We start from the raw sequence: 71,854 nt of genomic DNA, 5'->3' as shown, positions 1-71,854 counted from the left end.
TTCTGCAACAATTCATGACAAGCACAGGTACACGATCCCAAACTCAATTCTACATAAAACTTCAACATCACTAAACAAAGACCCCCCAAATCAATTACCCTTTAAAAAAATCAGATGATGGGGCATAATAAAATCGGCAAAAGTTAGCAAATTTGGTGAAGCAGTGAGTGACAGATTAAGGAAGATCCCAACTTGGATATCAAGAAGATGAACAACATGACGACACCAAAGTCAGAAACACAGAGAAAGAGAGAAAGATACCAGAAAGCTGTGTAACCGTAGAAATCAACATCCAAACACATGAAGAGAAGGGAAGCTGTGGAAAACACTGTTTGACCCAATCGGAGAGCCAAACTGGCGCTGCTTCCAAACGCCCCTGGCAGCTCCTCCATTCTACCATGGTAATTCAACCCCAAACATGCCCGTAACATGAACCACCTTAAGATTTCAGAGCTGTAATAATAATAATAATAATAAGGTAGGAATAGGAGTGTTATATGTATAATTGGTGAGAATTAGTGTATGAAAGGCACAAAAATTATTAAATAATGTGGTTACTAATCTAAATTGGAGAGGGGAATGAGTTCTTGTGATAAATAAAGTAGGTGTGGGTGGTTCTTAACCTCTCCTTCTCTTTCTTCTTTCTTCTTTCTTCTTGTTTGGAATTAGGTTCAATGGTTTTGTCGGCGCGGTACCTGGCTGGATTCGCCTACGTGGCACTTAATCATTCTGTCTTAACTGTACTACAAATAATTGCCTAAAAAATAACACGCTAACAATGAAACCAAACAGGCTTCTAATTTCTAGACTTTCATCACCACACTATAGAACTTAGCTCAGTGCCGACTCATATATCTTCACACTTCAAACACTAATTATACCTGTTAAATAACTTAATAAATTAATATTTTAATTGTTTTTTTTTAAATACTAATATATTATTATAATAGATAGTCAAATAAATGTTTTTTACTCTTTCAGTGTCAAAGTATTTTTTTTTATTCAGTACCTCGTAAAAAGCAATCTGCCCAAGACTTGTACGATTAATATGATTGACAATTTTTTTAAAAAAAAAGTCTACTTCTACACGTACTCAGAAATCGTACCCTCCACTTAACAACTATTTTAATAATATAATAATATATTAGTATTTTAAATTAAAAATAAAATAAATGTAATTAAAATATTAATATTTTAAGTTGTATAGTAGATGTATTTTATTTTACAGTTACGTGTATTTTTAAAAAATTTAAGTAATTAATAAATATTAAAAACACTTAAAACTAAAATTAATGTAATATGCACTATACAGATGTATTAAACTATTTCTTCAACTTTTTATTTCCACATATATAATTATGCAAAAAAGTAATAGTACAAGAATACTATTATTTTATCTAAGCAATAGTAACTTGTTTTTATATAATAAAAATAAAATATTACTATCTATCATTTTACTAGGAGTTCATCATGATGGAGAAATAGTTATTTACAGGAGAAAATCGAAACACGTGAAGAGAAAAACAGGGTTATGTGAGGAAGGAAGAAGGTATTGAATAAAGAAACTAACATCTAATATCACGGGTTTAGAAGTGGTTTTTTTGGTTCAAGTGAAAGCTTGGTCTTGGATTACGTCCAAGTTTTTTTTATATTTGTTCTATTTTTTGAGTGGTGTCTCGAACCTTTGGTCTGTATGACGATGATTTTTTAAATTATTTTTTAGTTCAGATTTTTTGGGTTGAGTTAAGATTGTTTTGTAATTCTAGGTGTTTGGCGGTGTGAGTGTTGAAATGAAGTGTCTTAGATATTTTATGTTTGTATAAGGGTTGAACCATCCCTAGAGTAGTTCACATTTATTTATTTTTTATTGTTGAAAAAAAAATGAATTAGGGATAAAAAGGGAAAAGTGTTGAGAATTAGGTGGTGAAGGAAGAAATTTCAACTTATGTGTGAATATACATGAAACAAAATAGACAGAAGTTATTGAGCATAAACTTGGTCAGCACTTCGGGTTTTTGAAAAAGTAATGTTTTCCTTTTTGAATAGGCGCAATGGTATATGAAGCCAAGAGAAAATATGGCAGGAAGATTACTTTGTCGGTGGAGAAATGATGATTTTGACATGCAAAAATCATTGATGGGGTCAGGTTCCATGGTATAGAATTGGAAGGAAGGAAGGAAATAAGAGAGTTATCATAATAAATATTTATGTCTCGTAGTCTATAAACAAACAAACAAAAATACTTATTGGAGGAGTGAGGAATTTAAAGACCGAATTAAGAAAACAAAAGGTGGTGTGCCTTATGAGTGATTTTAATTGTATAAGATGAAAGAGTGAATGAGAGAAATCAATATGTAGAGAGATTTTAATGAGTTCATCAACAAAATGGAGAGTATATTCGTTTGGAAGATGAAGTTTACATGGTCCAAACTTAATAATAAGACTAGAAGTCACATTGATAAAAAATTGATGATAAAGGAATAGATGGATGGAAAGGAACTTTTTAACCATTGTTGATTGTTGTTGAGAGAAACAAAGGAAGATTGGGCAAAAAAAAAAAGAAAAACATTTGGAGTCATTATGGGATGAATGCCAAAGACTTAAAAAATTTGGTAAGGGGAGTGGTCAAAGGTTCGAGGCATATACTTTCAAAGAAAAATTGAAAGCACTTATTCTTTGTTTAGAATAAAAAATAATTTTTAATGTTCTAAAAGAAAAATTACAGTAAAGTTGTTTTGATTGCGGTATACCGAGTGAAAAATGTAAAAAATATTGTGAATGATGTGACTGAAATTCTATTTTTTTAATTCATAAAAATATAATTTTACAACTTTGATTTTGTATTTAAAAATTGTTCAAAAATTAATTAGATTTATTTATTTTGTATTATAATTGTTTTTAATTAAAACATTATTTATAGGAAATTTTAAATAAATACAAATATAAATTATTTAATGTTTTATTTAAAAAATGTCTTAAATAAATAAAATTTCTAAATTATTCAAAATCTTAAATAAATATAAATTTTAAATTACTTAATACCTTATTTGAATAAAAATTAGAAATGAATAAAATTCTCAAGTATTACAAATTTTGAACAAATACAAATTCAAATTTTTTCCATGAACTATTAAATGAAAATTATAAATAAATTAAAATTTTATATTATTCTAAATTTAAAATAAATATAAATCCTAAATTATTTAATGTCCTATTTAAATAAATATATGAAATATACAAAATTCCTAAAATATTCAAAATTCTAAATAAATATAAATTCTAAATTATTTAATATCCTATTTGAATTAAAATATAAAATAAATAAAATTCCTAAATTATTTAAAATCCTAAAGAAATTTCCTAAATTATATAATGTCCTATAAGATAAATAAAATTCCTAAACTATTCAAAATCTTAAATAAATATAAATCTAAATTATTTAATGTCCTATTTAAAAAAAATATAAAATATATAAAATTTCTAAATTATTCAAAATATAAAATAAATAAAAAATTTAAATTATTTAATGTCCTATTTAAATAAAAATATGAGGTAAATAAAATTTCTAAACTACTCAAATCATAAATAAACACAGATTAAAATTATTTAATTTCCTATTAAAAAAAATAAAATTGTTAAATTATTCAATTTTTTCTGAAAAAAAAAACAAATAATCAATTTTCTAGCACCACAACATTGATTATGTGAGTGAAAAAAAATAGCATTAATTATGGACACCATGATATCGATGTTCACTGAAAAAATATGAATAATTGATTATCTACCTCTACAATTACATCGCACCATTGATTATGTGACTGGAAAAAAATCAACATCGATTATGGAGAACACAACATCGATGTTCACTACTTAAAAAAAAAAAGACATAGATAATAAAAAAATATGAATAATCAATGGTGTGAGTATTTAAAGGCAATGAAACATCAATTATGAATTGAAAATACAAGGATAATCGGTTATCATAGATAAGATAATCAGTTTTGTTTCATTCAAATGCTTATGTTCAAAAAAAATCTCAATGGATCTCAAAATCTCAATAAACCAGTGAGTGACTTTTCCATGCTTTCTCTTCACTTGAAAGAAGAATTAAAAAAAAACACTAATTCATCATAAATCAGTGACATTTAGTGAAAATAAACACAAAACTCAATCACCTTTTCCATTTGCATGAAGAACGGAATCCAAACAAAGAGGAAATCGAGATATGAAATACAAAGTATTTTGGGAAATTTCACAAATTGTACATGAAAGTGGAACAATATTTGAAAGAGTTGGATAAAAAAAAGTGAAGAAAAGAACTTATTAAGGAATAAACATATATTTTGGATATACACTTATTTTTATTGTAAATTGAAAACACTTTTAATATGTTTTAGTTTCAGTTTTTAAATAATTTATTTTAATAATAATAAATTGGGTTCAACATACATAATTATTTTAATTTTATATTTTTAATTAATATAGTCAAAATAGTAAACAAACATCATATTAATTGGGTTCAACATTAGGGTGAAAAAAACGATTGACTATCAGTTTAGGGATCTACAAGAAAAAAAATTAAGTTAGTAAATGAATTCTAGGTTTTATTTTTTCAAAGGCATCACAAAAATAAGAACCAATATCTAAAACTATTAGGATATCTTTTAGTATATATTTGAATGAAATTTTGTATAAATATTTTGAAAAAAAATAGAGATTAATTTTTTCATAAGTTAAAACTAGTTTATTGATAAATTAATTTATAAAAAAATATTTTATTTTTTTTAAAAAAATCACTTTTAATTTATACATAAGTTAATTTTTGTTTATAATTTTTTTGTTTTAAAAGTGCTTATGAAGAAGTTGATACAAACAAGTCTTAAATAGTTAACTTCTTCCAGTAGATATTTTTTTCATAAATAAATGTGAAAACTGAACCTCTAACCACATGTTTATGAACCATCATACTATGATGGTTAGCCCAATGTTTGGTTAACTGAATTTTTGTATGAAGCTATAATCCAATAAAATAACTAGTTGAAAATATATTATGATGATCATAAAATGTTTGATAATTTGTCTGACAGAGAACTGAGAGTAATTACATCTGCAGACGTCAATTGCAATCCTCTTCAAATGCAGTGTTTCCCTGGTTACGAGCATATTATATGTAATGAAGCAAATAATGCGATGCAATTGTTGCAACTAGTAAGAACTTAATCTACAAAACTCACACACACCATCAATTTAAAGATTGAAATGTTAAGCAGTGTAATTGGAGGTCGATATAATATACAACCATGATAGTACTCTGAGTAGTGCTAGGAAAGTTGAGTCAATGGAACACCATGGAGTCACAACAAAATCTTAGCCAACAAAAAACACAAAACAAAGCATAAAAGAAAGACTCTATGACTCAAGCTGAGCGTACCAGACGCCCTGGATCTTGACATCCTTTGGGGCCTTTGCTCCCAAATCAGTGTCAGATGGCTGAACACTCTCGAACACACCAATAACCTCACCAGTCTCAGGCTTGGTCTTGGTGACACTCAAGGTGATTTTCCCCGTGGATGATGAGGCACTTTTGTTGTTTTCCTTGGCAAGTTCCTCTTCATCTCCTCTTCCACCAGCAGGCAAAGCAACAGCATTGTCATAACCTGTGGAAGCACCCCTTCCCTTGGGGTCCAAGAAAGAGCTTCCACGGTATGATGGCACCAGAAATGGCCCTCCGAAGCTCTCTGGCTTCCCTGAGGCCACCAACTGCTTGATGGTGAAGAGGAATGGCACACGTTCGCCACCCGGTAGCTGAACCGTCACGGCTGCGTAGTCAATGCCATCTTTCTCCTCAAACTTGACTGTGCCATCAGAAGACACCTCAAAGGGTCCCTCAATCTCATCAAGAGTGTAGGTCAAACGTGTCATGAGCTTTGTGTTTTGGAACTCAAGTGGGGCGTTCTTGGCCACACCTTCAGCCTTCACTGTGAATGAAGTTGGCTCAAGGCATAACTTCTTGGCATTGTATTTGCCTGGCTTGAAGGCAAATGAGTCCACTCCACCATCAATGGTTGGACACTGGTTTGCTGTACCTGTCCCCTTCACTTCCAAGTAGGTCTTGCTCTGGATTTCGTCGAAGGTTAGCCGCTTTGGAACACCCTCAGCACTTGCCCCCTGAAGCTCTTTAGTCAGTAATGCACAATATTGCCAATATAAATGAATAGTTGAGTCAAGTTAGTTCTTTAAACATACAACGTCACTCATGTTGAGAACACCTTTTCTAAAATACCCATGACCAACATTAGCTCACTCTATTTTTGCTTAAAATCTGTCAGAACTCACAAGGCCATGTGTTAGACTCTAAACAACATGATTTGTTGAGTTCTAATAAACTTCATCCTATAATAAAAAGTGTGCTAAAATTAGTGTATTGAAAAGTATAACATTTATATGTGCATTTAATCAGTAAATTAATCCTGAATGAGTGTATAAGGACTGTGAAACTAGTCTTCATGACATGTTACACGAGAACTGACTTGACCAAAGATGAATATTCAAGGGCTTCAAGTGTTATATATTTCCATCATTGAGGGTCTAATATGACTAAGATTATATCATTGAAGGACAAATGTGACTATTTAGTTCATTAATAAACTGAGCATCATTGGTAAGCACGTCTTATCAATTCTAGCAAATCAATTAGTATTCTAATTTGATATTTACAAAGGTTAAGTCCTATGCTTGACACTGGCAGTGGCTTGGCTTCATAAATCAGTACATATGTTATGCTGAATATATATATCACAAGACAAAATTAAATTACTGCAGACGATTACTATCATTGATGATTTCTATGCAACATTTGTCAATCACCTCCTTAATTAGATGGACTGTTACTACTTCCAAGCCAGAGATGTTCATCTAATGGATCTTACAAAAACGTAAAGAAGAAAAGCAAAAAGAATTCATCATTTGATAAGAAAGATGAACATGGGTGCTCTTAGGCCTAACCTTGAACTTTACTATCAAACTATAGGTTACTACCATGTGGGACTTCCCAACAAGCAACACCAACCATCCTTATAGTACATAAGTTTTTTCCTATGCAAAAATAGAAAATTGTGGGAAGTTCATCTAACAGTTAATAATAGATTTATGTTATGAAATTGGTAGAAAAGAAGAGTACATACAGAGACAACGAGAGCAGAGGTGGCGAGGGCGAATCCTGCAATTTTGGTTGCATCAACACACTTTTGAGCAAAGTCCTTAAGATCAGCATGAAGGGAGCATGAGATCTTAGCTCCAGCAGGTTCCAAACCAAAAGCCTTTGAAATGGACTGAGGGGACTTTAGCTGCAAAGTGTTGGTTCTGCCCAACTTGGTTGGTTGCATGAAAGTAGCTGCTGCTTGTAGTGAGGCTGCCATTGCCACCAATGTAGTGTTCCCTCCTCACACTTTGTCTCTGTGAGGTCTTGAAACAAGCAGTTTGTAAGTGTTTTCAGATAGTGGAGAGAGTACAATTATTTGGTGGCTATGGTGTGAGTAGGATAACGGATAGGATAAGGTGATCTCTTATTGGATGGTTCATGCTAATGACAATGATGCTGTTGCTTGCCACATTGCAAGCTTCTCAATTCGGATCAAGATACTATCTGTCAGCATTTTGGTGACTAGGATCACATGCACCACAAACCAAGACGTTTAAAAATAAAAGAGGAATATGGATCCAAAACACAAACCACGAATTTTTGTTTGAGGAGCAACATGGTCCAAAAAATAGGATATTATAATGGTTTATGTAAGTCTTTAACCCAAGGAAAATGTTACTTGGAACACAAAATAATCTTTAGCCATGAAACATATTTGAGAAAGTAAAAATAATACAAATTTGAGTGAGTAATAAAATATATCTTTTATACCATCATTCTCCTCAATATTTTTCTAATCAAAACAATGCAACAATAATAAAAAATTCAAGATAACAAACTTCATTTAAACTCCACATTTTTTTTAAATAGTTGTAGACTCAACTTTTTTTTATGTAGAATAAATGTTCATCATAAATGTTTTTTCACAATAATTTTTTCTACTATATATAGTTTCTAATGCACGCATGTTGTCTCACTATCTAATTCTCACTATACTTCATCCAAGATAGATTTTAAATATGTCTTAAATTTAAAGGATATATTTTACTTTTTTACATTAAGGTCTTTTATAAAAGAATAGGCTTTATGGCAACATTTAGGAATCAACTCTTAATCATTTGTTTAAAAGATAAAATGATTTATAGTCCATAATATGGTGAAGAACATTGTATTACAATGCAAAATCCTTATATATTATCTAATTTTTTATTAAAAAAATATACTAGAGTTCAAAAAATAATGTTTTTGTTTAACATTTTTGTCACGTTTGAGTTTTTTTATCTAAGTTAAAAAAAACAAAATTTTCAACAATAAAAACAATAATCCCAACAATATTTTAATTTACAATAATATATTAAAACCACAAGTATAAATATATATTCTTGTAGATTATTTGAAGTAATTGGTTTTAATAAATATAGCAAATAGCTTAGTACTTGAACTTAACTCCATTAACATTATGAAATAATGTAAATATGTTTATTCAGCATTTAGTAATATAAACTTAATTAGTCATTGATTAGAAAATATGTTTTTAATTTTAATTAATATTTCAGCCAAAATGTATATTAAAAAGATTAAGAAATTTCTTAATTAAAATTAGAATGAAAGTAAATATTATAAATATAAATACTAAGTTATATAGACAATTAAGGAATCCCTTTCAATGTTAATTATAGAAAATATTTTAGTTCTTTATTTTAATTCCTTTCCCCTTCTGGAAGAATGTAATATGTTTATTATGCAGCTCCACCAAGCCTTATTGAATATAATCATTCCAATTCAGTTCCACCAAACCCTAAAACCTTATTGAATATGATTATTCCAATTCAGTTCCACCATCAAGAATGAGGGTTCAACTATATATCATAAACTATAACAATTTTTACCCAAGATAATGTTAACCTTAATTTTTACTTACATTCATGTATTTTGTCTAGTGTTAGGATGAGAAGTGACAATTTTTTTGAAAACTTACTATTGTTTCGGTATCATTAATTTAATTCATGTTTAATTAAAATCCCATTATTGTTTTAGACAAGAATATACTTCTAACATGTCGCATTTTTTCAACACTGGAGTGCACAATCATCAATCATCAACGATGAATTTATTTATAATTTAATTAGAAGTTAAAATAAAATGTAATTTTGTATTTTGGGTCTTGTAATCATTATATTTTTAAACTTATTTGTAACGTGCTTTGATATGTTTTTATTTTTCCTAAAGCTTGGTTATAATTTAAGGCTTTGTTTGGATTATAGGGTGTGGGCGAGTGGAAAATTGAGAGAGGGGAGGTGTAAAGAAAGTTGAGGTTATTTGGATTGAGGTATGTATTTGAGGAAAGTTTATTGAAATAGGTTGTAAGAATATTTTAAATTCTGTAAATTGTAAGATTACAAATTTACCTGTACGTATATTAATGAATTTAATTAATTTTAATATTATTTATGATTCTTTAAATTATATATATTTACAAATTTACTTTTATCTTTAAAATATTTAAAATAAAATATGAAATATTTTACAAAATTTAATTTAATTAAATTTTTATACTACTTTTATAAATATATATAGGCATTTTTATTTTATTAGAAATATATTTAATATTTTTATTATAAATGATTAATTTTTTTGGGTGTATACAGTATATTTGAAATAAAATTAAAATAACTGAAATTATTTTAATTAATATTTATTATCATTATTTTAAAATTTTATTTTTAATATTATTGTTATTTTAATATTTATATAATTAATATAGTTAATTTTTTTATTAATATATAAACTTTTTTACAATTTTCGTTATTTTTTTTATGATTTATTATATGTGCATGATATAGTTAAAAAAATGGATATGGGGGCACATACTTAGGTGGCTTTCTCACTTATTTATCTACATATGTGAGAACAAGCTGGATCTTCCTTTCCTCATGGTATAAGATCAGAAGAGTATCTACCTCTTCTACATTTTTCTTTTCCAGTTTTGGATGAATTCAGAATTAAAAGTTCCATAAACAAAGAAGTGTTTCCATAATAAGAGTTTCATAAACAAAAAGTGTTTGAATAAGAGTTTCATAAACAAAAAAGTGTTTGAATAAGAGTTTCATAAACAAAAAAGTGTTTGAATAAGAGTTTCATAAACAAAAAAAGTGTTTCCAGAAATGATAAAGCAGTCTTTTTCAAAAATGATGAAGCACAGCGAATACACAGCCTAAGATTAGTTTTTCAATTAACCTAAGGAGAGGTCCATGACCATTTGTACTCCCCGTCTAAGGATGACATTGTAACTTACCGAAATTCCCGGCGAAAATTTTGAAATGAGCAAAAACTACAAAAACCCTGAAAAATGTTTCTATTACTGAACTATGAGGTAAATTTAAACTACAAAAATGAGGAAGAAAGAAGGAAAAAAGGGACGCCAACTTTAACAGGAGTTCATCTAGAAACACTGCTGAACCAGAACAAAAAATTTATCAATATAATGAAATGGTTAATTGTGTAATGAGAAATCTTTGCTTTTATCTGTGCAACCAGTAATCACGATACCAAAACACCATTAACGCTAAAAATACTAGATTTCAAGACCCAATTAACCCATTATATTTAAGAGGGCGTAAGTAAACACAATCCCCTTTCAAAAGCTTCATTATTTGACATTAAAATTTGATATAATCACATAATCAAAACCACTCTCAAAATTACCCGCAGATTCTTTTTGACAAACAAGAAATAAGAATCAATGCAGGTGGAAATTTTCTACAAAAAGGTCCGAGGAAACTGATGAAAGAAGGGGGAAAAAGAGACTCAAAAGAGCTTGGAACAAAATCATGGAAAACACACAATCTACATACTGTCGTAACATCAGCAGTACACAGTTAATAACTAATTACTTAACCTGCATTCAGAATGCGTAGGAGGATTGTTTTCATCATATAAATAATCATATGAAAGTATTTAAAATTATCATCATCATGCCAATCAATCACCACGAAAATTTAAACAATAAATTCTTGCAAAATAAATTAAATAGCATAATGAATGGAAAGAGTGGAATCCTCTCAGACAAATGCCTCGTTTTGTCGTCAGAATTGTAAGAATGGATTCGATCGGACTCGTCATCATTATTTGATCATCACCGAGAAAACCACATCTTCTCAAAAGTTCAATAAAAAAAATTCAAAAACAAGTATCAACCAAATCAAATAAATCGAATACAAAACCTACGAAACACGAAATAGATTTAAGATAACAAAAAAGAATTAAAAAATTGAAGCTGTAGTTCTTGTTGTGCAAGTTGAATGGAAACGAGAGGTCACAACTTTATAGCCCTTTAGATCTGCGAAGGAAGACTTAGGGTTTGCGCAGCCATAAGGGTTTAATGGGTCCAGTTACTGGGCCACAAGCTTAATGGGCCTGATTGATCTTTTTAAGACTAATCCTAGACAAATTCTCCCATTTTAACATACACCCAATCTGCTATTGAAATGGCAAAAATATCCTAAAAATGACGAAAATAACCTCGGATAGTAAGAGGGGTGTGAATAAATTCCAAAACTCTTATTCGAGAAATATTCTGAATTTAAATTTTCAGAATATATTTTTGAATTACATAAATTATTTTTCATAATGTATTTTTTTAATTTTGAATTATATTTATTATTTTAGATTTTTAAAAATTCAAAATAAGAATAATTTTAGAAATTTCAAAAAATAATATGGTGTAGGTTAGAAGTGATATAGTGTAGGAAGAAATTGCCCTAATCCTATTGGGATATTTTTTGCACCATTGTTGAATTCCCAATGTCCTTCTGGTTTATGAAAAAAAAAATTCATAAAACTTTTTTTACTTTCAGAATTGTGAAAATCTAAAAAATGACTTTGTGTGTAATTTAAAACTTTTTTTTATCTTTAAATTGTGTAATTTATAAGTTTTTTTACTTTCAATCATGTAATCCGAAAGTTCGTTTGACGTTTGAGTTGCACAATTTAAAAATCACATAAGTCATTTTTAAATGGTGTAATACATAAGTCTCATCCATACTACATAATTAAAATAATTTTTTTATAAAAAAAAATTAAATTACACATAAAGTATCTTTTGAATTACATAATTCAAAATATTTTTTTCCTTTAATTCATCTATGAAACAATACATATACATAAACATAAAGAAGGATGGCAACCACAATAAGAGATAACAAAATATGAGTAATTTAAGTTTTTAACCACACTCATATGTGTACACATGGAAACTATGAGAGTGCAGAAAGAAATAACCCTTATTCTATTTACATCTTGATTTTTCTTTCCACAATCCACGTGTTTTTAATACTTTCAAAATAGTCTTATTTTTTCCCACCGTCATATTCTCACCTTTTTTTTTTTACATTTTACGTTATTTTAAATAATATAATTTTTTTATAAAATAGAAACTAAATTTTGTAAAATCATTTTACTTCAAACTTTTGTAATTTAAAAATATATGCAGAGGATTTAAAGAGCAAAATGGAGAGTATAAACGGTATGGGCCATTTTTTATTTAGAACTCGTTCGGCCTAACAAACTTGGATGTCTTAGGTAAGTTAATTTATGCACCACAAGATTTCTTGTTGCTTTGAAATATCTAAAATGCATGTTGGATTGTGGAGTTCATAAAAATGTTCCAAATTACATAATTTTTAATTTTATTTTAATTTTTTTATTGTGTAATCTATGTAATCCAAAATACATTTTCAGATTTGTAGATTATGTGATATGCATTTACACAATTCAAAATATATTTATAGATGACAATTTTTTTTTACCTCCATAGTTTCTTATGGCATCCACATATTTTTCAAAAATATCAAAATTGCCTATTTTGAATTTTAAAATTCAAAATACAAAAATTTCATTCGGAATTATAAAATTCAAAATACAAAAGTTTGAATTTTACAATATGGATTACAAAAATACAAATTTTAATTCCAAATTCTACAATTTGAAATATAATTTTTAGTATGTATTATGAATTTTACAATCCCTAATATTGTATTTCAAATTCTATGGGATATAAAATTTGTATTTCGAATTCTAGAATCTTGAATACACTAAATACATTAATTTGTATTTCAGATTGTATAATCTAAATACAATTTTTTTTCTAATTAGACGATAAAGTTGAGAGGTTGCTACGACGGTGTTGCTGAACGTGGAAGGTGTCACGACGGTGGCGCTAGAGGTGGGGGCTAGTGTGGCAGTGGCGCTGAGGTAGGGAGCTATTGCAACAGTGAATTTTTGAAGTGGGGAGTTACTGCGACGGTAGAAATTGGAGTGGAGGTTGCTGCGACCAAAAAGGAGAAGAGGGGTATTCAATGGAGAAGATGAAGAAGAGGATAAAATTGTCATTTTGCTTATTGTATGAAAGTGCTATAAGAAAGCATGAAGGTCATTGTATAATTTAAAATACATTATGAATTGTGTAATCTAAACTATATTTTTAATTTGGAATACATTTTGGAGTTCTAAATTGGGAAAGTATATACAAAATAGATTTGATTACCTTATTCGTCCTTACATTTGGGGTCAATATTCAATTTAGTACCGTGGTTTTTAAAAAAATCAATTTGGTCCCTATGTTTTTAAAAACGTATCTAAATTAGTCATTTCCGTGAAGTCCTTCATAACAAGGTCAGATGTTGCTGTTTACGTGGGCAGAAAAAGAATGTCTATGTGACAGAGAGAGTGATTATGTGGAAGAGAGTGTGGAGAATTATTATTATTATTATTTTCTCAGTCATGAAAAATAATTTTTTGTTTTCTTTTTCTTTTCTTCCACCCATTTTACAAGGCAAAACTATAATAATGTTTTTTTAAAATCTCCCCCCTCAGTCTTTCAAACAAACAGTTGTTGTAGATTTCAAAGATTAAACTAAAAATTAAATGAAGACGAAATTTCTTGATTTTGGACAGCGATGAAGAATGCTGTTTTTGGTTCCCTTCCCCATGCTAATATGTAGCCGTTTTTCCAGGCACCCCACAGCCAAACTTAGAATTGAAGATAGAAGTTTGTCAAAGAGAACAAAAGCAACTTTAGTAGAGTCCTAAAGTTGAAAATACAAACAAAAAAAGACAAGGCAAACAAAGAGATTTTTCAGCTACACTTTAGGAAAGCAAAACAGTCAAAATACACCGCAAAGTTACACCCCTCCCTCCCTACACATTCCCTACTATTAAAGCAAATGCTTGTTGTTCCTTCTCGTTTCAACTGCCTCAAAACTTACACAAACAGATTTCAAATATTTCTTCCAAAGTAAGTTTTTAAGAATTACCAAGTTTATGGAAATTCATTAAATCTATAATCTTAACAAGTTTAAGCCGATAATGTGATACTATTATTTTCCCTTCTTCCAACAAGAAAGGACAACCGTTAGATAAGAAATTGGTGTCTTCCGTTTATCTGGTATTTACAATAAATCAATGACGGTATAATGCGTTCCTTATAAAACATCCATGTAGCATTGGCTGCTTTAATTTCGCTGGAAAACCAATTCAATTTCAGACATGTTTAAAAAACACAGAGAGTAAAAAACACTAATGAAGTCAGCCACTAATTGAATCACACAGCTTAGCCAAAATTAACAGTAAGCCAGTAAACATACACAGTACTGGACCATTTAAAGGAATAAAAGTAAGAAAAATAAAATAAAATAGTAAAGAAAGTCATAGTTGTAGTTCAAATTTCACAGATGATTATACCCATGAAAAAGTAACCGTAAACTCGAACCATAAACACACCCACCATTGCACCCAAGCCAGAAAAAAAATTAATTATCTTTTTTTTTATTAGCAATAATTTAATTATCTTCATCTACTACCAATTGATTATTTTATAATATAAGTATTCGACACAAACAACTTGTTTGAAGTCTCATATCTACAATTTCAGATGTAAAAAATTGAATACTCAAAATAATTTCAGATCACAAATTCAAGTTTAACTTAATTCAAAGTCAGATTAAACATGCACTTTATATATATAAATGCACAAATAGGTAGACTATGAGGAGAAGGATTGTAAGGATATTTGATACTCCATGTTTCCTTGTGAAAAAATGTCTGAATCCTTCATAAGTCCTGATATTCTATTGTAGTAGGTAAGAATCAATGAAAAGATCAATGGCTAATTCAACCCAATTATTCCTTAATTTCTGAATAAATACTTCGGAGCCAATGCAAAAATAACAATTATTGAGCCAGGTACGTCCAGCCAATCTACACGTAATTTACAAGTACATATAACTTTCTAACTATGCAAAAATGATCATGAATGTATTATAAGTAAATTGACCTATTAGAAAAATATAAAAGCTAAATTTGACTTAGTTTTTTTATAATTTGATTTTTGAGTTTATTAAATATATTCTTGGAGTATCTTTGAAGTGTTTTTTAGTTTGTACTTAATAAACAGTTTGACATTAAAAGTTAGAGCATAAAAGAAATAGACTCAACTGGGATTTATGTAATCATATTTTAGCCAAGAAAATGTGGAGAAATATATTTTCCGGTTGAAAATGAAGTGTTGTTAGGGTTACAAACAGTTAAGCATACCAGTTAAATGTCCGGGGAAGAAAAGCCTTAGCATAACTACAACGAATCCAATCAATTTTCGAACTTCAGCTCTGGAGGATTACATTCAATCAATATATAATTAAAACGTGTATTTTGTAAATCGACAAATAGCAAAGAAAGAAAGAGAAACTACAAATGTGATCGTTACCTTAAAAAGTATAACAACGAATCAGGAAAGCTGAATAATATGTAAGGCACTAACACCGCTGTGAGTATATTCGTCCTCCAGTTTGTGCTATCCAGTTTCAGTAAATAACTGAAACAAATAACTAATATTTGTAAATGGATTTGGATTAGCAAATTATGACATATGATAATAGATGCATGAACCTTTTGGTGGCAAGAAATTTGAACTTACATGGCAGCAAATGATGTAATGAATAAAAGTGGGTGATATGCAGGAGGGAAAGAACGAAAACGGGAGATGATGTAAGTGTTATGCGCTTGAATTAGAAGCTTAGTCGAAAGGCTATTTTTCTCCAAATGTTCTTCCTGAATCAATAGAAGAACTTCCAGATCTTCAACTCTGCATGAGTTTAATCTTGAAGTAATGGAAATGATGATGGACTCATAGTCATCCGACAAGCCATTTAAAATTGCTTCACGGTGTTCTTCAGAAGATATAGGACAATCAAGAGCATCCACAGCTTCTTTAAGATCAAGAAGATAGGCAGCAACCGTTCGTTGAAGCGTCGATGGCTAAATCGTTTGATTTCTCTTGTATCAATTGAACATTTAATTTAATTTTTATTTATGATTTTATTGCTTTGCAAATGCAAATTCTTAAATTTAATTATCTTCATCTACTACCAATTGATTATTTTATAATATAAGTATTCGACACAAACAACTTGTTTGAATTAGTATTTGAAGTCTCATATCTACAATTTCAGATGTAAAAAATTGAATACTCAAAATAATTTTAGATCACAAATTCAAGTTTAACTTAATTCAAAGTCAGAATATATATATATATATATATATATAAGACTTCCATCCATAAAAATTTAAGGAATTAATCGAATTGATTATTAGCTTTTTTTTCTGAATATTGTAAAATAGTGATCAGACTAGCATGAGGATTTACAATGTTTAGGACAACTAAGTAAAATTATGTTCAACAATTTATTTTTTAGAATAGCTAACTATAAATTTTACATTTTTTTCTATCAACAATGAATAAATTAAATAAAAGAGGATACTGAGGATACTTTAGAATAGACTATGAGCATTACAAGAAAATCATGAAAAAAAATCAATTTTTAGATACTAAAATAATTAGTTGTAAGAGTAATTAAATTATAGACTATTTTAGAAACTATAAAACAAATTGGTTTCTAAATTAGTTTCTATTATTGTTAAATAGTTTTTAAATTGGTATCTAATTAGCAACGGTAGCAAAAACTTTGGTGACTAATTAGATACCAATTTAAAATTATCATGTAAGTGGGTCAAAATTGAATGTTTGAAGTGTTTTTTTAGTTTGGTACTTAATAAACAGTTTTTCATTATAAATGAGATAAAAGTCATAGAAAAAAAAAAAAAACCTCAATCAATACATGTAACTAAAACTTGTATTTTGTAATTCAATAAATAGCAGAAGAAAGAAAGGGAAACTTCAAATGTGAAAGGTTATTTTAAAAAGTTGAACACACCGAGTCACAAAGCTGAAGAATATGTAAGGACTAACAACGTATATTTGTATTTGGAAAATTTACTATTGTTTCGGTATCATTAATTTAATTCATGTTTAATCAGAATTCCATTATTGTTTTTATTATTATTTTAGACAAGAATATACTTCTAAAATGTCGAATTTCTTCAACATTCTATTGGAGTGCACAATCATCCATCATTAACTACAAAGTTATTTATAATTTAATTAGGAGTTAGAATAAAAAGTAATTTTGTATTTTTTTTATTTTGGGCCTTGTAATCATTATTTTTTAAACTTTTTAGTAATGGCCTTATATGTTTCTATTTTTCTTAAAGTTGGTTCTAATCTAAGTTCTCAAATGCTGGATCTTCCTTTCCTCACGGTATAAGATCAGGGGAGTTTCTTCCTCACCCCTACATTATTCTTTTTCAGTTTTGGATGTTTTTAGAATTAAAAGTTCCATAAACAAAAAGTATTTCCAGAATAAGAGTTTCATAAACAAAAATTGTTTTCAGAATAGAAAATTCAAAAGACAAAACTATTACAAAATATCCTTTCAAAAAATGTCTTCTGAAAAAATCACTAAAAAAGCAACAAAAGACAATTTTAAAAGAATAAAACAGTCTTTTTCAAAATATGAAGTGGGTGCAGGAAGAAACAGCCTAATACTATTTTTTCAATTGGCCTAAGGAGAGGTCCATGACCATAGGGTACTCCTCATCTCAGTATGACATTGTAACTGACCTATATTCCGGCGAAATTTTTTGAACATGAGCAAAAACTACCAAAATCCCTGGAAATGGTTTCTATTACTCGACTTTATAAGGTAAATTTAAACTACAAAAAGAGGAAGAAAGAAGGAAAAAAGGGACGCCAACTTTAACACGAGTTCATCAGACACTGCTGAACCAGAACAAAAAACTTATCAATATAATGAAATGGTTGATTGTGTAATGAAATCTTCGCTTTTATCTGTGCAACCAGTAATCACCACAGCAAAACACCATTAACGCTACTAAACATACTAGTTTTCAAGACCCAACCAACCCATTATCTTTAAAAGGGCGTAAGTAAACACAATTCCCTTTCAAAAGCTTCATTATTTGACATTAAAATTTGATACAATCACATAAACAAAACCACTCTCAAAATTACCCGCAGATTCTTTATGACATACAAGAAATAAGAATCAATGCAGGTGGAAATTTTCTACTAAAAGTCTGAGGAAACGGATGAAAGAAGGGGGAAAAAGAGACTCAAAATAGCTTCGGACAAAATCATGGAAACACAATCTAAATACCTTCGTAACATCAGCAGTGCACATTAATAACTAATTACTTAACCGGCATTCAGAATGAGTAGGAGGATTGCTTTCATCATATAAATAATCGTATGAAAGTATTTAAAATTATCATCATCATGCCAATTAATCACCACGAAAATTTAAACAATAAATTCTTGAAAAATAAATTAAATAGCATAATGAATGGAAAGAGTGGAATCCTCTCAGACAAATGCCTCGTTTTGTCGTCAGAATTGTAAGAATGGATTTATCGGACTCGTCATCGTTGTTTGATCATCACCGAGAAAACCACATCTTCTCAGAAGTTTAATAAAAAAAGGATTCAAAAACCAATATCAACCAAATCAAATAAATCGAATACAAAACCTACGAAACACGAAATAGATTTGAGATAACAAAAAAAGAATTAAAAAATTGAAGCTGTAGTTCTTGTTGTGCAAGTTGAATGGAAGAGACTACTTTTATAGCCCTTTAGATCTGAGAAGGAAGACTTAGGGTTCGCGTAGCCATAAGGGTTTAATGGGTCCAATTATTGGGCCGCAAGCTGAATGGGCCTGATCGATCGTTTTAGACTGTTTCTTCCTGCACCTCCATATCTTCTTCTGCCACCTCCATACACAACATGAAAATACATTTTTATCCTTCTTGTGTCACCCCATAGAATAGCTTCCGGATTATGTAATCCGGAAACTCATTTAAAAAAGACTTCCGGATTACATAATCCAGAAGCTAAATAAGACTTTCGGATTATGTAATCTGAAAAGTAATCATGCATTGGAAAAAAGGCTTCCGGATTATGTAATCCGGAAGCTAATTACAAATTTGAAAAATGACTTCCGGATTATGTAATTCGAAATATTATAGAGGGGCATTTTTGGAAATTTGAAAATTTATGGAGGTGAGAGAAGAAGGTATGGAGGTGCAGGAAGAAAGAGTCATCGTTTTAAGGCTAATCCTAGACAAATTCTCCCATTTTAACGTACACCCAATCTGCTATTGAAATGACAAAAATGTTCCTAAAAACTGACAAAAATAATCTTGGATAAAAAGAGGGTGTGGATAAATTTCAAAACTCTTATTCCAGATATATTCTGAATTTAAATTTCCAGAATACATTTTTGAATTACAGAAATTCTTATCCAGAATGTATTTTTTTAATTTTGAATTATATTTATTATTTCAGATTTTTAAATTTAAAATAAGGATAATTCTAGAAATTTTAAAAAAATATATGGTGCAGGTTAAAAGTGATATGTGTAGGAAGAAATTTCCCTAATCCTATTGGGATATTTTTTGCACCCTTGTTGGATTCCCAATGTTCTTCATATGAAAAAAAAAATCATAAATTTTATTTTATTTTTTAGAATTGTGCAATCTAAAAAAATTTACTTTCAAATTTTGTAATTTAAAACTTTTTTTATCTTTAAATTGTGTAATTTAAAAATTTTATTTTTATTTTTAAATTGTGTAATTTATAAGTTTTTTTACTTTCAAGTAATCCGAAAGTTCCTTTAACGTTTGAATTGCACAATTTAAAAATCACTTTTACATGAAATTTTTTTCAAATGATATAGTTTGAAAGTTATTTTTTATTTTTGGATTATACCATTTAATTTTTATTTTATTTTTGAATTGTGTAATACATAAGTATTTGTTTTATAAAATCTTTCAAATTGCATAATTTAGAAGTCATTCTTTGACTTATAGAGTGTGTAGTCCAAAAAAGTCTCATTCACACTACATAATTAGAATAATTTTTTATTAAAAAAAATTCTAAATTACACAATTTAAAATATTTTTTGGATTACATAATCCAAAATATTTTTTCCTTTAATTCATCTATGAGACAATACATATATATAAACATAAAGAAGGATGACAACCACGATAAGTGATAACAACAAATTTAGGCTTTTAACCACACTCATATGTGTACACATGGAAACTATGAGGTGCAGAAAGAAATAACCCTCATTCTATTTACATCTTGCTTTTTCTTTCCACAATCCACGTCTTTTTAATACTTTCAAAATAGTCTTATTTTCTCCCACCGTCATATTCTCACTTTTTCCCTACATTTTACGAATGTTATTTTAAATAATATAATTTTTTTATAAAATAGAAACTAAATTTTGTAAAATCATTTTACTTCAAACTTTTGTAATTTAATAATATACGCAAAGGATTTAAAGAGCAAAATGGAGAGTATAAACAGTATAGGCCATTTTCTATTTAGAACCCGTTCGGCCTAACAAACTTGGATGCCTTAATTATTTTTTATTGTGTAATTCAAAAATGTATTCAAGAATAAATCCAAAATACATTTTCAGATTTTTAGATTATGTGATCTTGAATACATTTACAGAATTCAAAATATATTTATGGATGACAAATTTTTTTTCACCTCCTTAGTTTCTTATGACATCCACATATTTTTCAAAAATATCAAAATTGTCTATTTTAAATTCTAAAATTCAAAATACAAAAGTTTCCATTCTGAATTATAAAATTCATAATACAAAATTTACATTTTGAATTATATAATATGGATTACAAAATTGTACAAGTAGTATGTATTTTGAATTTTACAATCCCTAATATTGTATTTCGAATTCTATGGGATACAAATTTTGTATTTCGAATTCTAGAATCCAGAATACTCTAAATACATTAATTTGTATTTCAGATTGTATAATCCAAAATACAATTTTTTTTTTCTGATTAGACGATAAAGTTGAGGGGCTCCTACGATGGTGCTGATGAACGTGGAAGGTGTCACGACGGTGACGCTAGAGGTGGGGGCTACTGCGAGAGTGGCGCTCATGCAGGGAGCTATCGCAAAAGTGGATTTTGGAGGTGGGGAGTTACTGCGACGATAGAAATTGGAGTGGAGGTTGGTGCGACTAAAAAGGAAAAGAGGGGTACTCAATGGAGAAGATGAAGAAGAGGATAAAATTGTTATTTCGCTTCTTGTATGAAAGTGCTATAAGAAAGCATAAAGGTCATTGTATAATTTAAAATACATTATGAATTGTGTAATCTAAACTATATTTTTAATTTGAAATACATTTTGGAGTTCTAAATTGGGGAAGTATATATAAAATATTTATAACTCATAAATAATTTAGACTTTTTCTACCCGTAGTATGTGTAGGAAAAAGGGATTGCAGTGGGCTTATATATAATTTTTGGTTTTATTTTTTGGTATGGTAAGGTACAAAACGAGAAGAGTAAAACTAAAACTACGTCCAAACGAAAAGTTTCGATCTCATCAACATTTTTTTTTATCAACAACGAATTAATAGAATAAAATGAAACACTTTAGGAGTGTCCCAATCCTTTATACATAAGACACTCCTAGTTTAAGCAAACAACAATCAAAGCAAAGTTAAAAAATAAAGCACTTAACTCAAGAAAACTTAAACTATTAAGGAGCCCCAACCCCATAAAAAACTTGATCTACACAAAAAAACCAACAAAAACAAACTGCTGGAAATTAACAAGCTACTGGAAGGCTATTAGAAAGGTGAGAAAAAACTCCCTCCCTTCCCTTTACATCATAACAAAGCCAACTGCAACATGAACAACATTAAAATTTCCATAGTAAAACCCAGCCTCTGCTGCTAGATAACTTTTGTGGCCACTTCACTACCTTGAATCACAACACCCTTCACTTGCTTCTTTCTTCTTACTTCATGTCATGACAACTACATTACTTCTGCATAATTCTTCTACATAACTAGGATATGTAACCTCCATTTCCATTGTAGGGCTTTTGCTTTGTATTTGTTGATCCTTAAGACAAAGAGCTAAGCACATGATACATTAAGTCCTTTGGCCAAAGAAACATGACCAGCTTTTGCCCCAGCTCCTGAGAACCAATTTATTGCCTAACTGTAGGGACATCATCAAGTTCTAGTTGCCCGAAAGAACAAACAAATCTGCATAAAAGTACATGCAAATTCAACATAAAAAGATCGTTGGTGCTTGGCTTAGAAAGAACTCTACTTCTATCTTCACCCACAGATAAGTCACAAACCATTCCAACATACCTACTCCTTCCACACTACTTCCCTATTTCCAATTCAAAAAAACAAAACACTGGAGCCAGCTAGTCTGCATACTCCTGCTAATCCCTCTTTACTACAACAAAACTTCATCATATTCCGCACAACGCTTGGTGTTAGCTTTAACATCATCTTTCAAACTCCAAGCTCCACACCTTTGTAAGCTCCTTAAGAGGCATCTGCAGATTTGTTTGATCTCCAACCCCCTTCCCCATTACACAATGCACTTAAAACACATATAAGGATTGAGCAACCAATCCGAGAAAGAGTAGGAGAAAAAGCTTACCCTGTGCTTCAACCAGATCTATGATTTGAGTTGTGCCATTTGGAAGATTTCGTATGCGTCAGACACTCCTTGCTTAAAAATGATATAATTCCATTGTTCCCAAATACACCTTACTATAGCCACCCACAAACCTTTCCAAACCAAATTCTGCATGGTACTCAAGTGCACTAAATAGAAATTCTCAAAGTGGCACCAAAGGTCCTGATGTTGGACTGTCAGAATACTAATCCATCTGAAGCAACTCAACCATACATGATGAGCTACGGTACATTCCAAGAAGAGATGTTGAGCGCACTCTTCCAAGACCAAACAGAGAGTGCATAAAGGTTAGTTAACCATCACCCCTCTCCTTATTAAGCTTCTTTGAGTCGGGAGTCTATCCAATAACGCCCTCCAAGTTGTTGCTAAGGCATTAGGGAAGGCTTTAGCCTGCCATAACTGGATAAAGATACCCGGACTCCTATGACAGGAGATACTAAACAATTATAAGTTGATTCCACTGAGAACTCGCCTGAGATATCTCCTTCCCACCTCTGTAGGTCTTGTGTTTCCCTGTTCAAAGTGCCCGATGAAAAGAGCCTAAGCAGTTCAACAACTTGTTCAACATCCCATTCAAACCTGGCCCTCCTCCATCTTAGCTTCCAAATCCATACTGAGTTAACCCATTCTCCTACCGTCAACCTCTTATCCAATGATATAGAGAATAACATCGGGTACAAGGATATGAGCTTAGAATTATCCATCCAAGCATCATCCCAGAATCTTACTTTATCCTCACTCCCAACTCTCCAAACCAAAGCTTGTTTGAACCACCCGTCTTCAACACCCTCGCCACAGGCCCTAGACAAATCCCTCCACCACCAGGAAAGGTATTTCTTAGGAATATGACAAGGGCTTAGATCAGAACCATATTTAGAAATTAGGATATCCTTCCAGTTACCACGCTCTTCACTCGCCAAGTGCCATTTCCATTTAGCCAGAAGAGCACAATTGAACTTCTTGATATCTTTAATTCCCAACCCACCGTCCTCCAATGGTTTGCACACTTTGTCCTAATTGACCCAAGAAATGGCTACCCACCCCCATAGGAACCTCCTTTGAATATTAACGATTCTTTTATAAACTGACTCCGCCACTTTAAAAAAAGATAAATTATCCCTGCCAACGAGAGGAACCTTCCCTTCCAAGCACTGAGTCTACTACTAATTCTATTCACAACAGGCTCCCAAAACTCCTTTTTTCTCGGGTTGCCCCTTACAACAAGCCCAAAATAATTGAACGATATTCCCATCACAGAACAATTAAGGCACCTTGCGTAGTAATTAAGGTTACTCCTAACCACATTTATGTCTGTCAGCTTTGATTTATGGAAGTTGATTTTTAGCCCTGAAACTAACTCAAAACACCTTAGGATTACCTTAAGGGTAACCACATTAGAGAAGGAGTCCTCACACAAGAAGATGGTATCATCCGCAAACTGGAACAAGAAAGATTCAACCTCATTTCTCCCCACTTAAGCCCTGAGAGCATAGACAACTTAGTGTTGAAGCTGGAGGAAGCTTCTTCCCTACCAAGGCTTGATGTGTGTTTGATGAAGAAAATGGCTTGAGTGCTTTGAAGATTGTAATAGGTTTTTAGATTCATTTGTAATTAGGCTTGTAAGTGTGTATGATTGCCTTTTGCTGTGTAACCTATCCTAGATGCCTAACCAAGTCTAGACCAAGCACATGATGTGGTTAAATGGTTTTTGAAAAGCTTTTTAAAATGGTTTTAACAGTTTTAAAACAGTACACAAATAAATCTGTTTTATGGAGAAAGAATCTGTTTATTTCTTCTCTGTTAAAAGACTTTTCTAATTTCTGTTAAGGCACCAAGGGAAAGCTCAGTTCGTTATTTCAGTTAAGATGAGCTGGCTTGTGTGTTATACTTTAATCTGTTTTACTGTGAAAGAACAGGTTTATTCTTTGGTCTGCTGAAAGGTTTTTCACAAGTTAGTTAGGGCACCAAAGGTACCACTCAGACAGTTATTTCTGTTAAGCTGAGTTGGCAGTTTTCACAAAATAAATCTGTTAAGTTCAAAACTGAATCTGTTGTTTTCTTAACTGCTTTTCAACTGTTTTTTGAAAAGAAGTTAGAAACTGTTTTCTATATAAAGAAAAGTCTCTCTCACATGAATTAGTGCTGAGGAATTACGCTTTTGACATAGATCAAACAACTTCCATGTGAGAAGAAGGATTGAAAGAGTTTTTTGAAAGGTTTTCCAAAGAGATTTTTAAGTGTGCTTGTTCTAGGAAACCTTGAATCTTGGTGAAGGTGCTGGTGCAGTTCTGCAGCAAATTGAACTACTGGTTTTGAGTTCTTGCATCTTCTTTTCAGGTGTAATCTTTCCTTTATTCTGTTTTGTAAAGGTGTAAGTGTTAGTCACTCCTTGATAGGGTTTCTTGGAGTGCAAGGTGTGCTGAAATAGGGTTTTTCAGCATTGTGTGTGTTGTTCTTGTAGTGTTCAAGAACTGCTGGTTTTGTAAGTGATTGGTACTGTTTTAGTGAATTCCACCTTGGGGTAAGGTGAGACTGGATGTAGCTCTGTATGAGTGAACCAGTATAAAAACGTGTGTATCTTGTATTCTCATCCCTGCACTCTTTTCTGATTTTTTGCTTAATTCTGTCAAGAACTAAATCTGTTCTTTTTAAATTGAATCTGTTAATTCTGGGTTAAGTGAAAACTGTTCTTACTGATTTGTTAAAGTTTTCTGATCATAAACAAGGTTGCTGCATATAATGGTTTAAGTGAATTGTAAACAAACTGATCATTCATTAAAACCTGAGAAAGGATCATACTTCTTGAAATCTTGTGTTGTGTAACTTTTGATTGATTTCTAAGCATAGCTATATCCTTCATCCTCACAATATTAAGCTGATCTGGTTCTGTTATATTTCTTGTTGAACACAACTTTACATTGAACAAAATTTAAATTGTGCCAAGACTGCTCTGAAGAATCAATCTGTTTCATGTAAAAACAATCTGTTCTTTTTGCCTCTGGAATACTGAAAAATTGTGTGTTCTTGCGAAAATTTATAAGCTCAATTCACCCCTCCCCTCTTGAACTTAGACACTAATAGACCCAACAATTGGTATCAAGAGCTAGGGCTTGTATTTTGCTCAAGTGTGTGTATGATGTCTGAGTTTAAAATGCCTTTTGATGAAGGTGCATCTATTAATAGACCTTCTATGTTTGGTGGTGTTAACTATGCTTTCTGGAAAATCAGGATGAAGATCTTTATGGAATCTATTGACATGGGAATCTGGGATGCAGTGGTCAGTGGACCTTTTATACCTATGCAGGTTGTCAAAGATGAAACAATAAAGAAGCCTTGGTCTGAATGGAGTGAAACTGAGAAGAAAAAGGCCCAATATGATTCTTTAGCCAAGAATATCATCACATCTGCACTGAATATGGATGAGTTCTTTAGAGTCTCTCAATGTAACTCAGCAAAGGAGATGTGGGATGTACTAGAGGTGACTCATGAAGGAACTGATGATGTGAAACGGGCAAGGAAGCACTCACTAATTCAGGAGTATGAGCTGTTCAGAATGCAATCTGAAGAAAGTATTGCAGATGTGCAGAAACGATTTACACACATTGTAAATCACCTCACTGGCCTTGGTAAAGTCTTTGACAAGGAAGAACTTAACATTAAGGTATTGAAATGTCTTGATAGGAGCTGGCAGCCTAAGGTAACAGCAATCTCAGAATCCAGAGATTTATCCAAGATGTCTACTGCTGCACTTTTTGGAAAGCTGATAGAACATGAAATTGAGCTGAAAAGATTGAAAGAACAAGAAACAGTGGAAAAGAAGGCCAAAGGAATTGCTCTGAAAACTACCATAGAACATGATACAAGTGAGGAAGAAGGTGATCCAGAACATGATGAGACTGTGAGTCCGCTCACCAGGAAATTCAGCAAATTTCTTAGAAAGAAAAACCGTGACAGAACTCAGCAGAGAAAGAGGTATTCCAAACAACCTATTGATTCAAATTCTTCCAATTACACGTGCTTTGGATGTGGTAAACCAGGTCATATAAAAGCTGATTGTCCAAACAATCAAAGTAAAGAAAAATCAGCAAGCAAGAGGAGTGACAAAGGGAAAGGTAGAAGAGCATATATCTCATGGAAAGAAAATGATGTATCCTCATCCAGTGATTCTTCAACTGAAAATGAAGAAACAAATCTTTGCTTCATGATGAATGATGAGGGATCCAACTCTGACTCAGTAAGTAATTTCTCCACTGATTCTGAAAACTATGATCAACTGCTATTAGCCTTTAAGGAAACACATGATGAAGCAAACAGGTTGGCTGTTATGTGCAACAGATTGAATAAAGTAAATAAGGTACTTGAACCAAAGGTCAAAGCTCTTGAAGAAGAACTGCACAAAGCTAAAACTGAATTAATTAGTCTTGAATTGACATGTTTGCATGCATCAATTAAAACTTGTGATAATTGCAAAAAGCTGGAAAAACAGGTTGAGTATTTGTTAAAAACACTTTCAAATTTCACTAAGGGAAGAGAAAATCTTGAAACATTATTAGGTTCACAGAATGCTGTTTTCAATAAAAATGGTTTAGGATATAATCCTGGAATGAAAGGCAATGTGAAAAAGCTGTCAAGTTTCTTTGTTTCTTCCAAAACAGGTTTTTCCTCTTTTAGTAATTCAAAAACAATGCATACTGCAACATGTTTTTATTGTATGAAATCTGGTCATGTATCTAGAACATGTAAGGCTAGGAGATATCTTGTTCCTAAAGGATTGGCCAAATGGCTTCCTAAGGAAAGGTGTTAATCATGCTGGACCCTAAACTAAAGGGGTACCATATGTGCTAAATCTGTTTTGTTGCAGAAAAACAGCAGGAGAAACCAGTGGTATCTAGACAGTGGTTGCTCAAAGCACATGACTGGTGATGTGACTCAGTTCATAAATCTGAAACTCAAAGCTGAAGGGCATGTCACATATGGAGATAACAATAGAGGAAAAATTCTTGGAAGAGGAGATGTTGGTACTAAAGACTCAACTACAATTGAGAATGTTCTATATGTTGAAGGGCTAAAACATAGTCTTCTAAGCATTAGCCAGCTGTGTGACAAGGGATACAAGGTCAATTTCGAAGCAAATACTTGTACAATTTCAAATGAAAATTCTGGTAAGGTGTTGTTCACTGGAAAAAGGGTAAACAACATTTATCTCCTAGACATTATTAAGAGTTGTTCTGAAAATGAGTGTTTGCTATCTAAAAATGATGAGTCATGGCTGTGGCATAGGAGACTAGCTCACATTCACACAAATCACTTGAATAAGCTAAAATCTAAGGAACTTGTTTCTGGTTTACCAAACATAAAGTTTCAAAATAACAGATTGTGTGATGCCTGTGTAAAGGGAAAACAGATTAGAACTTCTTTTAAATCAAAAGATATGGTTTCTTCAAATAAAGCTTTGGATGTTTTGCATATGGATTTGTTTGGACCATCTAGGACTGCTAGCTTAGCTGGAAATTACTATGCTTTGGTGATTGTTGATGACTTTTCAAGATATACATGGACTTTGTTTCTTGCTTCTAAAAATGATGCATATAAAGCCTTTAAGAAACTTGCAAAGGTTCTGCATAATGAGAATGAAAATAGGATAAAACAGATTCGTAGTGATCATGGGGGAGAATTTCAAAATGCAAAGTTTGATAAATATTGTGAAAAACATGGGATCATACATAGTTATTCTGCTCCTAGGACACCCCAACAAAATGGTGTTGTTGAAAGAAAGAATAGATCACTAGAAGAGTTAGCTAGGACTATGCTAAATGAATCTGGTTTACCTAAATATTTTTGGGTTGATGCTGTATATACTGCTTCTTATGTGCTTAACAGAACATTGATTAGACCAATTCTTAAGAAAACTCCCTATGAATTGTATAAAGGTAGGAAGCCTAGCATTAGTCATCTTAGGGTGTTTGGCTGCAAATGTTTTGTTTTAAATAATGGTAAGGATAATCTGGGGAAGTTTGATCCTAAATCAGATGAAGGAATACATATTGGTTATGCTATAAATGGTCATGCTTATAGAGTATATAACAAAAGATTGCTTGCTGTTGAAGAATCTATACATGTTGTGTTTGATGAAACAGATTTTTCTGTGCCCAAATCTGTTATGGATGAACCTGGTATGGATGATTTAAGAACAATTATGCAACAGAATAAATCCAGTGAGCTTGATGCTACTAATCCAAATTCTGTCAAAGAATCTACTGTGAATGCAGGACTGCCTAAAGAATGGAAGACTCCAAGGGATCTCACTCTTGACAATGTAATTGGTAAAATTGAGAAAGGAGTCTCAACAAGGAATTCACTCAATAACTTCTGCAGAACAGTAGCTTTTGTGTCACAGATTGAGCCTAAAAGCCTGGAAGAAGCACTGCAAGACAGCAATTGGATAACAGCAATGCAGGAAGAGCTGAATCAGTTTGAATACAATGAAGTATGGACCTTGGTTCCAAGGAAGCATGAGATGAACATCATAGGAACCAAGTGGGTGTACAGGAACAAGATGGATGAACATGGAGCTATCACTAGAAATAAAGCAAGACTAGTTGCTAAAGGGTATAACCAAGAAGAAGGTATTGACTTTGGTGAAACCTATGCACCAGTAGCACGTCTTGAAGCTGTCAGACTTCTTCTAGCATTTTCCAGCATACAAGGTTTCAAGCTGTTTCAAATGGATGTCAAGAGTGCATTTCTAAATGGCTACATCAATGAAGAGGTGTTTGTATCTCAGCCTCCAGGATTTGAAGATCACAAGAATCCAGAACATGTGTTCAGGCTTAAGAAAGCCTTATATGGATTAAAGCAAGCACCTAGGCAATGGTATGAAAGGCTAAGTGAATTTTTGTTGTCTCAAGGTTATAGCCGTGACAATTCAGATAAAACTCTCTTTCTAAAGAAGAAAAGTGAAGATATCATACTTGTGCAAGTCTATGTAGATGATATTATCTTTGGATCTACAAATGAAGAGATGTGTGAAGACTTTGTGAAAACCATGAAAAGTGAGTTTGAGATGTCAATGTTAGGAGAAATGAATTTCTTCCTTGGTCTACAAGTTAAGCAAATCAAGGATGGGATTTTCATAAGTCAAGAAAAATACTGCAAGGAACTGCTCAAGAAGTTTGATATGAATCAATGCAAAGCAATCAGCACTCCTATTTCAACAAGTTGTCAGCTGGATCAAGATTCTACAGGAAAATCAGTGGATCAAACGAAATATAGGGGTTTAATTGGTTCCTTATTATATCTAACTGCCAGCAGGCCTGACATTATGTTTGTTGTATGTCTATGTGCTAGATATCAATCTGATCCAAGGGAATCACACTACAATGCAGCAAAGAGAATTCTGAAATATTTGCAAGGATCTAAGGATGTTGGATTGTGGTATCCTAACAAGGTATCTTTGAATTTGATTGGTTTTTCAGATTCTGATTTTGCAGGCTGCAAAGTTGATAGAAAGAGCACAAGTGGGACTTGTCACATGCTTGGATCAAGTCTAATCTCTTGGCATTGCAAGAAGCAAGCTTGTGTTGCTCTCTCCACAGCAGAAGCAGAATACATAGCTGCTGGAAGTTGTTGTGCTCAAACCTTATGGCTAAGGCAGCAGCTAAGTGATTTTGGTATTCTGTTAAATAACATACCTATAAATTGTGATAATACAAGTGCCATAAATCTGTCTAAGAATCCTGTCATGCACTCAAGGACTAAGCACATTGAAATTAGACATCACTTTCTAAGAGAACATATAGCTAACGGAACATGTGATATACAATTCATTGGTACTGAATTTCAATTAGCTGATCTATTCACTAAACCACTTGCTAAAGACAGGTTTCACTTTCTTTTAAATGAATTGGGTATAATTAGCTTGAATTGTCCTCTGCAGTGAAAATTTCAATCTGTTGTTTTATGTTTTAACATGTTTCGTTCTCTGTTTCAGAAATCACAGCTGTGACTAGGAAAGAGAAAGATTTATTTTTCTCTCTCTCACTTTATTATTGACTGCTTTTACGGTTATTGACCAGCAGATCCATGCAAATTAGTGTGTGGGTATCCTAACTAATTGGATTTTGTGTAGATGCAACAGATTTGATGTACCAAAATCAGGTTCCAAGATATTCTTACGTGAATCCACACCTGAACCTGCTGCACCATTGGAATAAAATTTGTAGCATATCTGTGGGATTTGATTTTTTCTTCAAAATTCATTATTTCCAAAATCTGATTACATTGCCCTGAATTAAAATCTGTGCTTTTCAATTTTGGTTTAATAAGTCTATATAAACCTAGCACAATTTAGCTCGTCCCTCACATCATCTCACTTGCACTGTAAGCTGTCCAGGTGCACATTGCTTCACCACAGGTTTTGTTTCTGCTTTTGAATAATAATCTGTAATGTCTTTCTTCTAGAATTGTATGGTAATATGTTGATGCAGGGAAGAACAGATTAAGCATGGCATCCTCCTCACATAGAAAGAAGAAATCCAAGGAGCAATCTCAAAGCAGCCAAGGTATCCTGGAAAACTGGTTTGCTGGAGATTCAGAGGCAATGACAAGGTTCATACATGAAACTGGCAGGAAGCAAATCAATGTACCCAAGCTGCTTGAGTTCTCATGGCTGAGAGAGGAGAATTTGATAGAAGCCAAAGACTTGCTCAAACATCAAAAGCTGAAAGGATTTCTGGAGATGAATGGAAATGTCTATCCAGATCTTGTGAAGGTGTTTTACTGCAACCTTGAACAAGATGGCAAAAATCTGGTTTCCCATGTAAAAGGAGTGAAGCTGAATTCCAAACACCCGAACACTTCGCGATTCCACACTTTCAAGTCGGACTTGAGCATTTTCAACTTATCTTGTAAGTGGGTCAAAATTGAATGTAGTATCTTTGAAGTGTTTTTTAGTTTGGTACTTAATAAACAGTTTGACATTACGAATGAGATAAAAGTCTTATGAAAGAGATAAAAGTCAGAGCATAAAAGAAATAGACTCAACTGGGATTTATGTAATCATATTTTAGCCCAGAAAATATGGAGAAATATATTTTTCTGTTGAACTTGAAGTGTTATTAGGGTTACAAACAATTAAGCATATCAGGAAAATGTCCAGGGAAGAAAGCCTCAACACAACTGCAACGAATGCAATCCATTTTCCAACCTTGCCTCTGAACGATTAGATTCAATCAATATATAACTAAAACTTGTATTTTGTAATTCGATAAATAGCAGAATAAAGAAAGAGAAACTACAAATGTGATCGTTACCTTAAAAAGTATAACAACGAGTCAAGAAAGCTGAAGAATATGTAAGGCACTAACAACACTATGAGTATATTCGTCCTCTAGTTTGTGTCATCCAGTATCAGTAAATAACTGAAACAAATAACTGATATCAGCAATTTGTAAATGGATTTGGATTAGCACATTATGACATATGATAATAGATGCATGAATCTTTTGATGGCAAGAAAGTTGAACTTACATGGCACCAAAGGATGTAATGAATAATAGTGGAGAGAGAGGGTGATATGCAAATGGAAAAAAAAAAACCCGGGAGGAGATGTAGGTATTATGGACTTGAATAAGATGCTTAGTAGTTTTCTCAAAACGTATTTTGAGTTTTTTTACTCGAGAACATGTTTAAAAGAAAAAGTATACCATGAGATTGTGCCATATTTCATAAGAAGTTTTGAGACCAACCCTTTTTGTCAACACTGAAGGAGTCATGGAGGAAAGAAACCAAGCGACTATAGCTTGATCTTGCTGATGATAGGCGGCAGAAAGTGAAGGTGTGTCCAATGAGGAAGAAGCAATTGGAGGTTCAAAAAAGGATGTAAGACTGAGATTATTAATGGTGGTTAACACTTGTTGTTTTTAGATCGAGTAATTATCATCATCTAGTTTGAAATGAATGCGTGTGGCAAAGATATGGGAAAAAAATAAGAAGGGGAAACATATGCAGTATTTGTAGTAGAGGTTGAAGAGATTGGAGAATTGGCAACAGAGGTATAAGAATCCATGAATGACTCTTACCAGAGGAGAGAGAGATCAATTTGCAGGAGGTAAAGAAAGATGAGAAAGAGAGAGATGAAAAACTATATTCTTGATAAGAAATCGTAAGTAGAGTTGTTTTATAGAGGCATGGAAACAAAAGTTGTTAACTAATAAAGGAAGATAGTCATTTAAAGAAAGAAGCGTCAATGGCTTTGCCTACTACCACAACTTTTCCATAATAATGGAAAACAAAAACTCTACACAATAATTTTTTGAAAAATGAATGCAATAACATAATGAATGGGAATAGTGGAATCCTCTCAGACAAATGCCTCGTTTTGTCGTCAGAATTGTAAGAATGGATTTGATCGGACTCGCCATCATTGTTTGATCATCATTGAGAAAATCACACCTTTCCAAAAGTTCAATGAAAAAAGGATTCACAAACAAATATCAACAAAATCAAATCAAGAAAATCGAATACAAAACATACGACGTTAAATAAATTTAAGATACGAAAAAAAATTGAAGTTGTGTTTACATTTCTTGTTGTGCAAGTTGAATGGAAATGAGGGGCTACCGTTTCACTTTTATAGGCCTTTAGATCTGCGAAGTAGGGATGGCAAAGTAGGCCAGCCTGCCATGCGTAATGGATGCGGGTTGAATTTTCTGTCCCACCTTGCGTAAGGGCTAGCCCGCGGGTTTGCGGGTTAGCCCGCATTCATTTTTTTTTTTCTGACGCAGAGTAACAGGACGCAGAGCAGCAACAGTGACAACAATGACGCGAAGGGCGACAACAGTAACGGGAAGCGGCGACGTTAAGGGGGGCAACAACGACGCAAATGGTAATAACAGTGGCGTGAAGCGGCAACACAAAGTTGTAGATTGGAATGAGGGAAATAGCGTTGAAGAAAACCTAGCATTTGCATTTTGGTTTTTGGATGGATTGAAACCCTATTTTCGTTTTTGCAATGCACTCCTCTCTCTTCATCCACTGCTAGCACATTTTTTGTTTTGTTTTGCAGATTAGTGGGCCAGCCTGCCCCCCTTCACTGCTAGTTCGCGCGAGTTGCGGGTTATGCGGGGCGGGTTAAGGCGGGTTGAAGAGGTGAGCCTGTCTCGCGTTTTTTACTAGTAGCTAGGGGGGAAGCCCGCCCTACTTTGCCATCCCTATTGCAAAAGAAGATTTAGGGTTCAGCACAACCATAAGGGTTTAGGCAGTTTCTTCCTGCACCTTCGTATTTTTCTTCCTGCACTCCCACACTTTTATGCAAAGACTAAATCGTCCTTATTAGTTTTTAAAATTGCAAAAATACCCCAACCTAATAAAACCCTAGACAACATTGTTCTTCTTGCGCATCCGGTCTTCATCTTCTTCGTTTTGCAGCAGCGGCACCTCCAAACTGCAGAAGTCCATTCACCTTTTAATCTCACACATCTCTTGTGATTTAGAGTGCTCTTGATTTTTTGTTTTCGTAAATAGTTTTTCACATTCCAAATTTTAGAATCCAGTAGAATTTCGGATTATAGAATACGGATGATTTTCGTCTTATGAAATCCGTAAAAATCCTGGATTTATGTTTCCAGAAATATCCCAAATTTGTGGTTTCGGGAATGTTTCAGATTTGTGGTTCTGGGAATGTTTCGGATTTGTGTTTCCAGAATAATAATTTGATGTTTCGGGTTTGTGTTGGCTCAAATTAGTAAACCAAAATTGTATTGGGTCGAACTAGAGGAGTTGTGGGGTTGGGTTAGTATACACTCATTCATTAGTTTGTAATTTAGTTTAACTTGAATGGTGTAATTGAACAGAAATTGTGAACACTAGGGGAGGAGGTTCACAAGGTGATTGTCTACGTCCCACAACCTCTGTTAGAATAAGAAGACATGTTAATGAAGATGAAGAACATGAAGATGCAGAACATGTTGAACCTGAAGAAGCTGAACCCCACACATCAACCCCATCATATACTTCTTGTTCAAATTCTTCACTATTGTCCATGTTTCTACAAATTAAAAAATGAAACTAAATCATTGTATTTCGAATCCATGAATCCATAAGTCAAACAATTCATTCTAGATCCAACAATCCATAATTCAAAAAAACCATTTCAGATCCAGAAATCCATAACTCCAAAAATGCATTCTAGATCCTGAAATTCGTAATGCAAATTACGCATTCCAGATTCAGGAATCCATAATACAAAAAATAATTCTTGATCCACCAATCCGTAATAGAATTTAGGTTTCCGGATTCAGCAATCCAAAAATCAACAGTTTATGAAAACTTAGCTTCCAGAACACCTTCTCATCTGAAAACAAAATTTAATCAATTCTGGATTGACGAATCCATAGCACATTACCGGATCCCAAATTTTGGTAACCACAAAATCTCCATAACCACCAATGCTCCCTAAAAAAACTTAATTCTTACCTCTACAACCCAAGCAGCACTTCGGCAGCGTAGCCTACTCCTCCACCTTGCTCCGAACAACTGCAAAGATCATCCACCACTGAATGATATTCAATGATGAAGATGAACAGTGGCAAAGAAAGTCCAGCACGGTGCCCCTTTTCAAATAATAGGTCAATCTCAATTTTGGGATATTTAAAATTGTGGGGGTGCAGGAAGAAAAATGTGACGGTGTAGGAATAAGAAGCCAAGGGTTTATGAGTCCATTTATTGGGCCACAAGCTAAATGGGCCTGATCAATCATCTTAAGCCTAAGACCGCTTATGCACCTCCATCACTTCTTCAGCCACGTCCATGAATTTTAAAATTCTCAAAATTACCCTTTAGTAGAAAGATAAAAAATACAAACCGTGCTTTACACTATAGATTACCTAATTCGAAAGTCAAAAATTACAACTTCAAAATTACATAATCCATAACTCAAAAATTACCACTTTCGAATTACATAATCTGAAACCTATTTAACAACTAACAATACTGGATTACGTAATCATGAACTTATTTAAGAAAATAAACCTACCAGATTACGTAATTTGGAACCTAACTAAACACTCAGCAAATTACGTAATCTAGAACCTATTTAACAAATTAAAACTACCAGATTATGTAATCTGAAACCTAATTAAACAAAGAAAAATACCAAATTAAACTATCATGTTTGAAACACTTCCACCAAATTCAAATTAAAAAGGGTTAGAAACTAAACCATCAAAACTACTAACCTTGTGGTGGATAAAGAGGGCTACAGTGGTGAATGATGGAGGACAATGTTTGGAAGAGAGATTTGAAGAAGAGCTTTGGAGATTGGGACTTTAGAAGGAAGGTGGGCGCAAAATTAAGAACTGGTAATTGAGTTCAGGATTATGTAATCCGATGAGTATTTAGTTAGGTTTTGGATTACATAATTCGATAGGTTTATTTTCTTAAATAAGTTCTGGATTATGTAATGTAGTATTCTGAATTGTTAAATAGGTTATGGATTATGTAATCTGGAAGTTGTAATTTTTGAATTCTGGATTAAGTAATTCATAGTGTAAAACATCGCTTTTATTTTTACTCCTTACTAAAGGGTAATTTTGGGAGTTTCAAAATGAAGGGTAATTTTGGGAGTTTCAAAATTTATGGAGGTGGCTGAAGAAGTGATGGAGGTGCGGGAAGAAACATTCTAAGGCTAATCCTATGGGGAAATTTTTTGCACCTCATAAATATTGAAATTCCCAATTTGTCCTTTTGGTTTATGAAAAAATAATTTTTTTATAAACTATTTTCACTTTCAGAATGGTGCAATCCAAAAGAAAATTTGACTTTCAGATTGTAAATTTAAAAATTTCTTTTACTTTATATGGATTATTGGAATACAAATTTTTATTTTGGATTTTACGATTCGAAATATAAATTTTGATATGTATTCTTCATAATACGCAATGTTCCAAATTTATAGGATACAAATTTTGTATTTCGAATTTTAGAATCTAAACTACACTAAATACATTAATTTGTATTTTGAATTGTGTAATTCAAAATATAATATTTTTCTACTTAGAGAGTCAAACATGGGAGGTGTCTTGCAGTGAAGTTGAAGGTGGGGTCACGACATTGGATGTTAAAGGTGAAAAGTTACTACAATACAACAGTGAAAATCGCTAAGCCTAAAAAAGGAAAGAGGGGGATGCTTAATGAAAAACATTAAGAAAAAAAGTAAAAATGTTATTTCTCTTTTTTATATATATAAAAGTGTGATAAGAAGGCATGAAGGTGCCAAAGAATTTTCATTATATAATCTAAAGGCTGCTTCTTCCTGCACTTCCATACCTTCTTGTGCCACCCCCATAAATTTTTCTTATTCCAAAAATACCCTTTTCAATATTCCGGATTACATAATCCGGAAGTTTTTTTCTAGATTCAAAATTAGTTTCCGGATTATGTAATCCAGAAGTCTTTTGTGATTAGCTTCCGGATTACATAATCCGGAAGTCTTTTCTATACATAAGATTAGCTTTCGGATTATGTAATCCGGAAGTCTTTTTTTTCAGATGTGCTATTAGCTTCTGGATTACATAATCCGGAAGTCTTTTCTAAATATGAAATTGACTTTTATCCGGATTACATAATCCATAGGCTTATTATTTGAAATCCAAGGGAGTGAAAAAAAAAAGAATAAAATGATATTTTCATATTTAGTATGAGAGTGGCACAAGAAAGTATGAAGGTATAGGAAGAAAGATTCTAATCTAAAATACCTTATGAATGGTCTAATCCAAACTATATTTCTTAAATTTGGAATACATTTTGGAGATTAAATTGGGCAAGTAGAATAAATTTCCATATTATATAATATTATATAATGTGAAATATTTCCAACTCATCAATAATTTATACTTTTTATAACCCTATTATGTGTAGGAAGAAGGAATTGCGGTGGATTTATATGTAATTGGATTCAGTTTTTCGTATGGTAAGGTACAAAACGAGAAAAGTAAAACTAAAACTACATCCAAACGAAAAGTTCCGATCACATCAGAATAATAAATCATTCCAATACTTAGCACGAGTTTCAAAGAGCCCTCAGGCTTTCGTTTTGACAATGGGGTATAAAAAAAATTGTGATTAAAAGTTGTTTTTTTTTTACATCTTTGTTGAAAGAAAAAAAAGTCAAGCCAACAACTATTGGCTAAATCGTTTGATTTCTCTTGTATTAACTGAACATTTAATTTAACTTTTATTTATGATTTTATTCCTTTGCAAATGCAAATTCTTAAATTTAATTATCTTCATCTACTACCAATTGATTATTTTATAATATAAATATTTGAATTAGTATTTGAAGTCTCATATCTACAATTTCAGATTCAGATCACAAATTCAAGTTTAACTTAATTCAAAGTCAGATTAAACATGCACTTTTATTTATATATATATATATATATATATATATTATAGAGAGAGATTGAGATTTATCTTTATAAAAAAGTAAAGGGTAATTAGACTTCCATCCATAAAAATTTAAGGAATAAATCGAATTGATTATTAACTGTTTTTTTTGCTGAATAGTGATCAGACTAATTTTTGCATGAGGATTTGCAAACATATTTAGGACACTTAAGTGAAATTATGTTCTAACAGTTTATTTTTTAGAATAGCTAACTATATGAACTTTACATTGGTGGGGTAAAGGAGTTGTTTTGTCTAGGCTGGTATCAAACTCTACCATCTAAAAGTTTATTTTCCTATCAGATTACTTCATCACCAACTACTATGCATGATGTTTTATACTTAATGAATAATGAATGCACAAATAGGATAGACTATGAGGAGCAAGATTCCAAGAGTATTTGATATTCCATGTTTTTGTGTGAAAGAATTTTTGAATCCACCAGAAGCCCTGATATGTTCTTGTAGTAGGTAACAACCAATGAAAAGATCAATTGCTAATCCAACCCAGTTATTCCTTAATTTGTGAGCAAATAATTCGGGAGCCACTGTCAAAATAAGAATCATTGAGCCAGGTATTTCCAGCCAATCTGCACGTAATTTAAAACACTAGTTAAGTACATATAACTTTCTAACTTTTTTATAATTTGATTTTTTAGTTTATTAAATATATTCTTGGAGTATCTTTTAAGTGTTTTTTAGTTTTGTATTTAATAAACACTTTGACACTACGAATTATGAATGAGATAAAAGTCATAATATAAATTATGTAATCATATTTTAGCAAAAAAATATGTAGAAATATATTTTCCAGTTGAACTTAAGTGTTGTTAGGGTTACAAACAGTTAAGCATACCAGGAAAATGTCTAGGGAAGAAAAGCCTCAGCACAACTGTAACGAATGCAATCCATTCTCCAACTTCACCTCTGAACGATTAGATTCAATCAATATATAACTAAAACGTGTATTTTGTAAAGCGATAACAGAAGAAAGAAATAGAGAAACCACCTTAAAAAGTAGAACAACGAGTCAGGAAAGCTAAAAAATATGTAAGGCACTAACAACGCTGTTAGTATATTCGTCCTCCAGTTTGTGCTATCCAGTATTAGTAAATAACTGAAACAAATATTTGATATCAGTCAAAATGTAAATAGATTTGGATTAACAAATTATAACATAGGATAATAGATGCACGCATATATTGGTGGCAAGAAATTTGAACTTACATGGCAGCAAAGGAAGAGAGCCATTTAAAGAAAGAAGCACCAATGGCTTTGCCTCCTACGACGGTTGCATCGTGGAGGAACTTTCCGGCTGCAAGCTTGAGCTCATTTAAATCGGAATCGATTAAACTAGCAACTACAGTGTCCCTTTTGATATCCACATACTGTTGTAATATTCGACCCATTTGGTTTCAGATCTGAACTCACAATTCACCAACAGAGATCCAACCAATGAATGAATGTAGCCAAGTTGTTGATGTGAAGTGATGGAGAAAGATAAGGGTATATAGGGAGTTTGAAAGCAAGTGAGTGTGGAATGTTGTGTTATATATGATATGAGGTCCTAATTCGTTGTTTGACCAATGGTGTGGGAATGCAAAACGATGCGAACTTTCAGATCGTCTTTAACTGTTTTGTGTTTACCATCTCTGTGATCCAAATTGCATTGCATCCCTTTCGACACAATGCCAATTTGTTTCACATGTTGCAAAGTGTCATCTATACTATTTAAAAAATAAATTTTATCTTTTGCATGTTAACCTATAATCAAATAAATTTCATTTTTGTGTGTTTGTACTAATCTAAAAAAGTCTTTTAATGTTTGCTATTTTCATTAATTTAGATCATCTATTGAACTGAGATATAAGAAATGTAAGCAGTACTTTTACCTTGGTTTTCATCTTCACAACTATTAAATACTTTTCATCATCTTGATACATAGTTTACATAGTGTTTCTCATGTTTCAATTAGGTATAGCTGTACTTTTCTTTATGTATAAACATACATAATGATCTTTGATATTCTAACCACTCAAATTACTATTGGATGAAAAGTTATTTATTATTCAACATCCATCAAACACATTTTATCTTGTGTCAATATGTAACAAACAACAAAAAATATACTTCCAATTAAAAGTTCTTTCAAATTTAATTTGTTTTCATTAATTAATCACGTAAAAAAGAATAATTTTTTAAAGTGTTCAAACCAACAATTTAATATTCAATACAAATGATTAATATTTATATTAAATCTCAAATAAAAAATTAAAATTCACTCAATGAGTGCATAAATAGAAAATTAAATATGATCAAAACTACTAAAATAAATACAAAAACGGCAATTAAAACTAAAATAATTTAGTCTCAAAATTTCTTAAAGATTTTTAAAGAGTTTAAAATATTTAGTCTTTATAATTATAAAGTCTATTTTAATTTTTTTGAGAAAAGACAGGTTTAAAATAAGTTTGTTTCCTTAAACTAGGAGTGTTTATGTATAAGGGTTGAGACACCCTTAAGTGTTTTATTCTATTTTATTCTATTAATACATTGCTGATAAAAAAAATTAAAATAAAAAAGTACACTGAAAGAATTTATAAGATAAAAATTATTTTTAAAATTATCATGTGTTTTTATGAAAATTTGTTCATTGTGAAATGTTACTTTTTATTTTATTTTATTTGATAACAATATAAAAATAATTATTTTGATAACTTTCTTAATGGTGAAATTTCTAAAAGTAAAAGGAATGTCGTGAAGAAAAAAACAAAGGAAACCAAATGATAAGAATAAAGATGGTGCAAGTCCTCTACGGTGTTGTAAACGTTTTTCTAAGGATTATGTGGTTGATTCATAAACGTAAATAATGTATTACTATATTGGGTGACTTGAAATCGACATATATCTCACCTTTTATTTACAAAAAAAAAAAAAATCACACTTTTTTGTCACATGGTAATAAAATCAACTAAGTAAAAGTTAAACTTACTTAATATGTTGTTTTTTCACTAGTGATGCACTTACTACTAATCCACGTGTCTATAAATTTAACTATTTTTTTTTATTTGATGATTGAATATATTTGGCATTGCTATTAAAACTTCAAGCCTTTTAGTCTTTGAATTTTGAAGATTTGTAAGCCCTCAAATCATTTTTATTTTCCCTCAAATCATTATCCAAGTGTATAATGTGTTTTGAAAAATAATACTATTTCATATTTTCTTGGATTTTGGTTTGGTTTTAGGTTACAAATTGAGAATAGTGATGGGTGGGTGGACATGTAATAATACAAATTGTTAAGTTATATCCCAAGTATAATTATTGTTTAATGTAGTGATAATTAATTTGTTTATTTTCTTTAAATCTATGGTGCATTATGTTATACCTATTCCAATGCACTTTTTTAACCTTGCGATAGTTACAAACATCATAATTGAAATTATTTCACGAGTTAAATTGAATGAAAGGAAGTGAATTTGTTTCTTTCAAGTCTCAAGTACATATATATTAACGTTGGAAGTAAACAACAATATTGCCTTCATGACTTAATATTTTTTGTTTTTACCTTTTTTAGGATGAAGTTGAAGATCATTTGAAGAAGAGAATTCACAAAATGTAGAAATAAATTAAATATTTCTGTTAGATATAATTTTAAAAAAAAAGTTTCTTTTTGAAAGTGTATTAGACAATGTTAAGCTACAGTTTTTAATGTTTTCAATTATACAATTATGTTTTCAATACATTATTGTACATTTAATTAAATTTCTACAATATTATATTATTTATGTTTTCTTCAATTACAACAATTTATTAATATTGATTTAATTGGCTTTACTATATGTATTTATTTATTTTATTATTTCATAAAAATGGAATAAATAGTCTTTTAATAGTTTATGATTTATTATATTTTTGTACTACAACGATAATGTTCAAAATAAATTAGTGACCTCATGCATTCATAATTTATTTATCTTAGGTCATGATCCTGGCCTGATATTTAGTCATTTATGGGTCATTTTCTGACTATCTAACATTACGAGGGAGCATAATTCAAGAGATCTCAATCAATTAATTTTAATCACTTAATTAAGGTATAATCATGACTAAAGCTGAAGATGTTACAATTCGATCTATATATACCATATTACGCCCTATAGAAATGATCATCTAATATATGATCTAATCATCATCTAATAAACAACAGAGGGAGTACTCTCAACTCCTATTTCATATTATACTCATTATACTTATGCTCTTACTGACTTGAGCGTCGAAGTGTCATCGCAGGAGGAGCCCCTCTCGTTTCTCAAAGGTTGAATCACTTAAAGGAAGACCACCACTAGAAGCTCATCCAGATACCGACCATCTCGAGTTGACTAGAACAATTTACAAATAAATGTGTTCTGATTGAATCATATTTCAAAATTATTGTAAGTGTGAACTAAGATGCCACTTCAAAAGAATATGTGAAATTGGTGCCCATTGTGGACTTCACTAGAACAGAATCTTCTTAACTATCAAAATATTTTGTAATGCTAATAGGGTCTCATTCAATTGTTTGACAAATGTTTAATTTGGATACGCTTTTTTTTATATTAAAAATCTAATGACTGTGAAACATGTTCTCTACTGTGGGAGACATTCAAATGCCCCACAGTAACCGTGGTCATAATATTATTAATAAATGTTATGTTTGACTCCTTGTACCATGTGTAAGCCACGAACTTTTTATACGAAAATGTGATGGTGTGTAGTGAGAGTACAAGAGTTTGTCCAAATAAATATCAATGCTTTTAAAATCCAACAACTCATTAAACTTATCAAAATAATGATGTAAACTTTACTAGTTTAATTTGCATAAAATCGGAATCAAACTAATATTAATAAAATAATCTTAAAAAAAAAATAACATCATAATTTTATGATAAATGAACTAAAATAAAACATAAATTTATATATCTATATTTAAAATACACATATACAAGTTTAAATAAAATAGATATTATACTTAATTAAAAGTTTAATAATATATATTAATATTTATTAATAATAACAAGTTTCTATGTATAATAAAAAAACTAATAATTTAAGTTGACTTTCATTTTGTTTTAAGTTAAAAATATAATTTATCAATTATTGTTGATCAGTTTTTTTATCAGTTTGATACATTTTTGGATTGGTTCAATAACAATTGTTAGGATAAACAGTTACTATGAAGTCAAAAAGTTACACTCAAAAGTATAACAATTGCATAACCTTTTATATTCTAAATTTAAATTATTATTTTTATTATATATACTAGTTATGTATAGACATGCCATGCCACTCATTTTAGTTTTAACATTTATGCCAATAAAAAAAAGTATTTCCTGAAAAAACGTAGAAAGAGGGTTCTTATTATACATTTAAAAATCACAAGTACACTTAGAAGTTGTTGAAAGAGTATATATTATGTTAACCTTTATATGTCATGCATTTGTATATTGTACTGCAACTTTTCTTCAACCGTCTGTGGCAGTTTGTTGGCAGAAGTAACTACTATCTTTTTTAAAACATAAGGCAGATCTTTGCACATGTTTTTATTCTGTTTTTGTTCCACATATAGCCATGCTGTGCGTGTCACAGAAGTTAAGTTATTGCTTATAATAAAATTTAATAAAATAATAAATTTTATCATCGTAAGTATACAAATTGATTGAAACCAACAAGAGTGAGGATAAACAAACAAGATTCTTGAACAAAAGAAGTGAGAGAGAAGAGGTTGTTTATGCAAATATAATCCCATAAAATTGGTGTAATCACCGTGAAATTATATAGATGAAATAAGAAATTATGAAATAAAAATTAATTTTAAAAGTAAATTAATTAGTTATTATGGTGATTAAATTAAAGATATTTCATAAACTATTTTTTTTAGTTTTTAAATTAGTTTGGTATCTAATTAGCTATCTGTTCCGATCTCAAGTCGGAGAGATAGGATCAATCACCATATTCGAGGTATTGTCCATTTTGAATGTCGATGCTCGGTCACGGTGAGTTGAGGGAGAAAGGAATATATAAACTGTCATTAGTCTCGACTTCTGAGCGATGTGAAACTATATTGGCGTACAAGATTAGAAACTATTTAACAATAATAAAAACTAATTTTAGAAATCAACAATTTTTTTATTCTCTAAAATGTCTCTAATTTAGTCACTCACTATAACAACTAATTATTTTTTGTCTCTAAAATTTATTTTTATTTCATAATTTTTTTTAGTAAAATATTTTTTTTTTTAAATTACATGTAAAATCACTTCCTAGCCATAAAGAATTGTCATAAGATTGTAGGGCAAATGAAAGGTATATGCTGAATTTGCAAGGTAAGTCTACGATAATAATTTAGATGGCATCGAACATCGCAAGCTTGTGCTGTAAAGGATTCAGAAAGAGGGAACAACACATGATTCTATAACTTTATCATAAAATAATATCTTTAATATAGTATTCTATTTTTAACTAAGACTATTAATATTAATTGTCAAGCTTTTCTAATCAGTTTATTATTGATAAATAAGACATATTAAATGTTGTAATTCATTAAATTAGTAATTAATTAAATATTTTATCTTGGACTATAATGTAGATTGCATATTTTTTTTTCGTAAAAAAAAATCATTATTCTTTTCACTACAAAAAAAACTTTTATTAGAAAGAGTCAAAGACGGACACTAATCACAAAAAACCCACGCAAAGATGCAATTAACGTGGGCTTTGCCTTCACACAACTTTGAAGCTAATATCCTTCACACAACTTCAATAAAATTTCCTTCCAAAACATTCAACTAACTAAGCTCCTTTACAAATACACTGCTATAAACAAATTTAAAAAAGTAAAGCATCACAAATTGCCCTATCATTTTAAAATTATGATGGATATTGTTTAAGGGTACATTAGAAATCAACTAGGACTCAATATTTCAACCTTAGAAATATAGTTCAAACACTTAGCAAGCAACTTCATTTCTCAAGATAAATCATGAAAACTTTAACAGAACAAACATGAGAGAAAGGAAGAAAAAAGTTTACCTATAAGAATGATACAAATTTCAGCAACTTCAATACACAAATATTGTTACAGTTTTGAGTTTTTTTTTAAAGAAAAAGTAGATAAAAAAATGTGGAAAATGATAATTTATAAAAGAAAAAAGAAACAGGGAAAAACAACATGGTCGGTAGGAACAACTTCGATTTTTTTTATTTCCTTTATATAAACCAACTTCGATTTAAATCTAATTCTCCACCAAACCAAACATCTTATTAAAGACTGATTTGATTAATGGCAACAACACTAGTATGCATTGTCCACGCTCATATCAATATATATTGTCCATGGGAATATATATGTATATAATTATAAAAATAGTCAAATAGAGTCTACAAAATTGTTTATTGGAGAAAAGGCAAGGAGTATGATTACATATGAGTTGATTTGAGGTACAGGGAGGTCATAGATGCATGGTGTGATATATAGAGATATGCATATTAGTCCAAACATAGTGACAAAAGCAATTACAAGAGAATGATCAACTCTACTTAGGTCACCATGAACCCTAACCAATGAGAAAATCGAAATAAAAATGAACTGTAGAAGAAAAAACCACAGAAGAATGAACTGTTACCGCGAGCACAAGTAGCATGTAAATTGGAAGAAAGAACCAAAGAAGAACCACGACTATCAGTGTAGGAGCTTGTTCTTAAATTTGTGGTTTCGTTTCCGAGGGCAGCATTTTGGAAATTTGGGAAATTCAGGGCGCTATTGGAAGGGTTTTTCAAGTTTTTGGAATGTGTTTAAGGTTGAAGCATGTGGAAATCACTCAACTGAATATGGTGAAACAAATTCTCTAATATCTCATTGTCTGAAAACGAGAAAGAGTAGGAATCAATAACAAAATTACACAACACAGAAAGAAAGGAATCGAGATGAAAACCTAAGGAAAAACTGCGGAGACTCCGTTTGCGTTCTCACGGTGGCACGGCTACTCCATCACGGTGGCACGCTGCTCAAGCTCAAGCGTTAACGGTGACTACTCCCCTCTCTATATGGACGACAATGGCACGCTGCTCACGCTCAAACTAAGAACGACGCTGCTCACGCTGTTCATAGCCTAAATTTAAGGCTATGAACGACGATGACTTCTCCCGTATCAAATGCAATCCTCTAAAAAAGGTTTAAATTTTTTTCAAAATATTCAAAACCTTAACAATTAAGAATTTTCAAATAAACAAAAATTATTTGTTTGCGTGAGTTTCACCTTCAGAATTTAATTCTTTATTTAAATATAATTTAAAATGTTTAGCATGGACTAAACCTTCAAACTTTTAAATTTTTATTATTTTTATATTTTCAATAGTGGCCGTTTCATCCATGCAACTTTTTTTATATTTTTTTTAAAGTTTGCGTGGGTATAACCCACGCTTTCTCACATTTTATTTAAATTTTGTGAATAACGTAGGCTTATTTGACACTATTTAGTATCGACCTAAGACCTTCGCTTTTTTTTTTTTTGCAGCTAAATAAACAATTTCTTGTAGTGTTTGGTGATGTAATTCGTGATAATATAATATATAACAAATTGTACATAACAAAATAAGATGTTTATATCTCATTTTTTATATCATTTTGTAAATCATCTAGTTATTTAAAAAAACAATTACGGGTCTTGTCATTTGTAATGGACTTATTATTATTATTATTATTATTATTATTATTATTATTATTATTATTATTATTATTATTATTATTATTATTATTATTATTATGCATTTTATTTTATATAGAGTAAACTTCCAACCTTAAAGTTGGAAAGATCAAGATTGGACAAAATTGCATGAAATTACAATTCCTAACTTACATAAGTTTCTGAAAGTGTAACATATACTAATATTCTATTTGAAACTTAAAAAAATAAATTTGTTTCAAATGTAGTAGTCACACAAGTTATTTTTTTTAATCAGCAATACAAGTCACACAAGGCTTGAAATGAGAAAAATGTTTGAAATGGTTTATCCACACATAGGTTGAAAGGAGGGATCACAATCTACTGAAATTTAACATGTAAAACCAATTAAAGAAACAAGTAAAAAAAAATGTATAATATATCAAGAATGTTAAAGTAGAAGGAACATTAACTAAAACACATTTAAGACAAAGATGAAAAAGAAACTAAAACAAATAATTTAAGACAAATATAATCTAAAAAATCTTAGTAGGACCACACACTACAAGAAAACCATCAAATAGAAACCAATTTTTAAAAACCAAAACAATTAATTACAATAGTAACTCAATTAGAGACCATTTTAGAAACTAAACAAATTTTTTATTTCTAAATTAGTTTCTATTATTGTTAAATAGTTTCTAAATTGATATCTAATTAGCTACCAAGGTTTTAACTACCAATTATTTAATTTATAAATTTGGTAGCAAAAACCTTAGTTGCTAATTACATACCAATTTAGAAACCATTTAACAATAATAGAAACTAATTTAGAAACCAAAAATTTATTTAGTCCTTAAAATGGTCTCTAATTTAGTCACTATAACAATTAATTATTTTTTGTTTTTAAAATTGATTTTTATTTCATAATTTTGTTATAGTAACACCTAAGAATTAAACAACTCAAATAAGGACAACAAAGTCCCTAAAATAAAATTAGACAACCACAAAGGATTTTACCACTAACGTAGAGGTTAAATAACAAAAACCAAAATACAACAATAATATTTTTTCAATTATTTTCATTAGACAGTTATAAAAAAAGAACTATTTTAAACATTTCAAATTGGGACAATTTTATTTATATTACAATTTTGGTAATAAGTTTTGTGTCAGCTCATTCGACGGTACAATATTACTATTTAATATAAAATATTTTTGTGTCTTTTTTTTAAATTAACTGATAGTTAAAATTTTATTATTTAATTAAATATAATTTAAAAATTAGTTTATAAATTTTATTAATAATAGAAATTATTTTATATATTAATAATTTTTATTTTTTAAAATAATATTTAATTTAAACAATATAGTGATTAGTTATTTTTTATTTTTTAAAAATAATTTTTATGTGATGTTTAATTGATATTATAACTTTTACATAAATATGCGAAATATTAAAAATTTATAAACTTTTTCTGCAGTAGTTTCTATCTTTTAAACTTTTTTTAGGACAAACTATTTAGTGTTTAATATTGATTGTAATAGTGACTTCATCTTATTAAAAATATGCTTTCATATAAGCATGTCTGAAATTTATTATCACTTTAGAGACTATGCTAAAACTCCTCTTCTTTTTTCTTGAGGAAACATTTGAAAATAAGTTTTTAACTATATAATCTATTATCTCGTGTCCTTGATAAATTATTTAGATCAAATCTTCACTTCTATTGCCTTTTTAACATGACATTTTTTGTCGTCACAATCAATTTAAATGTCATAAACATTCACATTCATTCCTAGGACTTTATAAATTAGAATTATGTTTAAATAATTATCCAAGACAATTCACAATTTTTAATATTTCAAAAATATATTTAGTAAGACGTAACAGTTTCCTAAATTGAATCGAGTCCAAAAGTAGAAAGAAAAAAAATATATACGAACGATGTAAAGTAAATTATCATAACTTCATGAATTTAATCTCCAGATCCATTTTTTTTAGATTAATAAAAGTTTAAAGTTATATATATTTCACTGAGTGTTGTTTATTAGACTGAAGCTAATAGGCCAATGCCTAATGCTTAAAATATTTTAAATTTTGATAATAAGAATAGGTAACAAATTGGTTGGAAAACATTCAAAAGCCATTAAGTATTATTTACTTAGCTATTGAAAAGATTTTTAACAGTATTGTGTAGAAACCACACTTTGTTATAATGTTTCTTAAGAAAAACTTCCAAAAAGTTAAATTGAATGCCTCCAATATCCATGTTTTGAAGACTACGAAGACCTTCTAAAGAACTTTACCATTTTAATATTTCTTATACAATACAAAGCAGAACTAACATATTGCTTTTATCTTACACAATATATTTATTCCTTATGCTCTTGTATGTTTATCCCATAATAGAAGCAACCACCGACACAACTGTGCAATGCAACCTTACAAACAGAATTATAGCTTTTGGCGCTCGTTTTTCATACAAGTAGAAATAAGTTTTACATTATTCTTATAAAGGACAACTAAATTGTGCATTTATCTCTCTTTTGTACTAAGATGTTATATAAAAAGTTGTCTCCTATTTTTTAGTTAATTTTTGTAAAGTTAAAATGATATATCAACACTCCTCGTATCTATCTCTATTAAAAGGATTACGGGTTAGAATAATAGGTTAATTTTGAGAGGAATAAATTGATTCTTCACAAGTCTCAAAAACTCTTTTTTTAAATGAATGAATAGAATTTTTTCAATTAATAATTTTTAACGAAAAACTTATTAAATATTTGGTAATGTTAATATTTTCTAAAATTTCAAAAAGTACATTATCAAATCGATGTAGTCTCACATTTGTTTTACTATATTCATTCTTACAATAGAGTTTGACTACTCATTTTAATTAAATCAATTTAGTAAATTTTCAAATTTTAAAAGAATAATTAAAAAAATATACAATGTAGTTAAAGATCTTAAACCTTATAGTAAAAAATTTGGTCGATTTATTCCTCTTCTTATGGAAACATATGTCATTGTGATAATATTATTTGGTCATCTTCTATTTCTCCTACTAAAACCTTGGTTTTATAGAATCTCCTTTACAATAAGTTGTTTACTGATCTTGAGGCTCATTATAGGCTCATCATAGAGGAGTGGTTTTATGCTCCATGTGTTCTTTATGTGGATTTCACGACAATTCTATTTATAATCTCTTTTTTTTTTTAATGCTTTAATGTTGTTTATATTTGGATTTGCCTTCAACAAGTTTTCCCTCAGATGACTTTTTCTTCTTCTGTAAACCTTATATCTTTTATTAAGTCTCTCAGAGGTCCTCTTGTTAAACTTATTAGACTTCATGTTATCTCATTTTTTCATGTTATCTCATTTTCAATTTGGATGATTTGGAGAAGGAAGAATTATTCCAGGTTCCAACAAGAAATTAGTACCCATTTTGTCATTCATTTTATAAAGAACTACATTAGAATGTCAGGCAACTCTTATAATAAATCTATGTATAATGATATATTTGACTTTTCTACCTTGAAGTTCTTTGGTATCAATACTAGGCCTAGAAAAGCATTCAGGCCTACCCAAGTTTTATGGAGTTTTTCTCTTGTTGGTTGGATTAAAGTCAACACTAATGATGTTGCTATAGGTTCTTCTGACTTGCTGCTTGTGCTAAAGGGAGTATGATGGGTTTGTTGGTGGCTTTTCTTCTCTCCTTAAGATACATTATTCTTAGAGTGATTCTACCTTGGTCTGTTTTGCTTTTTCTTCCAAGCATTTTGTTCCATGTTCTATCCATAATAGATGGAATACATGTTTGTCTTTTTTAAGATATTGTGTTTCAAGTTTATCATATTTTTAGAGAGCACGACCAATGTAATAATAAGATTGCATCTTTATGAATGAGTAATATACTTGAATATTTTTTGTATAGCAATATGTTATCTAGCATTATTTAATTTTTTTTCCATAATATGAATAAATGTCCTATATATCGTTTTGCTTAGATTTCTCTAAGAAGTTTTCTTTGCAAAAGTTTGGTCTAGTCCTCATGTTTGTTTCTTCTTTTCTTTTCTCTTTTATGTTACATTTAATGTGTTATAATTAATGGAGTCTACAATATTAGTGTAAGTCAAATGTCAAATTTCATATTAATGTGTAACATAAATTTATATATATATATATATATATATATATATATATATATATATATATATATATATATATATATATCCACCACCTTAGTTAATAACAATGAAAACGATAATGGAACAAAATCAGATAGAAAACTTTGTGTTAAATCAAGAAGAAAAGAATGGTGAATTTCAACCTAAGATTAAGATGGTCAATCTGTGATCTTAATCTAATTATTCTTGATTGATACCTCGAAAGAAGTGTCTTTTAAATGCAAAAATCACACTCAAACTGTTTTCCAAATGTCAAAGTGTTTTTTTATTAAATTTGAACTTATTTCCTAATTAAGAAGAGTGACAGCTACAACTTGGCTGATATGATAGTTTTACCAACCAAAACTCATTTTAGTTCGCTAAAACAAAATCAATTGAAGTTACAAATTTTTTAGTTGATTAAAATGAGATTTTATTTAAGTAATTTTACTACGTGCCTAAAAGATTGTTTTAATATGTTAAAATAGAGCTAACTTCATTTATTAAATTGCTTGACAATTAGCTGACTAATTCAAGAATTTAGTTAATTAAATATTATAACTTGTAAACTCATCAAGTTCAAAAGGATTTTAGTTGACTGGTGATCAATGCGTTCGTTATCTTGTTAAAGTAGTTTCACTAACAAAATATGAAATACTTATTTACAATAAATATTTTGTATTCTTTTAATATAAACCTTAAAATGTTTACCTTGAAAATAATGCAGATAGAAAGGTGACTTTCATGTATGTGAGTTTGGGAATTGTTTTATTTTCCAATTCCATGTTCTCAAGTCAACAACAATAATAATAAAAGAAGAGAGATAAAATTGAAAGCTGAAAGTTAGGGACTATAAACTTCCCCGCGTAATGATGATGGATATAGAATTAAGGAAGACATGAAATAATAAGTTTGACTATTTGTACCCCCTTCTACCCAAACCCAATCACAGAAAGGCTACTTTAGTGTTGCCCAACGAGAAATGGAAGCAAAGACAATAATGAGTCCAGCATCAAACCCAGAAAGTGAAGAAGCCTTTGTAGCTGTTTCTACGTATCATGATCACGAGTACTTTCAGTTTCGGAAAAGCACTTTGGCATAACCCCACCTTTTATTAGAAGCAATTATGAGTGTGATTGAGTACTGCAACCAACAATAATAATAACACAAACTTCGAAGAATTTTCCATTACCTATTTGCTGTCTCCACCATGCCACCCACTATCATTCATACCCTATAATTTCACGTCTTGTGCTTCTCACCACATCGCCATCACCTCAAAAGTTCATCACCTCAAACCATTTACACCCAATAATTGCTGCACTGGAGCTCCATGGCAAAAAGAAAGAAACATCTTATAAACTGAAACTAATTTATAAGGTATATGATGTAAGATTATCTGAATACATTTCAGTTTCGATTAATTAAAACCATAGAGTTAGCAATTTAAATTATATAGTAATAAATAAAAGTTTCTAAAACACGTTCATCTCATATTTTAGAAAGTAAAGCTATGTATTATTAAATTAAAATTAAATTTATGGAAAATCAAAGAAAAAAAAATGAAGAGTTACAAGTGGGCCCGTATCAAATTTACTCCAACAATGATTCTCACGTGAGAGGAAGAAAGTGTAGCATGGTGACTATTCATGATGGGGATGCTGCTGCTGGGGCTGCTGGTGGTGGCGCCCCTTGCGGGTATCAACGGCCGTTGACTCGTGCGAATCACAAACCTGAGTTTTAAACTTGCAACCAAATTTCCGCCCTAGCGACGCCCTCCAACCGCCGCCACCGCCGTCGCTTCCGCCGGACTTATCAAACTTAGCGATGACTCTCTTCATCGAGGAACACTCGCGTTCCAGTTGATGAACCCGCGTCCTCATGCTATCCATGTCCAAGCGCAGCACCTGATTCTCCCTCACCGCTACGCGCCACGTGCCGTTCCGTTCCTGCACGTGCTCTAACCCTTCTTCGCCTTCCTCAGCTTCCCGTTCCAGAACCGCCGATTGGCGCCCCGGCTCGACAGCAGCCTCCGCAGCCATCAGCGTTCCGGCAATGGCGTGTCGCAGCTGAAGCTGCTCGAAGAACAGCACCTGAACAACCGCGCGCAGCGGAAGCCTCTCGTTTTGCGCCGCGTGCGTGCACGCCTCCAGCGTCAACTTCTGACAGTCCAGCAATCCGCAAATGTTCTCTCTCTCCTCTTCGGAGATCCACGGATGTGCCTGCAGAAGTGAATATGAACACAATTGACAATTCCATCAAATGAGAATATTGGTAATTAATCCCAATGTAATTGGTAGTTCGGTACCTTCAGATACACATCGACTGCTCGATAGAGACCGTCGTGGAAGAGTCTTGCCTCGTCGGGAACCGAGATGGCGAAATTGTAGAACTTCTCCGGCTTGAGATTCGCGTCGGAAGCTATCTCCGAGAGGTATCCATCGATGAGTTTTCCAACGAGCATCAAAGCCGGCGACCTCGCCGCGGCGTCTTCGTTCGATGCGGCGTTTCTTGCATCTAAACTTTCCAGAAAATAACTCAAAATCCTCTCCACGCACTCGACGTCGTATAACGTTTCGTTCAGGTACGAGTAACTCGGCACGAGAAGGTCGTCGAGTGTGGCTTCTTCGAGCTGCAATCCTATCTTCTTCTCCAACGCGTCTCTGCATGCTTCGGAAGCGGTCAGTATATTCGCCGTTCGTAACAATCCGAAAAAGAACCTCGTCGCCGTTGCGGCCTTCGAACTCTTCTGAAACGGAAGATTCGAAACTAGTGTCTCCAGAAGCTCCTTCTGCTCCGCCTCGGTCGCAACGGATGACGACGACGATGAAGGCAACGGCAACGGCTTCCGATTCGATCTTGAAACACCAGGAATGTACTTCTTAGCATAATACATCACGCAAGTTTCAATAATCTCAGGACTCAGCTCCGCAGTTTTCATCGCAAGAATCAATCTCTTGAACAGAGGCAAACGCAAAAGCGCCAGATCTTCAAACCAAGAATCGCCGGTACCGGCGCCGGCCTTTCTTCTTCCTGCACCGTCAATTCCGTTCCAGAGGACCTGTTTGGAAGCAGTAGTGGCATCACTCACTGGCCATCCAAACAATGCAGGATCCGCCGATGAAGCTCTGGAAACCACAGAATCAACGCACCTCTGCGTGATTCCGAGCGTTTCCGCCATAGGCATCAAGGAGTCACAAGATTTTAGGGTTTTCACAGAGTCCTTGAGGCTCTTGAGCACGTGCTGCGAGAGGAACCTTTCCGTCTTGGAAACGAGGTTGTCTTCGGAGTACTCTTCGGTCATTTCGAGAAACTCACCGGCGCACCGGAGCGCGGCCACATTGGACGGGGATAGGTCGATCTTGACGCCGTAACAGAATTTGGCGGCCATCTCGAAGGCCTCAGAGCCGCCGGGGAAGCCTGTGAACGTCACGTTGCACTGCTCTTCAACGATTTCGTCTTCGTCTTCGGTTTCTTGTTGCTGCTGCTGTGGGGCAGAGGAATGAGCCGCTGCTTCTTGCTGCGTTATGAGGTGGTGGAGCTTTCGGCTTTTGGACATCAGAGGAAACTGAAATAGGCATCAGAGACAAATTTCAGAGAATGGAGTACGGATTATTGTCACTACTGGAAGTGGAAATATACCCATGTGGCATGTATGCAAGAAATATTTTGAGGCTTACCTTGTGGAGATGGAATGTCATGTCATCAACTTCCACCACAATGTCACTCGGTAATCCCGTTGTGCAGAACCTGCAGAATAGAGTTGTGAGAAAAACAAATCTTGAAGAAAACGGATTTGTACGAACCAAGAAGCTTAAAGGAGAATAGTCTTCTAACCACGCTTGCCCTTTGGAGCTGGGTTTTTCCGCTGATGACATTTTTCTCTGTAAATTAAATATATGAAATGATTTTATTGTTCTCTGGGAATATGTAGGTTACTGGACAGTCAGATCCATGAGTATGAGAAGGGTGGGAATGATTTGAGGGAATGGAGACGCTGAAAAATTGGCGACTACGAAAGATTAGAATGGACAGATGCAAAATGTGAGGGGGATAATACCCAGAGTTGTGGTAGTGTTGCAGGGGCTGAAATGGACTTGACTTGCACTACCAATTGGAAAAAAAGAAAGGCAAGATGAGAATGAAATAAATTGTTTGTTTCTGCTTTCTGTTGAGGTTTTATGAAAGAAAACAACAGCTGAAACTTTAACAAAAGATAATTAGAAATAAAAAATTAAAAAATAAGTGAAACAGAATGGAATGGAATCCACAAACTCAAAGCGGACAAATGGACCTAGAGCAAATTCCTAAAAAGGGGATCACATTGGATCATTTTTCCCTCCTTTACCAAACCTTCTTTCTTTTTCTTTTCTACGAATCAGATCACAATTTCACTCTCACCTTCTCTATCTCTCTCATGAGTTAAGAGAGCCTAATACACTCAACAAAAAGGGAAGTGTCTTCCATGCCGTTTCTCCTTAAAACCATTTGAAAAGACAACAATCACCTATTAGACCATATACTATTTTATTTTTTTATACTTTGTTTCTCCCTTACGTTTTCCGCAAATGATGAAATATTTTAAATCTTATAAATGAAATTCCGTCATTGACTTACTTGATTCCTTTAGTTTAATAAATAAATTAGCGTTATATTACGCTGAACTGATGAGGTGTTGTGTCCTATTTAGTTATTTAATATTGTAAAAATTCACAGGACACATGAAATTTATGAAGTTTACCAGTACTGGAAAATGAAATCAATTTGAATCACTAGGATTGGTAATGTACTTTACTTTTTATCTGTCAATGTCACTGGCAAATAATAAGTCACCGTAACATAGTTCAAAAACAAGAAATTGGGGACTAATATGCAACTTAGAGCACAGGTCAATTGTAGTGGTTAAGTGTAAGAAAGGATATTTGAAATTTGTGATGAGCACACCACTTGGTCCAGCTCATACTCACTCCATCGGCTTTAATTGGTTCAAGAGTTTTCCTACTTTATGAAGTGGGCATACATATAAATAGTCATAAGTAGGAAACTGTATATAAAAAGAAAGTTGCTTGATATGCATCTCAGAATCATTATTGTTAAGATTTTTTAGTCTTGAAACTTTTGAAGTTTTCACCTCTGGTCCCCTTGCCATGTCTTCTGGAAATGCCCCTCTCCCTTCATTTATGTTGCCATATCTGCCCTTTCATGCATCCTTACTAAGAATTTATGGCTGCATTTAATAAGTAGACAGTCAGTGTAAGATAAATTATTAATTATTCCCGTCACAAGTTCAAAGTGAACGCAAGCTATTTTCAAATGTTCAAATTGGGAGAGTCCAAAATGTGGACAAAGGATCAAGTTGTGTAGGAACGAGCGTCCAAGGAGAAGGTCTGAGGGCACAATATCTTGAACAAGGATGTGGAAAAGGTCAAAGAAGCCCCACTTACCCTACACAGGTTTGAAATTGATTTGAATGAACAAAGTTACTGGGAGGATAGATCAATTATTTTAGAATGTGGTTTACTAATAGGTAATAGGTATGTCTTTGATGCTTCTTTTCACGTGTTTGGTGGCTCACCATCAGGCTATTTGCACAAACACAAGTCGTGTCATTCTGTCAATAATGCACCCTATTACTCTGCCCATGCATTTGGGCGTTCTCCAAGGACAATGTAAAGACAAACCACCAAAACCAAAATACCACACTCTTCTTTCAAGTTCTTCCCACCCAACTCTTAAACTGGGCTAATTTGCTTCGTTTTTCTTTGATTGTTTGTTCACATGTGCTTTAATCTACTTTCATTCCAATTCATAGCTATATTTGAATGAAAAACCAAACACATTTTTACTTGCTTCCATTTTACCAACTCCAGATGTAATAATGAGGTTAAATCAAACTATATTCTTGTATTTAAAATTCCAAAGGTCCCTCCCTTTCCCTACTTCATCAATTCCCGCCCTCTTCTTTTCTTTCGCTCGAGGACATACACACATTTACAGAGAGTAGGTTAAAATAGGAAGGAGCACAAAACCATAATACAAGATAGTAAACTAACAGTAACTATTCAATTCTAAAAGTTCTGCGTCGCAAGTTGAAGAACCTTATCTAAAAGTAATAAAACAATCAGCACAAGAACAGAGGAAACTATTCTTTATTAATTCAACCATAAACATAGAAAAGCATGCATGTTTATGTTGCTTATTTTAACCTCACCAGCCCCACCTTACATCATCATATCCTAGGAAAATATTATTAGATTTAATTTTACTAACTTATTAATATTCTTTCTAAAATGTTCTTCTCTACGTATTATGACTGTGTAATCAAAAGCTAAATATTAATTGAAGTTAAAGTATTTGAAAATTTAATACTGTGAAATAAAATAAAAAAGAATTAAAATTTCCTTATACTTAAAAAATATGATTTTTTTTCTTGGAAATAAAAACGAATAACCATTTTTTTATCAATGGAGTATAGTATATTAATTGTTGATACAGAATCCACACTTAGCATAAAAATAACAAAACAGCGGAAGGATTAACATATGACTGTTTTCATAGTATTATCATGTCAACAGCAACACCTAGGAACAACATAAGAGGTATCCAAATCCTTTTGTTTCTCTCTCTCTGTCCTCGTCATCCCACCATAAGCAAAAATATTCATTTCAGACAATCCACTGCGACTGCTTCAAGAAATTGAGGGTTCCCTGCAGAAAACACCATTTAGAAAAAAGTAAATTTCTTCTTTATAAGCCACTTTAGCACATTTAGCGAGTTTTCTTACTCAAGGTTCTCCGTGCTCTGAACTATATATATAAAATCTTGTCACTTTAATCTGCTATTTGGGTTATTCATAATAGTTCAATGATAGAGATTCTGATTAATTTATCACAAGATAGTACAATATAACTCCTCTTCTTTTATTATTCCTTTCGTAGAATCACTTTGACTTAATCAATAACCAAAGGAAAAGAAGACTAGTGTTGTCCACAACACCTGTGCGTAAACTGATCTAAAAATAAGCTGAGACACGTTTTTTTAACTCAATCGTATTTGGATAAACTTTGATTACAATAGCAAAACTTTGACATAACATTATAGATACTGGTATTGTTGTTCAATGAAATTTGAAGTTTCATGTTTTAACGATATGAATAACATTTAATGAGGCTTTTGTATCATACATATGATTAAAGTGAGACTCCAATTATGAATGAAGTACAACACTGAGTACATGTAGCAAAGAAGAAGATACTGGAAGATGGTTGCTTCAAAGTGACGCGCTTTTCCCGTAACCAAACAGGCCCTTGATAATCTGACCTGCATATCTCCAACAATCAAACGTGCTTATAGCTTGGGGTGGAGTAGTTGTTGATTGTGTTGGTTGCTGTTGAGTAGGTCGGGGTGTGACAATGCCAGGCCACGAGCGACACATACAATGATTTCCTTCCCCAATGTTTCTGTAAACACTGGGCAAGTGATCACCACACCCACCCCAAGTATATTTCCCACACTTCTGGCACAACACCCTGTAACACATGATGCTTTCTATGATCCACTTACGTTTTCTACTTCTACCAATTCAATGGCTCAACCTGGAATAAAAGAGAGAGATAAATATTAGTGTTGGCACCTAGTAAACATCTTTCTTAATTATGTTTCTTTTGTCAGCTTACTCATTGTAGCAACAGCTTGCTCTTAACATAGTAAATCACTTTTGAGTTTGGAGTTTTCACCTACCCCCACTTGGATGGCTTTTCAACGTTTCAGGGAACAAAGATTGAAATCATATCGCCTTGCCAAATCACAATCCTTGGACAAATCGCTCCAAACATCTACTTCTCCCGTTTTTTGCTTTTTTCTGTTGCACATTCTGATTAATTAACGACTTTAAAAGCGGCATTCTCATATGAATATGTCAATGAGTGGCCACACCTTTACACCAATGTAAGAACACAACTCAAAATATTAATATTCTAATTAAATTTATTTTATTTTTTACTTAAAATACTAATACATATTATTAAAATAATCGTAAAATAGATATATCTTTTCGTGAATGTCAAAGTATAGTTTTATATTTTAAAAGAATACAATTCTTTGAATTCCACTTTTGTATCTTACTTCGGCCTTACAATTTTTTTAACAAAAAATATTATATTTAATAAATAAAAATAAAATAATAATATTATCCATTGTTAAGTGGTAGTGTGAAAAATTATTTAAAATAATTATTCTAGTAATTAATATATTTATCATAGTAATTTGTGAATCGATGACTATATAAAAATATTTTACTCTCCTTACATATAATATACTTTCTCTTAATTAGGAGGCATCGTTTCGGAAGTGATGGACAATTAGAAATATTTCAACCAGACATGATGTAATGGTTTTACTTTTGTTTAATTCCTTAAAAAAGTTTATTTATATTTAATTTATTAATCAACCAAATAGGAATTATCGTACTAGAGAGAACTTCTCATCATTTTACCCGTCTGGTCTGCCTAATCCTGGTTAATCCAAAGCCCAAACTATGAGTATAGAACTGAAGAATTAGTTGACAGATAAGTCTCCGCTCAAACACAGTTTGCTAAAGGCCACATACTCTTACGATGTTTCTCTATCTCAATATTTTGTTTAATTTATATATAACTATTATTAAGAATTCATTAATTTCTTGTACATTTTTTAGGATTAGGCCCTTAGAGGAAGCTTTATACTAGTAATCAAACTTTGATATTTGAGGAGGCACGAACAATAACTAACGGTTTGGCCCAGCCTATACACACGATTTGGCCCTCGGGACCAAAAAATCCACATAAGAAAGAAAGTTCATAGGGTCAAAATCTCAACAAAAGTTCTATGAACCATTTTCTTTTGAAGTAAAAAACTTATTTAAAAATAAAAATGAAAAAAAAACACTTAAAAACCTTTATTGGTATAAAAAATATATTTATTCAGTCTAAATCTAAACTTAGTATAAGCAAAATCAAATAACACTTAAGTCAAGTTAGGTCAAGTTGACACTATCTCAAGCTAGTTGACACAGGTCTAGGTCAGGTTATAAGTATAATTCGGCTGAGTTAAGCATGACCAAGTCGTACCGAGTTGGACTGAGCACGAGTTATGACCAGTTAGGTCAAACTAAGTCTAGGTCAAAGCTAAAACCATATTCAAGAAAGTCAAGTTAGGTTGAGATGACTCATGTTGAGCCAAGTTGGGTTGGATCTATGTTGACCAAGGCAAGTCGCACTTAGGTCAAGTCGATTTAAGTAGAGAGAATTTGTTTGAGTCGGTCTGAGGTCAAGAAGGATAGGGTTGGGTTGCACCCAAGTCAAGTAGGTCGACAAGAGTTGAGTCTAGGTCAGGTTGAGTCCAAGTCAAACCAAGGTTGATAGGGCTCATGTTGGGTTAATTTGAATTGAGCCCACATTGGGCCAAGTTGAGTCAGACTCACATCAGGCCAAGTTGAGTCTAGCCAACATCAAGTTGAGTTGAGTCTGGTGCTCCTTGATCAAGTCGAGTTGAATCAGTCAAATCTCAAACTGAGTTGCACATCAAGCTGAGTCAAGTTAGACCCACATCGTCTCAAGGCGAGTTTTAGGTTCACGTCAAACTGAGTAGAGTTGGGCCCACGTTGAATCAAGTCAAGTTAGGCCCACGTTAGACCAACGACAAGTGAAGTTAAGTTAGGCCCACACCAATCGAGTTAGGCCCACACCAATCGAGTTAGGCCCACCTCAAACTGAGTCAAGTTAGGTCCACGTTAGTCGAATGGAGTCAAGCCGAGTTAATTTAGACCCATATTGGGTTAAGATGTTAGGCTCACATCAAGTCGACTAGAGTCAAACCCATTTTGGACAGCGTAGAATTGTGTCCATGTTAGTTCGAGTAGAGTCATACCCATGTTGGATCGAGTCAAGTCAAATTGAGTTGGCTCCACCTTTGGACGAGTTATGTTGGGTCCACCTTAGGTCGATAGAGTTGTGCCCTCCTTAGGCTTAGTTGAGTCGAGTCCACATTGAACTAAGTCAAGTTGGGTCTTTGTCGAACCAAGTCGAGTCGAGCCCACATTGGACTGAGTCAAGTTGGACTCACGTCAGACCGAGTCGAGTCAAACCTGTGTTGGGTCAAATCGAGTCATACACACATTAAGTTGAGTGTTGTCGAGTCTACATTGAGTGGAGTAGAATCACTTTCACATCGCTCTGACTCGAGTCAAGCCACATCAAACTGGATTGAGTGGGGCCAACATCAAGCCTAGTCGAGTCGAGCCCACTTCAAGTCCATGTTGGACCAAGTTCTTATCAAGCTAAGACAAGGTCGGCTAAGGTTAAAGATACGTTGGACAATGTTGGGTCGAGACAAACCCAAGTTGGATTGGGTTGACTTAGTTAGACCAGTAGGGTTAGACCTTAATCTTCTAATTAAATTTCAAATAGTAAATGAAATAATTAAAGATCAATTTACAATTTGTGTAAAATATTTATAAATTAATTTACAATTTATAATATTTTAAGAACATATACACACTAAAAAAAATCAGATTTACCAACAGATTTTTATCCAATGACTGAATTCGTACATAAATTCAACATTACCTACAAACATTATCCATTGACCTGAATTCATAGGTAAATTCCACTTTACCTACAAATTATTACCCACAAATCTCTATCCGTAAGTAAATTTTACATTATTCACAAATTTTACCCATAAATTTATATCTAAAATAAATTCTATATTATTAGTAATTAGTAATATAAACCTTTTATTAACAATATCAAAAATATAAATAATCTTAATCATTTTAATAATATAATAATATTAATCATAATTATATACATAATATTAAAAATATTATTATAATATGAATAATTATAAATAATTATTATTATTATGCATACTATTAACACTATAAAATAAATAATATTAATATTAATAAAATTAATAATATAAATAATTTTAAATATATAAATAATATTAATAATTTTTATATTAATAATTATAATCATATTAATAAGTATAATAATAATTATAACTTCACAATAAAATTTAAATGGTGTAATAGCTTAAAATTTTTTATTAAAATTTTTAATTGGTAGCTTCGAGTCCCTGCTATGACTTATTATAAATAGCCGAAACATTTTCTTAGAGAAAAATTATCTTCTTTAGTGTTTCTTACATAAGAGTTCTGGAACAATATTACAATTTGAATTTAATTAAAATGATGTATTTTCATAAAATGAATTTACAGAGTGATGAGTAAATTACTCTGAAAACATTTGGTGGCAGAGTCCAAGAAAAAATTGATGTTTTAGACGACGATAGCTTTGTCCTCAAAGAAAAACATGTTAGTAGTATTTTATTTACGTAACACTACAGAAGTTGATAATACTTTCAAAACACTTTCATTCAGTTTCTTCGGCTGGGAAAAGTTGCACACTGCTTCACGACAGTTCAAGTTTAAGAAAATAAGGCATCTCCGGTCCTACTAAATAATAAATTTAATTAAATTTTAAGTGTTTTATAAATTAAGTTTCTATTAAAAAAAATTGTTTTATAGAGTATTTAATATTTTTTATTTGTGTCTCAGTATCTTATTATTTAGTTTTATCATAAAGGGAATTACGTAGTTTTTAATTCCTTCTTCTTATCTGAGACTCGTTCTTGGCAAGAAAATAAGTTAATTGACCTGCTAGGCCAATTTTTTTGAGGAAATTAAAAAGGGGGAAAATGATTTAATCATTGAACTAGAGACAAAAATAAAAAACTAAAGCAACAGTCAAGTCTTCTTCTTAAACATAAAAATCATATTGAAAATATTCAAATTTAATTTTACAATATACTTAAATGTTAATTGAGCCAATAAATATATACCTGCTTGACTAACTAACATCTAAGTTAAGGCTAGCTAAGAGTAGGGATATGGAAATATTAGTTGGATTATTATCTGAAAATTTTACTATATAAAAATGTACAAAAACAATACACTTTCAAAATGAACCATAACAAAAATTATGTACATAAATTGCATACTTGCAACGAAGAATTGAATTGACCTATATGGCTAACTTGCACCAGAGACATCCTTTCACAACTGTATAATCATTTAACTAAAAGACCAAAACCAATATATTGGACAGCTATTCTTGGAGTCTCTTAAAAAAATATTATATTAAATCAATTAAGAATCTAGGGTCCATTTCTTTTCATTTTCCATCTTTATTATTTCAATTCAAATAATTTCACTTTGCATTTCTTTCTTATTCTTTTTGTTAGTTACTCAGAGAGTGCATTAATGTATGATTAGAATCGTAAAGGAAGTTAAAGAAGCAAAGAGAAAAAACTAAATAGCAGTTGCAATCAAATTCACCGTACAAGTTATCACCATTAGTTCCGTGTTAGTTGCTTCTTCTACTTACTCGCTACTTACACCTATAAATACTTAACTAGAGGATCTTTCCTTTCTAACTTCTTTTACTCTCTCCCTCAATGTCTCACTTCTCTCTGAGCCTCTCAACTCTCCACATTTTCTCACCACACTTCAAAATCCATCAACCTCTTCAAATACTTCCAATTCCGTTCCAACGTCGCAGCATTCGTAAAGTCAAGATCTTAAATCAAAACCTACACAAATCTTCAACAACGGTATTTCTTTAATTCTTTATTACGATCTTTTTTAATTTTACTATTCAATTTCATTAGGTACGTCTACCATTCACTTTTATAGTTCGTGGTAACTATTAAACTTCCTAAGATTATCTCTGAAACCTGTTAAGTAGAATTCACGTTTAATGCATCATATGATTAAATTAATTTTAAATTGCAGAAAAAATTGAAGTAGCCATTCAAATTTATGAGAATGTAAATCTTTTGAAGATAGGAAGTACATGAGATGCTCTAATTAAAGGTGTGATGTCAGGAAAAATGTGTTGCAGAGCTTGGCAATACCAAGGGAACGAGTACACCAGAAGGTGTTCCTCGCAAATTCCCAAGCAAAGACTTGAAGAAGAAAATTGCCATTGTTTCCTTTATAGGAGCTCTGGGACTTTTATTAGCTACACGTCTTCACTTCTTTGGTGTCCCTTCGAAGGATCATTGTGCCCATGCATTACCGTCCGAAGAGGTTTGTTCCCTAATAGCTCCCCATTTCAGAATTTCTGTCTTTTACTTCACACGCATTCAATAAGATTTGTCAAGATATATAATTTCTATCCAAATATATAGAAATAAAACATGGAATTAAAAAGTTATGGGATTGGTTCTGTGGTGTTGGATGTTCCAGGCTCAGCACAACGGGAAGTCCACTGTGGTGGAGTTTGATGAAGATTAGTTTGAAGTATGTGGGGGGATTTAGCTCCTAGTGTGCACAAAGTTGAGCAGCATTACAAGTGATGACAAATTAGAGCGTCTGTAAAGTGCTGACTTCAATAGCTTTTGATGCCTTCTGCATAATTTCTCAAATTATTGAGCTTCTTGTAACCTTTTCATGTGCAATAATTTACTATCTTGATTCCACTGACATACATCTGAGAACAGGAAGTGGGCGAGCTTTGTTGTTAAGTTGAATGTGGATAATACCATGTGTGAACATAAACACTTTTTAATCTGCTTCTCGCTCTCACACTCTGGTCATGCAACTCGTGTCCAATCAAAAAGCGCGTGTTCACCGGAACTAAAATGAAATATGCTTGTTGAACTGAACATTATGCTTGTTTTCCACAACTTTATTAGGTTCTATATTCCTTTTACTTAGGCACTCTTCTATAAGACATCTTCAGGTTCAAGCCTAGTAGTAATGTTTCTTGTTGCAACACAGAATTATGTTTTCGCATTAATCGAGGAGCCTCCTGTCATTCGTCTTACTTGTCAATTTAACTTTAATATTGCTATGGAAACCTCAGATAGTGTGAGCTTTGTTAAAATGGCTATGAAAATCGGTTGAAAATAGAGTATTTTGAATAACAAGAGGATAGAATGGAAGATGAGTGGTACTTCCAATTTTATCTGTTACTTTTCTAGATTTCAGCGAACTCTTTTGAAAGCAAAAATAACTCTCTTGTCAGCGAAAGATCGTGCAGTTTTTTGTTAAAAAAGGTTAAGTAAAAGTAGTGTGCTACAACTGGGATCATTAGGCACTTAAAATCAAAAGGGTTAATACACTGGATTGCCTGAAACGATACTATTTCCAATAGCAAAACCAGGGGGGTATTTTTTATGGGACTAGTTAACCTCTTCATGGAACTATCATTTTCATTATTCCTACAAACTAAAATGCTACACATGCTAAACACCTCCTGTCAAAAGCAAATTTCGTCACTTTGTTCCTATATTTGCCACCCAAATTATGGGTACTTTCAATAAGGGATTACAGCAAATAATAAGAAAAACCTTGAAGGATGCCTTTACGTTCTAAATTATTAGCATTCCCCCCCGACACCACCGTTGAATTCATTGCAGTAAATATTTTTTTTGAGATTGCCAATATTTGTGTGTATTTTACTATTTGTCGTTGATCAGTGATGGAATAGATTGCCATGACATAAAATACCAATGAAAACCATGTTTGTGTAATGTCACTTATTAGCTCACTGACTTCGGATAACTTCTATTGAAGCACCGTTAGCAAATATCAAAGGCATCCTTCCATCACTGACTAAACAAATACAAACAAGATAGTTATAGGCTCCGCTGTTGGTTATTCCTGCAACAAATTCTACACGCTAACTATTCATAGGTCACTTTCTTACGAACAAAGAATAGTGAATAGGTGAATTCTGTATATTGAATACTTAAGATTGATGAACATAAATAAATTGCCTTGGACATTGTTAGGACGATTCAGAGAGAGAGAAAGAAGAATCTCTATGCCAATCATATATACTTCGAAAGGGCTCTATACCTACAATTGCAAAAGAAAAAGGAAACCATTGAATGACCTTTGCCATTCAAATAATAGGTGTTTCAGCCAAAATAAGTATATTTCCTAACTAGCAATTGTTGAAGGTGAGCTAGTTCCACTTAGCCAAGCATCATGCACAGATACAGGAGAGCTGTCCTTCACTTCCTTCATTGATTGCAAAAACATTTCAGTCTTGGGTGGAACAATCAATATCTCACTCCCTTGCCCTGGAACTCTCTCAAAACTAACACCAACCACTGAATTCTCTCTTCTAATTCGAGGGGATGAACACACGGACCCAACCGATGAAGCTGTGCATATGGTTTCCTCCAAATTTTCCCACTCACTGCGTCTGAGAAGTTCAAGCTCCTCAGCCACTTCAATCATGGTAGGCCTCATGTCACTATGAAAAGAAAGGCATCTAAATGCAAGCTCAGACACCTTGTGCACAGAATAGAGTGTCCAAGCATCCCTATGTGGCTCAAGGAAGGGGTCAATAATTTCATCTAGACAAGCCCTCCTAATCCTTTCAACTGCAAGTGCAGCCAAATTGATTTCACTTTTAGGTCGCGAAAAATCAACTACTTTCATGGCAGTTATTATCTCTACCAAAACCACTCCAAAACTGTAGACATCACTCTTATCAGAAAGGTGGAAGTTCTGGTGGTATTGGGGATCAACATAGCCCGGGGTCCCCTGTGGAGCGGTTGAGATATGTGATGTTTCTGACATGCCAAGCCTAGAAAGCCCAAAATCTGCCACTTTTGATTGAAAACTATAGTCCAAGAGTATGTTGCTGGATTTTATGTCTCTGTGATATATTGGAGGGTTAATTGCAGAATGAAGGTATGCTATAGCATTAGCAGTTTCAGTAGCAATGGTGAGTCTTACTGTCCAAGGAAGTGCTCCGCCCCTCTCTCTTTGCAAATGTTGAGATAGTGTTCCGTTGGGCATAAACTCATACACAAGTATCTGCTCTCCCCCTTCTATGCAACAACCTAGGAGGCGCACTAAGTTTGGGTGACTCACTGAAGAAAGGAGCTTGATCTCGTTTATGACTTGGTCAACACTGTTGGTGTCTCTATACTTAATCTTTTTTATAGCAACGCACTCGTCATTGTGAAGGTGTCCAGCATAAACTGTGCCAAAAGCCCCAGTTCCCAGCCTATGTTTTTCATCGAAAAAACTTGTGGCCCTTTCTATTTCTTTGTAGGGATATAGAGGAACAGTAGAGTCGCCTCCAGCTTCTCGTAATAGGCGCTTTACTGTCAATTGTTTTCTCAGCCAAGAGGAACGACGCCTAGTAAAGTAACATAGAAGAGACAGAGCAACTACCACGGTAGTCGCAATTATGATCCCTGTAAACAACCATGCAGCATTTGTTCAGATTCTACTAGACATTTTTAACTGAATCGATTATGTATTGGATAATGGGAATAGAGAAATAATTTAATCAACAAAAACATAAAATCCATTTAGTGCTTAGCTTTCTCCAACTGTTGCTTATTTTAGTAGGAGATCCATTTATCAGGAAATCATTGAATAAAAAAATATATGAACTATACTGTATAGAAGATCATATATGGGCTGAAGTTGGTAATTAAGGTTCTACCTCCAACAAGGACACCGATTTTGATTGCTTTTCTACATCCGCCAGACCTTAGTGTTGAAGCTTTGCATTGAGGAGGAACTGATGAGAAGGATAAAACGTAAAAGGGGATTAGAAAAATGACAATGTTAAATACTTACGTCTCCAAGGAAACGAAATAGTAAGTGCCAGAATTATTGCATGATGCAACTGATTTTTTAACACCCATAATTCTATTTCAGACACCAAAACAAGAGAGTAAACAACTAAAAATCATGGCATTATTCAGATCTACAACAAAGTCGGTGAGTTCATAGCCGTATCTACTGACCAATTCTAACCTGATCTCTCGTGTCTTAAACAATATTTCTTATGGATTGCGTCAAAGTAGATGTTTACTTAATTTTAGTTTTCCAATGACTCGTTTCTCACTCCATTTCTAGTGTCAGCAAAAGAAAAAATGATAAGCAACAACCATTGGTAGGTGATGTCCTGAACTAAGAAGTTACCTGTACTATTAGGTTCACTTCCTAATTCCCCACCCAGATGATAAATGTATTTGGCACCACTCTCTCCCCTCTGACCACTTATAATATAGAATCAAAAAAATTCAAATCTATCCTACCAGACATGTGATTTACCTAATATTGATCCATAAATAATCCAAAGGTACCATCAGAACATGTTGACTTTTGAAGGATTCTTTCCTACGCAAATTACCCTTCAAAACAAGAACATATCAAGCCAAATATTGAACAGTTCCATTCTTCCATATTCTCTGCGAAATTATGGCTGACTAATCACTCATTAACTCAAAAACTAACTCCCACCCCCGGAAAGAGAATCATTATCACCATGATCTAAATTGGTCCACAATAATCAAAACATTGAACCCTGTGCTTAAATCTAGATACCATCCATGCCCCTAACAAATCAATTATTGCCATTGTGGACCTTGAAAAAGCACACACTGATCTTTAAGAGATTCCCCACTTAAAAAAACTCAACCCCCGAAATTCCCGATGTACAATCCTACACCAGTATTATAAACTAAACCAACCTGGTTGCCCAAAGCATAAAGCTGCAACCAGATGTCAAACACCACTTAGTCATCATTCAACAATCATAATCACCATCCATTATCATCATCATCATTACAATGACTACTTCAAGAAAAGAAAACAATACATATATTTCCTTTCTTAATTTAAACTTTTTGTTAAACAAAACTTTAAACACTGTTTACCGTTTACCTTGTTACTATTAATGTATTCTCCCCAAAACAAGAATGAAAGTGTGATCAAAATAGAGTTTAACAGGTTGGTATAAAAATAAACAAACTAACGTGTGATTGAATGAGACTCACTACTCCGGCAACCATCGCCGTCTTTGAAACCGTCGCCGACGAAACCTTCATGGCATTGACACCGGTAACCTTGTTCTCTTCCGGCAAGCTTGATCTTCGTGCAGGATGCATTGTTTGAACAATTACACGACCCTTTAAGCCACCACCCCAACTCAAGCATCTGTAATTGAAGCAAAAGCTCTTTCCCTTTACTCTTATCATAAGCAAGAGCAGAAAACAAGAAGCTACACCCACTTCCCTTCAAATCTCGCTGCGCGAGCACATCTTCACGCGAACTATTACGCTGCAACTGCGTGAAGCAAATAAAATCTTCACTTTCGTTCTTCCGGCCGCACCCCTCCACCGGGTTGTGCTCGCCAACGAAACTCGATGGGGGAATATCGCAGCCATTGAGCTTGGACTTGCAACCCTGCAACAGAAAGCTATTGTTGAACGTAGGAGCAAAGTTGACACCGAAAAGAGGGTCTACGATTCCCATGCTGCGGTTGCACTTCACCGGAAGACTCACGAGTATGCTATCAGAGGTTATATTCTGAACCTCAAACTCGCCGATTTTGATTTTGATGTTGTCGTTGCTGCAGTTTAGTTTGAGTTTGCAGCCAGAAGAGAAGCCAAAAGGGTATTGCAGGGAGTGTTGTCCGCAACTGCGCGTGCAGTTGGTGTTGGTTTGGGCGATCGTTGAACAGAAAACGAAGATGGTGAGAATCAGAGCGAACTTAGCGTTGTAGTGAAACATCTCTGGATGCGTAATGAAACTTGGATTTGAGGGAACAGCGTAATCATCAGCTTTCTGCGGAAATAAAGAGTTAGCCTTTTGAGGAAGTTGGAAAAGCGTATAAATATGTGGTTGACTTTAGACTAATGGAAATTAAGTCCTGTAAAGGATGCGGTTGGGGAGCCATCTATCTCAATAAATGCTTAAAGGAAATAAAGGTTTGAATTAAGTTTCCATTGGAAAATACAGAGGAAAATGAAGGACTGATACTGATATCATATGCATGCATAGCAGCTACTACCTTTAGCTTAATGGGTGTTGCAGAGGCAGGAGTTCTTCATCAAACCACTCGAAGATCGAGGTTGAAAGTTAATGGTGTGATGTACGAAGTAGTCGAAGAGTTAACGTTGTCGTTTGTGAAGCATAAAACACTAAGGAATGAAAGCAGAGCATCGCATTGCGTAACACAAGCAGCAGAGGAAGCGCTTTGATTGAGTGAGTTTTCTGAGAAGCTTCTTCTGGTTTCCACACACGCTTCTATTCAGACTACTTGTCTTTTGGGACCCCAACGTAAAGGACATGTCTTCATTTTGTGGTCTTTTCTCAAATGACGAATCTACCCTTTCCTTAATTTCTTCTCCACCCAAAAGCCCCTCCTTTTTCTCACAAATTGCATGTCCACACATGCTTGTTTCGCACGTGTGGATGAAATATCCTAGATAAAAAGAGCAAAGATCGAAATACAAAATAATTAGGATAATGGTTTGGATTTTTTATTTAGATAACTAACAGTAAATTGAAAACAAAAATATTGGGATTTATTTTTATCTTGTTTGATTTACTACGAAAATAGTTTAGGGAAAAGATATTATAAATGACATGAAAAAATTACCTTAATAAACTGTCTCATATATACTGTATTAATGTAGAATAGTCATTTATTCAGCCATAAAAACATTCTTAGCGATGTAAGAGCATTGTGTAAATTGAGAATAATCCATTTTACCTCGATCACAATTAATGGTTTTGAATGCCAGAGAAGAATAATCACATAGATATAGAAAAAAAATCAATCATAAAATATTCATAAGTCAACACCAAAATCTGGTATTTATTTTGTAATAAAGAGTATGTAAGTATGAAAAAACCATTTGTTCATACAAGTTTCAAACAATTGATTTTTCATTAAATATAATCCATCATGTATGATGTATATCTAGGATAGGAAAACCGATTTCGTGCATACTTTGATACATATTTCACAATAAAAATAAAGTTTTTTTTTTATATAAAAAACTCTAAGGTATCACTATGCTACTTGATAACAATCATTTGCTATCACATGAAAAAAATATTATTAAAAAAAATACAAAAATATGGGATATTAGACCACAACTCATATGTTAATAAAAACGATACATAAGTAGATTATACTTATTAATAAATAATTCAAAAAATAGACTAGATGAAAGTCTATTATACTAATGAAAAGATTATCTATGAATAAAAATAAAGTTCATTTGTATACTCACTTGTTAATTAACATGCATTAGTAATATTTCCTTTCATTACAACAAAATTATTAAATAAAATTAATTTTAAAGATAAAAAATAATTAATTATTATATTAACTAAATTAAATATTATTTTATAAACTAAAAATATTATTAGTATTTAAAATACTTTTTATTATTAATAAATTATTTTCAAATTAATATTTAATTAGCTATTAAGTTCTAACTACCAACTACTTTATATTATTAGATGAATAAGTAAAAGATTAATAATTAATTAGATACCAATTTAGAAACTATTTATTAATAATAAAAATTATTTTAAATATTAATATTTT

At 32.1% G+C, this 71,854-nt stretch overlaps 5 protein-coding genes, 1 long non-coding RNA gene and 5 other non-coding genes across 14 annotated transcripts in view; 1 reads left to right on the top strand and 10 right to left on the bottom strand.

Annotated features, from left to right (window-relative positions):
• LOC137808359 (CASP-like protein ARALYDRAFT_485429) overlaps positions 1-826 on the bottom strand; it is a 2,470-nt gene extending 1,644 nt beyond the window's left edge. The window contains exons 1-2 of one of the 2 annotated variants that reach the window (XM_068609429.1): positions 624-826; positions 262-453 (exon numbers count right to left, since the gene is read on the bottom strand). In XM_068609429.1, the coding sequence (XP_068465530.1) occupies positions 262-431 (170 nt within the window). In that variant the 5' untranslated portion in view covers positions 432-453; positions 624-826. The other variant, XM_068609428.1, reaches the window with a different exon arrangement.
• Positions 827-5,216: 4,390 nt separating this feature from the next.
• LOC137808358 (oxygen-evolving enhancer protein 1, chloroplastic) lies at positions 5,217-7,747 on the bottom strand. Its single transcript, XM_068609427.1, has 2 exons — positions 7,185-7,747; positions 5,217-6,168 (listed from the first exon to the last, which is right to left on the bottom strand). The coding sequence occupies exons 1-2, from the start codon at positions 7,416-7,418 to the stop codon at positions 5,410-5,412; spliced, it is 993 nt and encodes a 330-aa protein (XP_068465528.1). The 5' UTR covers positions 7,419-7,747; the 3' UTR covers positions 5,217-5,409.
• A 3,298-nt stretch (positions 7,748-11,045) lies between these two features.
• Positions 11,046-11,122, bottom strand: LOC137808892 (small nucleolar RNA Z105). The gene has a single exon (XR_011080765.1). It is a non-coding gene; the product is annotated as a small nucleolar RNA Z105 (small nucleolar RNA).
• A 75-nt stretch (positions 11,123-11,197) lies between these two features.
• Positions 11,198-11,285, bottom strand: LOC137808849 (small nucleolar RNA SNOR75). Its single transcript, XR_011080748.1, has one exon. It is a non-coding gene; the product is annotated as a small nucleolar RNA SNOR75 (small nucleolar RNA).
• Positions 11,286-18,760: 7,475 nt separating this feature from the next.
• Positions 18,761-18,837, bottom strand: LOC137808891 (small nucleolar RNA Z105). The gene has a single exon (XR_011080764.1). It is a non-coding gene; the product is annotated as a small nucleolar RNA Z105 (small nucleolar RNA).
• A 75-nt stretch (positions 18,838-18,912) lies between these two features.
• Positions 18,913-18,999, bottom strand: LOC137808851 (small nucleolar RNA SNOR75). Its single transcript, XR_011080750.1, has one exon. It is a non-coding gene; the product is annotated as a small nucleolar RNA SNOR75 (small nucleolar RNA).
• Positions 19,000-33,461: 14,462 nt separating this feature from the next.
• On the bottom strand, positions 33,462-33,549 carry LOC137808850 (small nucleolar RNA SNOR75). Its single transcript, XR_011080749.1, has one exon. It is a non-coding gene; the product is annotated as a small nucleolar RNA SNOR75 (small nucleolar RNA).
• Positions 33,550-38,891: 5,342 nt separating this feature from the next.
• Positions 38,892-40,045, bottom strand: LOC137805967 (cold-regulated 413 plasma membrane protein 2-like). The gene is made up of 4 exons (XM_068605842.1): positions 39,778-40,045; positions 39,560-39,667; positions 39,407-39,477; positions 38,892-39,140 (listed from the first exon to the last, which is right to left on the bottom strand). Exons 1-4 carry the CDS (start codon positions 39,957-39,959, stop codon positions 38,893-38,895), a joined length of 609 nt encoding a protein of 202 aa, XP_068461943.1. The 5' UTR covers positions 39,960-40,045; the 3' UTR covers position 38,892.
• A 12,187-nt stretch (positions 40,046-52,232) lies between these two features.
• On the bottom strand, positions 52,233-55,916 carry LOC137808357 (BTB/POZ domain-containing protein At5g66560). Of its 2 annotated transcripts, XR_011080697.1 has the most exons (6): positions 55,263-55,916; positions 55,106-55,175; positions 53,734-54,993; positions 53,041-53,647; positions 52,618-52,748; positions 52,233-52,533 (listed from the first exon to the last, which is right to left on the bottom strand). XR_011080697.1 is itself a non-coding variant. In XM_068609426.1 (5 exons), the coding sequence occupies exons 1-4, from the start codon at positions 55,301-55,303 to the stop codon at positions 53,069-53,071; spliced, it is 1,950 nt and encodes a 649-aa protein (XP_068465527.1). In that variant the 5' UTR covers positions 55,304-55,905; the 3' UTR covers positions 52,233-52,748; positions 53,041-53,068. The 2 variants fall into 2 exon arrangements, 1 of the variants encoding a protein (XP_068465527.1); XM_068609426.1 differs by having other exon boundaries at positions 52,233-52,748; positions 55,263-55,905.
• A 7,972-nt stretch (positions 55,917-63,888) lies between these two features.
• Positions 63,889-64,953, top strand: LOC137808356 (uncharacterized). Its single transcript, XR_011080696.1, has 3 exons — positions 63,889-64,079; positions 64,354-64,557; positions 64,717-64,953. It is a non-coding gene; the product is annotated as an uncharacterized lncRNA (long non-coding RNA).
• Positions 64,954-66,191: 1,238 nt separating this feature from the next.
• On the bottom strand, positions 66,192-70,572 carry LOC137808355 (wall-associated receptor kinase-like 14). Of its 2 annotated transcripts, none has more exons than XM_068609424.1 (4): positions 70,304-70,572; positions 69,267-70,077; positions 67,946-68,023; positions 66,192-67,691 (listed from the first exon to the last, which is right to left on the bottom strand). In XM_068609424.1, the coding sequence occupies exons 2-4, from the start codon at positions 70,021-70,023 to the stop codon at positions 66,418-66,420; spliced, it is 2,109 nt and encodes a 702-aa protein (XP_068465525.1). In that variant the 5' UTR covers positions 70,024-70,077; positions 70,304-70,572; the 3' UTR covers positions 66,192-66,417. The 2 variants fall into 2 exon arrangements, with proteins under 2 accessions (XP_068465525.1, XP_068465526.1); XM_068609425.1 differs by having other exon boundaries at positions 69,288-70,077.
• Between the last annotated feature and the right edge of the window lie 1,282 nt (positions 70,573-71,854).

Source organism: Phaseolus vulgaris, chromosome 3 (genome assembly GCF_000499845.2).
Source record: "Phaseolus vulgaris cultivar G19833 chromosome 3, P. vulgaris v2.0, whole genome shotgun sequence".
In the NCBI taxonomy this organism is placed as follows: domain Eukaryota; kingdom Viridiplantae; phylum Streptophyta; class Magnoliopsida; order Fabales; family Fabaceae; genus Phaseolus; species Phaseolus vulgaris.
This window is presented reverse-complemented; position numbering and strand designations above follow the sequence as displayed.

Excerpts from the sequence above, each read along its gene's own strand:
- LOC137808358 (XM_068609427.1), bottom strand. The coding sequence starts at position 7,418 with ATGGCAGCCTCACTACAAGCAGCAGCTACTTTCATGCAACCAACCAAG. Across the intron at positions 6,169-7,184 it reads CCTCTGCTCTCGTTGTCTCT|GGGGCAAGTGCTGAGGGTGT; the intron begins GTATGTACTCTT and ends AAAGAGCTTCAG.
- LOC137808355 (XM_068609424.1), bottom strand. The coding sequence starts at position 70,023 with ATGTTTCACTACAACGCTAAGTTCGCTCTGATTCTCACCATCTTCGTT. Across the intron at positions 68,024-69,266 it reads TGAGTCTCATTCAATCACAC|TTCCTCCTCAATGCAAAGCT; the intron begins GTTAGTTTGTTT and ends CCTTCTCATCAG. Across the intron at positions 67,692-67,945 it reads AATCGGTGTCCTTGTTGGAG|GGATCATAATTGCGACTACC; the intron begins GTAGAACCTTAA and ends GGTTGTTTACAG.
- LOC137808357 (XM_068609426.1), bottom strand. The coding sequence starts at position 55,303 with ATGTCATCAGCGGAAAAACCCAGCTCCAAAGGGCAAGCGTG. Across the intron at positions 54,994-55,105 it reads TGACATTCCATCTCCACAAG|TTTCCTCTGATGTCCAAAAG; the intron begins GTAAGCCTCAAA and ends TGCCTATTTCAG. Across the intron at positions 53,648-53,733 it reads CAGTCGATGTGTATCTGAAG|GCACATCCGTGGATCTCCGA; the intron begins GTACCGAACTAC and ends TCACTTCTGCAG.
- LOC137805967 (XM_068605842.1), bottom strand. The coding sequence starts at position 39,959 with ATGGGTCGAATATTACAACAGTATGTGGATATCAAAAGGGACACTGTA. Across the intron at positions 39,478-39,559 it reads TCGTTGTTCTACTTTTTAAG|AGGTGAAGTTGGAGAATGGA; the intron begins GTGGTTTCTCTA and ends CTAATCGTTCAG. Across the intron at positions 39,141-39,406 it reads CTTCCCTAGACATTTTCCTG|ATTGGCTGGAAATACCTGGC; the intron begins GTATGCTTAACT and ends AATTACGTGCAG.